The following is a 71,881-nucleotide window of genomic DNA, read 5'->3' as shown; positions in this document are numbered from 1 at the left end:
TATTCAAAATTCAAAATTCATCACTTATGTTGGCTTCTTTTGTTTCCTATACTGGTTGCTCCTTATCAACCTGCTGTAGCTATTTTCATTTCTTTTGCATATGAGATTGCTTTGACTGTGTTAATATGATGAGACCTGCTATTTTTATAGGAACAGAGTATATTTTTTCTTTTTCCATAAGATTGTTATATAAAACACCTGGCAGCTTAAGAATCCCAGAGATGCATTATGTGGAGCTGAAGTAAAAGTCTGCCTTTGTTGAAATAGGCAGAAATTATTTTGGGTACAATGCTAAATGCATTATAGAATATATTATTTTGCTTATGAGATAGTCTTTGTAAAATCATAATAATGTGAAAATAGGTAAAAACATTATTTTTCAACAGCTTAGATGACTTGTTTACTGTTTCTTTTTGTAAAGTTAACATCTTTGATCATTTTCCATTTTTGATGAGGCAGTTTTTATCATGTTCATTTTTGCTGAAGTAACATTTCTTCACCCTCAGATATGGTTCCTATTACAGTGATGATAATTAAGTTTATCTTAAGTTTAATTAAGAACAGGAAAAACTCTGCTGGGTCAGAACAAATTTAAAATTACAAAAGCTGCTTGACTAAATTTCAATGCCGATTCTACAAACAGCTCCATATGTTACATTCCTGTTCCTAGCCGAGTCCCAGGAAGGGAGCTGCACTCCAAACTGGGCACTGTCTATACAGAGACAGAAAAAATATCATCCCTGTACTAGCATTTGTATCAACTGAAATATTCCTACTTGCCTGTTATTCAGTGTTAGAGTAATAAAAATACAGATCCTTGGAATAAGGCAGTGCATATTTCTCAACAACTTGAGATAAGTTTAATTTATGAAAACAGGTAATGAATAAAAAAGGATTGCAGGTACTGTTTTTTTTAAAGAAACCATCGTTCATTTTTCCTCTGGAAGCCACTTATTCCATTCAAGCAAAGTTAGTGCTGAGCTCTTTTAACCCATTCATCTTCCTTACTAGTTTCTCACTTCCATTTCTGGACTTTTCTGGGATCCTGGTTTAAGTTATTCACTAGATTGCATCTCTTAGATCACACACCATTTTAATAATGATGATGTTCTTCTTTGGTACTTTGGTGTCTGAAATGTATCTATAATTTCCATGGCTGTCTGATACTCTCCTTCTGGACATAGCCCTACAGCTGTTAAAAAGCTTCTGTGATAATGTGTAGAGCATCCCAGAGATGTCCAGTGCTTTTCTTTAACTCACCATAAAGAGCAGTCTCTAGGCAGTGTAGCAGATCTATTTAGTGTTAATGTTTCACAGTAACCGTCAGATTTATCTTGAGATAAGTTTAATTTATGAAAACAAGTAATGAATAAAAAAGGATTGCAGGCACTGTTTTTTTTAAAGAAACTATCGTTCATTTTTCCTCTGGAAGGCACTTATTCCATTCAAGCAGAGTTAGTGCTGAGCTCTTTTAACCCATTCATCTTCCTTACTAGTTTCTCACTTCCATTTCTGGACTTTTCTGGGATCCTGGTTTAAGTTATTCACTAGATTGCATCTCTTAGATCACACACCATTTTAATAATGATGATGTTCTTCTTTGGTACTTTGGTGTCTGAAATGTATCTATAATTTCCATGGCTGTCTGATACTCTCCTTCTGGACATAGTAGCCCTACAGCTGTTAAAAAGCTTCTGTGATAATGTGTAGAGCATCCCAGAGATGTCCAGTGCTTTTCTTTAACTCACCATAAAGAGCAGTCTCTAGGCAGTGTAGCAGATCTATTTAGTGTTAATGTTTCACAGTAACCGTCAGATTTATGAACTCAGCTGGATCAGGTTTTTTTTTTTAGTATCATCATTTCTCACAGGACATCTTCAAAACTTACATTTTGAACAAGCTGACTGTTACAAACTTGTGCAGGCTTTTTCCCCCCCTTTTTTCCGTTTTTATCTAAGTCCTTCATAAGGAGAATTGGGATTTATGTGTTTATCTTGCTTTAGAGAATGAAAATGTATATATCATTTGGCAAGGGGGATAGATCTAATGGGAGACAAAAAAGTATTCTGAGGTAAAATGGCTTGTGAAAGGGATCATATCTGTCATGCTTTGAGCTAGCCCCATTTGCTTAGCAGCGTGTAGAAAGTCTGACTAGCACTGGTATATATGTTTATTTTATAAGCTGCACATGTGTGTCTGAACTATGCACAAACACTATAAATGTCTACTGCTGCATGTACAGCACTACAGCTATGGTAAAAAAAGGACCAATTAGATACATTACAGAGTCACAAACCTGAACTTTTTCCAGCAGCTGTAGTTTTATGGGGAGGCTGTCATGTGCCCCAGGAGACAAAGGAATGCTTTCCTCTCTCCTTGTGCAAGGGGCACAACGGGCAGCTGTTGATAGCCTGGCCTGGTTTCCTCGTTGAGAGCCATTAACATTTTCAGTACTTCTCTCACAGCACGAGAGATGCACTGGTAGCATTCTCTGTTGCACTAAGAGAAGAAATTACCTCCCCACCAGCTTTTCAGGTGCATGAGGCAAATGCCTGGCACTTCAGCTATATTGTTGCAGGCACTGCTGTACCTGCTGTGCCAGGCAAGTGTGCAATAGAATGAATTGCTGCTGTTTGCTAGAGTGACTGAGCACTCTGTTGAAGGTAACAGGGTGACATTTGTTCATATGCTTTCCGGAAAAATTCCTTAAAACATTTTAATGGACTTTCTTTCATTATGTAGCTAGCTACATTTTAGAATCTGAGAAAAGCAATCCGAGATGAAGTGCATGAGGTCACACTGGAATTTTTTTTCTGCTTTCTTGACTGATGGAAGAATAATGGTTTTGTTTATCTTTTGTCCTAGCAGGTGGTAATTCCTATTGTCCTTTCATCTCTAGATTGTTTTCCCTTCTGCAGGACAGATTGGAAACACAGACCTAATCTTCTGCTACTTTATATCCTATGCAGCCACTTACAGGTGTGCGTATAGTTCACCTTACCAAAATGACAATGCTTTACAGAGACATAAATTAGAAGATACAAACAGTGAAAGCAATTTAAAGAGCAAGGCAGGAGATAATCAAGTCCCAAGGAGACAGAGAAACTATGTTTAAGTCTTATGCCATCTGGACACAACTTTTTGTGAGTGCTTATGAGTTTAAAATATCTGTAGGTGCTGAGGCATCTGAAGGTTCAGCGACATATGCCATTTTTATGCGATGAGCAGCTGAGTCCCAGATCAGAGATTTACTAGCTGTTAAAGAGAGATACTCCTTTAAAGACTGCAGCAGACAAATTAAGCTTTTTAGTTTTCAGAAGTTGCTTTTATAGAAGAAGTTTTCTGTATTTTCTTCCCCTTCAGCTTGTCCTTTGCATAAAGCTGTGCTGGCTTTGGTGTTTGGCTATGTGTGAGACATGGCAAATGCTGCTGCTCAAGGATAGTGCCTGTACTGGTAATACAGAGCTCTTTGTTGGACAGAGTTGAGAAAAATCTGGCTGTAATATTTCAGGCTGAAAAAGACTGAATACAAAGATTTAAGTCATATAAAAGCAGGCTGCAGAAAGAAAAGGACCCTGAGGAGGACTTGTAAGCAATGTCCTTACAGAGTAACCAGTGAATCATCACATTGACTACATGATATCATTAAATCCCTCCTATTTAGGTCTGTTTACTGCAGAAATTGTGTTTTGTGTCTCATCCCTTTCACAGCTGTGCAACACCAATCACTTAAAAATTTCTTAATGGATCTCTTACCTCAGAATACCATCTCTGAGTATCTTTCTCCAGCACTGTTTTTCTGTGCTTTGGTGAAAGGATAGCATCATGCCATGTAGTATAAAACATACCTGCATTGGTAAGAAGATTATAAAGATTTTGTTGTGCTGCCATATAGGTGGGCCAAGACATAAGACAGAGACATTGCAGCAAACTCTTTACTAAGGCAACTAAAAGACAGAAAAAAATAATTTTTTCATAGGCTGGTTCTTTAAGAATGCTACTGAATTATAGGGAAAAAACAGGCTCCTTCATTGCTTTTTTGCCTTTTCTTTTTGTTGGAAGCTGAACCAAGTCTGCTTAATGAGCTTTGGCATGAAAAATGATCTTTCTTTCTTTCTACTATTTTCTATAAAAATAGAGCTGAGAGAGCAAGGAAGAATACCTGAAATACAAATGGGTATGTTCAGAGAGAAATGAGCAGTTTCCTCAAGATAAAGCAAATGTCAGGGCACAGTGGGGCTGGGGCCTGGAGTGGCAGGGTCCCCCCGTAGAGCCCGCAAGGTCTCATAGCGATGGATCCCACCACCACAGCCAGCCAGCAGGGCAGGCCCCTGGGGTTTTCTTAACCATGTAATTGGTGAGTAAACTGATACCCAGCAGCTCCAGCTGAGAGTTGCTTCCAGTTCTTCTTCCTTTTAATATCCATTTTGGTCTGTGATTTTTTTTTAACATAATCTTTTCATGTACTATTTAGCAGGACAAGGAGTCTGTACTTTTGTCAGTCCCTATTCCATTCACACTCTCATTATGTGAAGGGCTGAAACAGAGCTAGTATGCTGAGCCAACCTGCAGCTTTCTGGCTCTCACAGAGGTTTTGAAGTATTTTCCCACATACCTCGGAAATTTACATACCTCTGCTCAAACATCCATTTGCAGTCTGGGCAGCATTATGCTATTATTCCAGTGTCATTGCTGATGAGAAAGATGTTAGAATTGTGCTGTGAGCTGTGTAACAGACTGTGGTGTATTCCACATTTTCTTTCTTTTTGCCTAGCTGGCCCACAAGATTCCTACCTCTCCATCCTGTCCTCTGTTCTACACATTTATTGCCATGTCTCTGCTGCAGTTGCTCTGTTGGGTTCAAGCAGGCTTGTCAGGCTCTGCTGAAAACAAGATCTGGTTTGATTTGGAGTAAAAAGAGGAGTACTTTTGAAATCCACATCACATCCGTGTAGATCTAGTGATGTGGGACTACATTACCTTTACAGATCTGAGATGATACTTAGTAAAAACTTAATCCAATCCTCTACATAATATGCCCTGAAAACTTTATTCTGTTTTAAAAAAATTAAAAGCAGCAAGCAGAAGGCTGATAAGGTTGTTTTTCAAGAAGTAGCAGCCACATGTTCTGCAAGCAGTTTACTGCTGACCAAACTCTTAAGCAGAAACAGCTAGGGAAGATGTATGCATGGTAAAAATTACTTTTAAAAATGAAGAATGAATGAACGAATGTTTTTGCATTTTTAACATAATTTTGAATTTCAAATCCTACAGGTTTTAATTCATTTTTCAAAGTACTGAACATTCACTGAATTGCCACTTATAGATTCTGAGCACATGCCTTTTTATTTCACTTCCAAATGATGTCAAATTAAAATAGTTCCACGTTTTATCAAAACAGCTTCAGAATTACTGCAGTGTCACTCTTTCTCAGTTGATGCTTTGGGTCAGTCTCCCTGTTCTACTAGCCTATCCAAGCCTGGAAATGGTTCTGCTGCATGCAAGTACCTTGGGCAGGAGCTGAACAATATTTAGCACAAGGATAGCTTTTCAGGTAACTATAAAACCAAATAAATGTGGGACCATGTGAACACATTCTGGGTCAGGAGAACTGCACATGATTAGGGATAACTTCTGCTTCAAAGAGCTAGCAATAGGATTACAAGTTTGCTTTAGTCCCAGTCAAATACCTGGATGGAGTCCTACTCCATATTATACCTTCAGAGTAATGGGAAATCTCTTATTTTCTTCATTATTGGAAAAAGAAGATGAAAAAATGGTCCAGCTTGTCAGTACCTTTCTTTTTCTCCTGACTGTTGGTTATTAGCTGTCTTTCACATGAGAAAGATTAGAAGTTTTTCAGCTCAGTGAGGAAAGCATATATATTTCCAGATAAGAGGACTGGCAAAACTAGGGAAGAACTAACAATTTTTCTTGGCCAAATGACATAGAAATTTCACATGCCAACTTCTCTCCCTAGTTTTGATTCTGTAATGTTTGTGTAGGCTTGCAAGTGGCTGACAGAATTTCATTCTACCTCTAAATAGTACCATAACTATTTAAACAGCTAAATACAACATGAACTCATTTACTTGCAGTAGTTTGAAAATGTTTCCCTGATTCTACTTCAGCAAAGTATACCATTTGCGATAGAAATTTTAGTTTCTTAGACTGTATTTCCCCCTCAAGTTTTAAGAACAAGGCTATCCAAAACACTACTTAGAAATATATCTTGCCAGTCTTTTATTTTTGGAGAAGCGGGATCAAAGACCAAACGCGTCTCGACAGTGGCATCTAGTGGCGTAATACGTGCGATGCCCTTGAGAGAGCTGCAGCCTCTTCTTCACACTAATTAATGTTCGGTCCACAGATTGGTACCTTGGGAGCTCTCCCTGCGGGCGACTTGAAGGCTTCTTCCATCCAGAATAGATGAGGAATACATCTAGCAGTTTGCAGCGGAGATGATGTTGTTCTGGGGGAAGAGGTCCATGCCTTTAGTTCAGTTGCTAGGAAAGATTTGCCCTTTGCACATCTGAAAGGATTTCCTGTGTAATGAAACCATAAAGGGAGATTGGTATCTTCTGAGAAAGTATTTAAGCTAGTTTGACACAGCAAGTCAAACTACAAGAGCATAAGGTCTATGAATTTGCACTGGGGAACAGCAGAAGAACGTCCCAGCAGAGCTAACAGGAACTATTTAACCACATGGGTACATAAAAAGGAGGGGAAAAAAATCACTTTTTTTCTTCCTGTTTCTAAATAGCTTCACTTTACTTGTGTTTGTGCTGCTGTACTTACAGTGTGTACACTACATTGCAAAACTCCAGCCTACTGTCATGAAGATGTGGACCATCACTTTGAGTCATGATCTGGGACATGAGATTTACCTTCCCAGTCAGAAGAAGAGAGAGAGGCATATCCTACAGACAGCCATGATTATCTACAGCGATGTTATCTGTATGTAATCCTCAACTCCCCAGCTCTGAAGAGTTTAGAATGAATGTAAGGATAGGAGCTGGCTTGATTCTTCACAGCAAACGTTTACAAAAATGAGATACAGTTATGAGTGCTGTGAGATACACTACAATTGTATTACTTGGACCCCCATTTTTGGAGATCTTAGTCCCAGGGAATGGAGGCAGGTAGTTGAATTTACTGTTCATTTGGGAAGGAAAGCAGGAGAGAGTTGAGTGGTTTTTGGTAGTATTGTTGTTCAATCCATGCTGTCTCAGAGACATTAATGATCTTTTGGGCTACAGTACTACTAAAACACCCCTTTGTACCTGTAGTGTTGTACTGGATCTCACACGGCATAATCAATGCTAGAAGGGGAGACAGAAACCTAATTCATACCTGGAAATAAACAAAATTAAAAACTAATCAGAAACAATTACATCAAACTTGGGATACTTTATTAAAACTTAGAAATCAGCATGGTGTATGAAATCCATCACATCTTGTGCATCCTCTTTGTGAAACTAGAACAAATAATAGAATTTATAATTTCCATTTATGCTCATTACAATGGCAGAAATGCTGCTGCTTAACTTCTGCTATTAGAATTCTTAGCAGAAACTCAAAGAGTTATATCAAAGTTGCTAGACAATGTTGGAAACTATTAATCAAAAAATTCATTAGAGGTGTTAATTGGAAAAAAAATCTCTGTTTTCTGAGATGTTCTGTCTGAAATACAACGTATTTATGTATGATCTACTTACAGTGAGCCTAAATGATAGCTGGGTAGGCTGGATTTATCTGTGAGAAGAAAAATGAATATTTTCAGTTCTCCTGTTCTTTTTCTCCTGCAATTTGGCATATGTTGGACCTCTTGAAGTGAGTCCAGAGGAGGGCCATGAAGACAACCTCTCCTATGTTCACAATCTGAGAGAGTTTGGGCTGTTCAGCCTGGAGAAGAGAAAGCTCCAAGAAGACCTTATAGTAGCCTTGCAGTACCTAAAGAGGCTTATGAGAAAGATGGAAAGTGATTATCAGGGAGTGACAGGATAAAGTCTAATGGTTTCAAACTAAAAGAGAGTAGGTTTAGGTTAGGTATTAGGAAGAAATATTTCACTGTGAGGGTGGTAAGGCACTGGAACAGGTCACTCAGAAAAGCTGTGAATGCCCCATCCCTGGAAGTGTTTGGTCAAGGCCAGCCTGGATAAGGGTTGACCTGGTCTAGGGGAAAGTGTCCCTGCATATGGCAGGGGGCTGCAATGAGATGATGTTTAAGATCTCTTACAACTCAAACTATTCTATGATTCTATGTGTTTTAAAAATTGTTGAAAAAGGAGGCTCTAATCACCCCTTTTATAGTTTTACTTGTATCTTCATTTACACTTTCATCACACACTAAAACAAAACTGAATCTCAAATTTTAGGTATTGAAATATTTACTGTTTCTTATACAGCCTTTCATTCATAGGTTGCAACCCATTTTAGAGAGTCCTATTTGCATTCCACCTGTTATTTCCCTCCTAAAGGGAACCTGCAAGAAAGAAGGACAGAGACTATTTACAAGGACATGTAGTGACAGGACAAGGGGGAATGGCTTCAACCTGAGAGTAGATTAGACATCAGGAAGAAATAATTTATGGGAGTGTGAAGAGGCCCTGGAACAGGTTGCCCAGAGAAGCTGTGGATGTCCCATCTCTGGAAGCGTTCAAGGCCAGGTTGGATGGGGCTCTGAGCAATCTGATCTAGTGGAAGATGACCTTTATGGTTCCTTCCAACCCAGTCACTGCGATTCTGTTTTGCGGGGGAGTCAGTGACCACAAACAGCTTCATACAAGGGACAATTTAAACCAGAGAAGATGAGTTCCTGTTTTCAGCAGTCCCAGTAGAGGTGCTTATTTAGGTTGTACATGGAGACAGACCATGGTGGGAGTGAGGAAGGATGAACATTCTTCCCACTGCCTGATGCAATATTTAGCAAGCCACCGCCACAGCTGAAACTAGGTCAAGAGAAATGCCTCGAGTTCCAAGCCTGCACTCCACAAGCTAAACTTGCAAAGAAAACTGTGGTGTTGTTTTTGTTGCAGAATTGCCTGCTAACTGAACAACACTGAGGTGTCATCTGAGTGTCTCAAGACAGACTGTAGATGGCACTGCAAGGTAAGTGCAAAGGTGTGTCTCTAGTAGCTGTGGAGATTTCATTCTCTTGAGGGTGTTTTTTTTTTGGTTTTTTTTTTTTTTTTTTTTTTTTTTTTTTTTAATATATCAAACACAGAGCATTTTATGACTAAAGACCTACAAAGAAGTAAGGTAAAGCCAGAAGAGACCTGTCTGGAGGTGATGGAAGGGAATGCCATGCTATCTTTTCCAACATACTATTTAATGCAGTGCTACTGGGAACCAACACCTTCCACAACAGCAGTGAGCTGCTACAGGGATGGACATGAGTGGTACTTCCAGCTGCCCCTGGCATCCCTGATAGTGCAACTGGAGCAAGACAATTCACACATAATCACAGAATCACTAGGTTGGAAGAGACCTTCAAGATGATCGAGTCCAACTCATGACCTAACATCACAACTATGATTGTGGTACCAATTCCAGTCTCCAGACATCATTTCAGCTGGGCCATGAGCTCCTGGAGAGATCCCACTGGCACACTCAGAGAGACAGGCTGCCTCCTGCTGTGCCCAGTGATGGGAGACACGTCCTGACCCAAGCCTCTGCCCTCTGCCCGCCAGCCTGTGCACACAGCTTGACACTGCCAGCACACCTGCGGCTCAGTGCAAGAGAAGAGGTCAGATGCCTTGTCCAGGGATAGCACCAACAAAGCTGCATCAGGGCATGAAATGGACAGGAAAAAATCAGCTGTACCATAAACAGGATGTTTATCTAGTCTTTACAAAAAGTTTGGTTTTTCTTTAAATTTCTTTTCTTCCCATCATCGGAATAAGACAAGAAAGGCAGTTTCTCTCTGTTCCCACAGGGTCAAACGAGAGAAATAGATCCTCTTTTTCCTTTAGGCACGATAATCTTTCCTCTCCCCTCTCTGTGAGACTGCCAAAGACCAGTGTTATTTGCCATGGCTGTGGACTCTGAGACTTGCACTGGAAAGTCTGTATGAAGCCTAAGAGAATGTCCTTGATTCTCTTGTCTTTTCGTCCATCTCTCCTCTCCACAGAAGGTTGATGCTCTGAAATAATCTGCAGCCTTGCTCCTTCTATTCAGGAAGATAAGGGTGATACAGGAAAGACAGGCCACAAATTGAATTTTTCGCTGTACTTGTACAATAAACTTCCCCCAGAATAAAACCCCCAGCCCAACAACCACTTTGTTTAAAATCATGCTCTTCTGCAAAATATTTCACATCACAACAGATATTACTACAATAACTTTACATGTACTGCAGTCTCCACTCTTATTGCAGATTACATTCTAGTAACTGTCCCTTTACCAGGTCCCACAAAAGTTCTATTAGCACCTGTGGGATGCCAATATGATTTTTGTTTCATGTATGTTAGGCCCTTTATCACAGGATTTACAAAACATTTTTTTAAAGATATGGGAGTTCTGAACAAATGGGGGACAATGCATTGTTACCACACACACTGCATATCACTGATAACAAACTATCCTTTTTGTTTGTTACTACAACATCAGAGAGGATCCCAAGGTCTGACTAGAAAGCTGGAAATCTTGCAAGTTAAACAGGAGATGTTGGAGTTTCTGACATGGCACAGCTACACAGAAGTTCTCCAGCCATGCAAGATGAAGAACCTGCTTTTCTGGAGCCACGGTTTGCTGAGAAAAAGCTCATGGAAGCTCACCACATCTCTATTTCCTACTTCACAGGGGAACTCTGAAGTAGATGGATCAGTTTGGGAAGCCCATATCTATCACCATTGTCATTTCCACGCTGCTTGATTCTTGGACTTCTCCACACTTTTCTTAGATTGTTATACAACAGGAATTTCATGACCTTGTCTGTTTGAGCAAGAGGATGAGCTTTGTTAAAGCAAGATGAACATAGTTTTAGTAAATCTGGAGATGTTTTTTTTTGCAAGCTTTCCCTTCTAAGGGAATTTTGCTTTATTAGTTATGTAATACAAATTTTCTAGCATATTATACTCTTTTTTTTTTTTCCAAGTTCATTAAAGAGAAGGATCATGAGAAACTTTTTAGTAGCAGAATTAAGCCTGATTAATATTTTCTTCAGCAGAGTATTACTGCTGCCAATAACAGTTATTACTCAAGGCTCCAGAGGACACTGGTAATAATTAGGCCAGCTAAGGCACATAAATAGATATGTGAAGGCAGAAATCTGTCACTTGACATTTAGTATAGCCAAAAAGGAAAAAAATTAATTATTTTAATTTTTGGTATATAGACGGAACTTTTTGATTAATGACTTAAAAATAATAAAAACCCCCCCCCCCCCCCCCCCCTTCAGGATCAATTTCAGACAGAATAAAGCACAAAGCTCTTTTTTCTCTTTCTGTCACTTAAATCTCCCCCTCTAATTCCTCCAGTAGCCTAAGTCTGGTGCTGACTACAATGGACGGATGTATAAGATTAATAGGTCACTAGAAAGCTGCCTAATGGGGTAATGTCCTCCCTATAGCCTAGATCTATCTTCCCTAACTTAAATGAGTACACATTAGAGCACAGTCAATTTAGAGCACGGTCAATTTGTAATTCTTCAACAGTCAATGAACTGAGAAACATATTAAGATAAAAATACACTCTGTAGGCTAGTTAAGTTGCTCAAAATTGATGTTCCTCCTCAAATTCTGAAGATGGCTAAGTATACTGGTTTTCCTTTTTAAGTGTTGCTCTTCCTTTTTATGGATTAAAGTCGCGAGCTTCTATAAAAAGTAACAGCAGTTAGAGACATTTTTTTTTCCTATAATTACTTGTTTATTTCTGATAATTCAGATCTTTTCATCACAGACTGAAAAAAGCCAGATGAACAGTTCTTTATTGACAGACACATGCTATGTGTGTCAGGAACTTACAAATCTTGCTGTTGGACTACACAATTAAAAATACTCTTCAGTGACTTGTTGCTGGCTTTTCATCTCCACATCTGTAATTTTTTTCCAGAAGACTTAAAATAGTATATTTTTATGCAACATTGTTGCAATTTTCCACAGTAGAAAAACCCAAACCAAAAAAAGTAATTTAAACAGAGGCTCAAGTTACCCTGTTTGAGCTGCTTTTGTTTTACAATATTACTTTAGCACCTCAACATAGTTCTGCAAATCAAGCTGTGGCATCCTGGTTCTGTGGATGGTGTTTGCTAGTTTGCTGCTGCTTTTGCAGAGGCAGTACAAGATAGCAGGAATTTCTATTACTGACCTGTAAGCTGGGGTCAGTTGGAAAAACCTAAACAATAAACAACAGGCAAAGCAGTTAATATCTTATTTTTCCATGAATATATTAAAAGTCCTGCAATGATAAAACTGTTGCATAGAAAACAATTGCAAAAAGCCTTTGGTTATTCTGTCAAGGTTTTGTCTGACTTGGACTCTATCAGGTCCTATTAATGACTCTGTTATTTTCCCACTTTTCTGTGTTGCTTGCTGCAGTTTTCTATTCTTGACAGTAATATTTATTAAGAAAGACACGAGGGGCAGTCCAGCTTTCAGAAGTTATCTTTTTCATATGGAATCTTAGACATTATTCTACTTTAAGCCTCTTCATCTTTCCATCACATTCTTTGCTGCTCCTGCTCGGTCCAGGCTATTCACCTGAATTTGTTATTATGCAACAAAGCATTGCTCGGAACTGACTTCAGCCGTATTTGGACCTCCTCATGTCCCCAGATGGTCATCTCTGTCCTTAGGCCAGCAGACTTGGAGCACAGCCACCTCCGACCTTTATTTGTGACTGAAGCACTAAGAAACTATCACTGGGAAAATAATGCACAAATAAATTTCACGTAGCTTGCAGTTTTAGTTACAGTGGTGAATGGCTGCTGGCAAACTAAACATTTATACAGAGAAAATCAGAGAGCAGATTGTACAGTTCACAATAACTGAGTCAGATGGCACGGGTAAAAATGCTTGAGATTCACCCAAATACAATTCATACTGAATCTTTCCCAAACTGAACTGCTACTAAAAAACATGCATAACTTTTTTATCAACTGTTTTGTGGTTTTAAAGATAGCTATCTTGTTTTAAGGTCATAATGCTTGCACCGCATGGGATAATGCTGTGGCTTTAAAAACCACATAGGAACTCTGGCCATTACATTAATATCAATACATCATTAGTGTATTTCTTGGGAAAATCAATTTCCCAAGAAATAATTTTTTTTTTTTTTTCGGTGTTGTGTGTTTGTTTTACTCTGTATTTTACTTTGGGTACTGCTTGTCTTGGGTTCAGCTTCCTGCCCTTAAACAGTACACCCTAATCCTGTCCCAGATTTCATTTGTAATCTGCGCTGCCTATTGCATCATCCAAGGCATCCAGCAAAAAGGACGGAGCCCTCACGGAGTGCCCGCGGGAGTCACAGGAGCAGGTGTGCAAATCCCTGGGCACACACCAGGCTCATGAGGCTGCCCCGAGACGGCGCCAAAAGCCTCACAAAAAACCAAGCTGTATCCGATGCATCAGACCACTTGCTCTGTCAGAGAGAGAAACTCAGTGCAGTCTGGATGGGCACAGCCTTCTCCCTGCTTTCTCTCCGTTACTTTCAGGGGACCCACAGGCTGGGTTTTTGACTATTTGCTTTTGAGCCCTCCCGGAGGGAGGCGTGACCTTACCAGAAACCCATCCCACCCTTCGCAGCAAGGCACGGTGCTTCTCCGGCCAAGACGGCGAGAAGGAGGGCCCTCAGCTCTCCCCCCTTCCCGATAACTCCAGCCCCTTCCCTTGCCCGACACAAGGACCAATACCCCCAGCCCGCACTCCCTCCGACCATCTCGGTTTAACCCCGGCAACGCCACAGCCCGGGCCCGCCCCTCGTCCCCCTGACCCCGCCTGTCAGTCAATCCAGCCCCGCCCCCTCGTCCCCTTGACCCCGCCTGTCAGTCAATCCGGGCTCGGACGTGAGGGGCGGGGCCGAGGCCGCAGCCGCAGCCAATCGGCGCGCGAGCTGCGGCGGCGCGGCGTCCAATCGGCGTTTCGCTTCTTCGTGGGTGCGGCGGCCGCTGTCGGTGCTCCCCGCTGAGAGCCACGGGCCCCGCCTGTCGCCGTCGCTGTCGCCGGCGGAGCTGCCGCGGTAGCAGCTGCACCCTCAGCCTGGCCCTGCCCCGCACTCACTGAGGATGAACCCCCGCGCTGCCCAGCGCGCGTCCCGCCCTGCCCGCCCGAGTCCATTCATAAAGCGACTGGTGAGGGGCGGGCCGGGCCGGTGCGTCCGGCGGGGGAGCCGCTCGGGGGACGGGTCCTGTCGGAGGGGTCGGGACGGCGGCGGTGGGCGGCTGAAGGAGTGGGGAGAGCTCCGGGCAAGGCAGCCAGGGAGGGTAAAGGACAGCCGGCCACGTAGAATGGGAGGGGACCGGCTTCGTGGCTCGGCCGCCTGTGTCAGTAAGGTCTCTTGTGTCGCTCCTCGGCTACGTGGGCGCTGGGAGTCAGAATGGCCCCTGGCCCCTCTGCCTGCCCCTGGCCTCTCTGCCTGCCCCTTACCCCTCTGCCTGCCCCTGGCCTCTCTCTGGCTCCTTGAAGCACTTCAGACCTTCCCCTGCTCTGACACTGGCAGGAGCCTCTTGCCAGGTTTCCTTATGTGTGGATTCAGGGAAAGCCTGGCGTGTTTCTCTGCTTCTTGGTGATACTTGTCTGTTTTTGGTAGCAGCTCACAGTGCTGCTGGGTTAGACCAGCACCGTAAGCACTGGAGAGCCACGGTCACGTAGTTATCTTAAAAGGATACTTCCATGCAGTCTTCCTCGGAGAAATACAACTCTTTTTTTGGTTATGTGGCCAGTGTAGTTGTCTGTCTTTGTGGAAATTGGTCACAGTTTGTGGTTTACAAAAAACAGTAATCGCCCACCAACATCTGGTGTGGCTAGTCTACAATAAAACTGTACCCGAAGTTCACAGTTAATTCAAAAGCGTCACTTTTTCCCAAGATGGAAAAGTCCTTGATGGATTTATTGGACACAATTTGAAGTGGGGTGAAGTTCTAGTGCACACTTGTGGTTTGTTGTGTTTAACTTCCCTTCAGCATTATCTGTTTCAGTAAGGCCTGTAGCAAGATCTTGAGGGATTGTGGAAGTGGCTGTACCTGCACTCACTGTACTTTTGCCTATAGCACTTTGTCCTAATTTTTTTAAACAGTATTAAGTTATTAAACACAAGCAGTCCTAAGTATTTCCAGATAAGTGCAGCACAGTATTTCACAGTTTACTGTTTATGTACAATGATTCCCAAGTGATAGATGTGCTCTGACGTTTGTAGCTGAATTTAGCTACCAGTGGTACTTTGGTCTTTTTTTGACAGATGTGTCAGCCTTTAATTGGCAGTGCTGCTTAGCTCAGCTGGGAGCAACTGAATTAGGGTTGTTGGATTGCAGAATGTCTCATTCTGATAAGGATTATGCTGTTGTTGTTGAAGGAGAAAGTGACAGAAAATCTGGAGAGAGCCTCCAAAGGTCACTTGTGCTGGGGTGTAACTGTGCTGAGTGGTGGCATGGAGGCCCCATCCCAGTAAAAGGAGCAGCAGTGGCCCAAGGGACACAGTGGGCATGGTGGAATGTGGTGTCTTTCAAAGCAAGTTGGTTTTCCTTTGTAGCTTTTACTTCTGGGCAGGTGACATCTATTTCTAAGTTTGCTTGTTGTCTGGCTTGTTTTGAGAGCCTCGCGTGCATTCAATTTGTCATGTGAAAATCCTTCCTGACATATAATCTTAATCTTTTATGGAATTGGAACAAATGACTGCTTTGCCCACTGTCAGAAGTAAAGTGGACTGGAGTTTTGATGTTTCTTCTTTGTGCCTTATTCAAAGGCTCTGGGTGGTCTGCTGAAGCCACAGCTGAAGGAGGAAAGAGATCCAGTTTGCTGGTACTCAGGGGATGTTCCATAAACATTTTGAATCCTAGCGGCTCTTTCCAAGTTTTTCTCTACTTACTCGCTTCTCTTAAAACTTGCTATCTGAACTAGAAGCAGGACTCTTATCTGATATTTTGTGCATTGAGGAGAGCAGAACCCTTGTTTTTTGTGTCTCAATGCTCCTATTATATAGTCAAGAAGAAGCTGCCTTTTTAAAGGTCTCTCTGTGGGAATTTCAGGCAGCTGAACCACTCTTAGCTACTGCATAGCTTAGATCTACCTGGTTTTACTTGTACATTCAATTACTATTCTCCCCATAAAATGCATTTTGTGTTCAAGGGGTTGGAAAGTGTAGATTTTTGCCTATTCTTCAACAAATGTACAAGGAATTTCTGAGCAGGTTAAACTACCTGCGAATATATAATTTCAGCAGGAATTAATAGTCTAACTGTTCTTTAAAGGGTAGAACAATGTGCTACCTGTACCTGAAAGGTGTACTTGCTTTGTTTATCTAGGAATTCATCTGTGTTTCCTTGAGATCTTGCTTAATGCCAGTGCTAAGGCTGTTATATTACTACCTAGCCTCAATTTTCTAGTCACTTTTGACAGTTCCTAAACTGTTAGTTTAATATGTATTAGTGATAGTTGTCTTTAGGTAAGAATATAGTCAACAGAAAGTCCTGGAAAAGTGGTAACATGACAGCAAATTCCCATGGTTTCATCTCTGTAAGCCTTTTTTTATTAACTTACTAATCAAGTAGTCTGTTTAGTGAAGTTTGCTTTATTTTAAGGATTAAGTTTATTTTAAGGATTTCTGTGCTGTTATGGTTACAGGTATTTTGTGATGTTATGAAACAAATGTGAATGGACCAACGTGGACAAATGTCAGCATGCTTGTTTAAAAAACAACCCCCTTCCATTCCACACTGGAAATATTTAAGATATTGCAATACCCTTATAAGGATAGACTTAACCTTGCTGAAATGCATAGTGTTTCCAGTCTCACTTCACTTAGCAACTTATTATCAAAGGAAAAGAAAATTAATTTAGAATAATTTTTTTTACTTTTTTTTTTTTTTTTTAAAGGATGGGTGTTAGGCTTCACAAGGAAAGCTCTATTCTTCTTTTATATGAAAAATAGAAACCATTGCTTAGTTCTGTTTTAGGAGAGTCAAATTAGGGGAGCTAGGTAATTTTTCACCATGGGCATGACTGGTATTTAGTAAAATTAGAGACACTGAAAAAAAAAAAAAACTCTGACAAAAAAGCAGTGAATGGAATGAAGTTATGCCATTGTTAAGGTCCTGAGAAATATGTTTTTAGTAAAGCAGCCCAAGGATGGGTTTCAGGGCCATGTGACTAATTTGACAGTTGAGTTACTTCAATGCGGTGCACACTGAAGATGCAAACCCAGCAATCTGTCTTTGAGTGGCACTGAATTCTGAGTAGCTGAATCTCTTCTGTGTTCTCTTTCACTTCCATGTAAGACCATTGTCTGTATTGAATGAAAAAAGGCACAACAGCAGCTACCAGCCACTTTCTTGGTACCAGTATCCAGATCCATGTTAGCCAGGTTTTGGTAGCTCTAATACCTGAGTATAGGCATTCAGGAAGAATTGGAAGGAGCACAGATGGCAGTTCTAGTGTCAAATCAGACTGGATGCTAGAAACATACATTGACACTGCCAACCATGAGGTGAGGGCTGGTTGTTGTTTCCTTGTACCTCTGAGCCAAGAGCACACAACCTCTGTGGAAATGCTTCCTGGAAAAAAAGAAAATTGGGGATGCATCGGTAGTGAATATGATACACAGAGAGAGGTTTCTGGAACTCCACAGTGGGAGGCTTCTGCTAACTCTGTTTGCTTTTCCCAAATGTTGAGATTTCTTGTCTGCTGTTTGCAGGAAATGAAATCTATCACATCATACTTAGTCACTAAGGTATTTGTAGAATCTTTGTTCACTTCATACTCAGGAGAGGTGTGACAGCTTTGATTTTTGTAGTGACTTCCCGAGAGAAACAGATTTTTGAGACAACCACAGTAGGTACAGAGCTGCTTTTTCAGCTGTAGGAGTTCTGCCTCCATAGGGTCAGATGATGCATCTGCCACACTCCTTCGTGGAGGGTGTCTGACAGCTTTGGTGCAGTGGTGCTTTGCCTTCTCTGAGGGGGAGAGCTGAGTAAGACAGCCCTGCCTACCCACTTGCAGGAGGCAAGATACCACAAACACTTTCTTGCTACTAAAGAATTGCTTCCAAATTGGTTCCAGTATTTTAAACTTTCCTGGGCTGTGAACATGTGTAATAAATAGCTCATGTCTCTCAGGGTTAGAAACCCACTTGCTGCTGAAATAAAACATCTTTGGGATACTTTGAATGCTGCTCTAATTCCTTCATTTTTTGTGACTTTTTTCTATGTTAATTAGGAATCAGTTTTTAAAATAATTTGAATTCCAGATAATGCCTACTATATCATAAAAGTGTTAAAATATTATAGCCTTATTTAGCTTTTTATGTCTTTTAATAATTACAACATTAAGCAGATACTGGTATTGTAACATGAATGCGACTCATGCTGAGGAACCTACAGAAATATCTGCAAATAAAAGTGGAGACACATAATCAAAATGGCACCATGTTCTAGATCATCTTAATTCAAAATTTAAAAAATGCTGGTGCTTCCTGTTTTCTGCTTGTTTTAGGTGCTCACTGTTCAGCTGGGACTCTGTATACTAAAAGTAAGCATTTCATGGTGGAAATGCTTTCACACTGACCTGAGCTTCAATTCACAATTTGAAAGTCTTAAGGTTTCTCTTAAGGGCTTCTTTTGTGTAACAGTCAGATCTGATGATCATCCGTTTTCAGATTTTGTTATAATGTGGCAGTGTTTGTTGCCAGTGTGACAGTCTTAAGTGAAAACTTGATCTGCAGCCTTCTGTCTTGAGCTCAGGGTGTATATATCAATATGCTAATGCAGTATTTACTTTTGTAATGTTTACAGTAAAGAAAGGCTGGGTTTGAATGACTTATAAAGAAATAATTCAGCAGAGTCAAGTTTCACATAGCTGAAGTAAATGTCACTGTGATGGAGTTAGTGTGTGATAGGCAGGCTTATATTCCTGTTTACTAGCAGACTTTCTATTCTTTTAATATTTGATTTGTTATTCACATTATTTTGGTGTTTGGTAGGCTGGAGCTCAGGTGCCTTCAATAAGGTTTTGTTTGGCCTCTTAGTTCTTTTCTTGTAATGGCACAAGTCTCAGGATTTGCTTTCTTCTGGATCATTTTATCATGCAATTTCAGTGCCTTAGGTAGGTGTGGATCTGCACAAAGGAAGGTATGACACAGGGGACAGCAGGACTGCTTTCTCGGGTGGTGGTGCCATTTCATACCAGTTTAACAGATTAGTCAACCTTATGTTTCCCCTGAGTGATTTTCCTTAATGTTCTTTTTATCCTTACCTTTATTTTCCTGTGTAGTAACAATAGTAATGTTTAAACAATGAGCTGTATTTAAGATGTGCTTTACAAGGCATGCATAAAATTTTTACTTCTTCCATTACATAATTTTATTGCCTAGTGTCATATTGGTGAAATGTAATAAATTTTTTCCTGTAGATCTTGAAATGTTTGGGGGTTTTTGTAGATTTTTGTTTTGTTTTGTTGTTTTTTGTTTTGTTTTGGTTTTTTTTTTTTGAGGGTGTTTTGTTTTTAATTATTAGTTTTAGAAGGGTGTTTGATGCGCTGGCAGTCTGAGTGTGCTAATAGTTACCTATCACACTTCGATTCATTGGAGCAACAAGTCAGGTTGTATTCTTGAAATCAGAGCTGTTTTCCAAACCTGTTACAGTGATTTACTTCTCTTTATAATCTGAGGCTTGAGAAGGTCAAAGGACAAAAGCCCACACATATATATGATAAATTTCTTGTGTTACTGCAGAAGTTTTTATGTTGTTTGGAAAATGCCCTGTAGAGTGAACTGAAGCTTACTGTGACAAATCTAAGCTGAACAGTTGTGGTCAGTTCTAGTCTTGTAAAGATTTCCTGGTGCTACCCCCCGTCAGGGATGAGGGAATAAATTGTAGTGAATAATTGTTGGAGGCTTTATTATGAGATATTTAAATGAATATTCTGGACTAGATTTTTTTTTCTTGAAAGTTTAGGTTCTATTGCTAATGTTTGCTCTAAGCTGATTGCTTGCAGCTTTATGGAAATATTGATTCTTAAAACAAGAGGAGGACTGGGATTTATCTTTTCCAAACAGAAACATATTTTTCTGGTATGTCTTTGCAAATAAAGATGTTAAGAAAATGTGGTTATATATTTAGTGGCTGAAAAGCAGTGGAAGCTAAGCTCAACCATTTTGATGAGGTTGGGTTCAAGGAGTAGGATGTGAACATATATAATGACTGCTAAGCTGAGTAGGATGGGGAAGTTTTGTGTTTTGTTGGGTTTTTTTGGTATGTGTCCCTGTCTTATCCCCCCATTCCCCACTCTGAGGGTTTGTTAATATTTTTAGTTTTATTTTTATAGCTTTCAGGATGGCATTGCTCAACTTCTCTTGGAATATTTTAATTGTGGGTAGAACAACTTTGAATTACTATTTGCACAGCAAACAAAAACACAAACTGAATACTGTTTCACTCAGTTTGAAACTTACATCTAGAAGACTGAATGTGATTTTTTTGGGGTCTTAATAGTTCACACTTAATTAGTGATGTACATAGTGATGTATGTAGTTCACTTTTCCTGTTTCCTGAGTTTGTGTGTGATTTTTATACTGCAGTCTGCACTTCTTGTGACACTTTCTGATTATAACTGCAGGCATTTCATAGGCTAGGTGAGTGCTTCTGTCAGGCCTCCTTTACTTTTGAGAAAAGGAATGCCAGAGAAAGATGTATGAGCTAAAGATAAGTATGCACAGCTAAGCAGAAGAGATGCATGTCCCAGACTGTGAATATACTTTCATGAAGAAGAATTCTTATTTTTGCTTCCTTTTTCTTCTTCTTTTCATCTTGCCTGTTTCAGGAGCTTTAGACCTTAGCCCTGTATGAGTGCTAACAGCCTGAATTCATGTCTCTTGTACAAGCTGCTTTTATTTGCTTTGATGCCATCCTCTGACCCACCTTTGTGAGCAACTCTGGGAGTGGTGGAGAGGAGCCTTCCTGTTGATTCTGCAGATTAGAATTGGTAGAGACATGGATAGGTATTCGGGCCAGGAAAGAGAAAATGGGACATAATCCTTTTATTGGAGTGGTTGTGAAGATTGGTGGTGTCTCCTTCCTTCTACCATGTTACTGACAATGCCTCTGCTAACCATGGTTACCAGCCATACTCAATAGCTGAGGGGATTTTTTTGGCGGATGGTTTCCACCCCACCCAGTCTTTTAGTTCAGTTCTTGCTTCCTGATCACAAAGTAATGACACAATTAGACACTAAACAGTCAGGATGCTGAGGACCCTGAGGTTAGGAAAGCAAACTTTTTTTGGATGTAGTTTACTTTGTGGCCTAAACAATTTATGTCAGAGAAAGGTAGGAGGTGCCTTTGGAGGCTGGGGTGGGGAAGGGAGTAATGCTTTTTTAATCTGACTGAATGTCTGAGTATAAGCTCAGATGGCATGGGGCAGGTCAGTCAGCCCTTGTCACATTGTCTTGTCCTGTACTTGCTAGTTTGATATGCAATTAAATCAGTTGCAGGGGTAAAGTGTTTTTGTTTACTAATCTGTTCTGGTTTGTTCTCTTTCAGGTCTCCCTTGCAATTATGGAGTTTTAGAAGAATAAGGTAGTGTGGAGGGGGAATCCCCCTCTGCACTCTAGAGGTAGTTCACTTTTGGAATTTTCTATGGACAAGTTTATTTGTTATATAAGATGGTGAAATAAGGCTTCTAAAAATATATATTTATAAATATTTATTTGGATCAAGTGCCAAACATAACAGTACAAAGATTTCTAATGGCAGCTCAGTAAACTTGGATTTACATCCTTGGAATTACAATTTTTCTAAGGCACTGTGTTGTGTACTGAATTGGAGTGCCTTGATACACTTAAGGGTTGTTCCCCTTAAGGAGAAGAACAGCTTTAGAACTGAAGATGAATTCTTACATGCCAGAGTGCACTTCAAAGTGTCGATCTCTACAGCATGCTTTGGATGTTATTTCTGTAGTTACCAGAGGAAGTGAAGGCCAGATCAAGGCCTTTCTCTCTTCTTACTGCTACAATGCTGCAACTATCAAGGATGCCTTTGGTAGGAACGTTATACATCTAGCATCGTCCTGTGGCAAAAAAGGTGTGCTGGACTGGTTGGCTGAGACCAAAGGAGTGGATCTCTTGGCAAAAGACAAAGAGTCTGGATGGACAGCTTTGCACAGAAGTATATTTTATGGATACATTGATTGTGTTTTGTCATTACTGAAGGTGAGTGATTTGCAACTGTAATTTTCCTTGGCATCTACAATTTTTAGTTATATTGCTTATGTAAAAATGTGTTTTTAAACTTGACTGGAAGCCTCTTGAGGCTTGGCTTAATATTGTGTTCAGATTGCAGTGCATTGATTTACTTGAAGGTTGTCTCTGTTCATGCAGATGTCTGTCTTTGCCCATGCAGAAATCAGCACTGGGAAAGGATCCCTGATTAATTGTGGACTTCCTTGAAGACTTGTTTGTGTAGATGATATTCAGGCTCAGGATCTTAAAAATAGAGAGTGGTCAGACTAAGGATACTCTGAAAATAGACCTGCAGTAATTGTATCAATTGATGTTAGAGGAGATAAAAAAGGGGAAATTAAATGGAGTTATAATTAGAAATTAATCTTATATTTAAGAGATAAACAACTCAAGATATAGAGTATTCTGTTGAGTCTCCATTTCATTAGTATTTTAAACCAGGGCTTTTGCTCAGTCCCCCTTTTTCCTTTCTTACAACTGCTGTTTCTTCCCATCCAATTAGCAAGTTGTATGTATTTTTAATTAATTTTCCTTCTGTTTCTCCTTTCGCAAGTACAGCAAAGGGAAGAGATGTTTGTTTGAGATGTTCAGAGTCTCTGTAACCATGTGAGAAAATGAAATATTTGTGGTTCAGGGTTGTTTAAAAACAAACCTTTTAAGGCAGAGAATGTTCCATTTTGAGTGCAGTCTTTTAAAATTTCAGTGACTAGCCATTTGTAGACATAACTCTGCTTTCTACAAGACTTCTAACAGAAAGATGGTGGATGATCTGATAGGATCTGATAACTGTTAAATATTTATTTAATGTGCTGTCCCCTTACAGAGAGGGGACGTTTTCATTAAATGTGAAAAAAGTAGATGTTTTTATAAGCATTGTACATATGACTCTGTTCTCTAGAAAACTGGAAACTGTACATGATATATCAAAAAGTATTCAGTCCTCTAGTGCACGTGTGTATATCTGTGTTTTTGATGTTTGCTTACACGAGGCCTGTACAGCTTTTCCCCAATGTCTTTTACTTTTCTGTCAGTTCCATAAGTGAACGAGATTTTTTTGCTAGCTGGCTCTGCTGATATTCTTCAAAGATGCAGAACAAAACAGTTCATGGAGGGTGCTCTCCTAGTTCCTTAACTGAAGTCTGTCTGCTGTACTGTGTTATGAAAAGGATGTGTTCTTAAGGTATTATAGCCACAATAGAAACTGATTATAGAATAGAATTATGAAATAGGTGAGACAGAAGGAGATCTCTGAAGGTTGCCTTGTCTAGCCCCCATGCTCAGGCAAGGTCAGCTAGAGCAGGTTGCCCAGGACTATGTCTGTTTGGATTTTGTGCAGGGCATCAGACGTCTTTGTTCCAGTGTTTTACTATCAGTGCAGTAAAAATACGTTCTAGATTTAAACAGGATTTCTTATATGTTAGTTTGTGCCTATTGCCATTTTTTCTGTTACTGGATATCACTGTGATCCCCACCTCTCACCTCCAGTTGGGTATTTATTATGTGTAAGGCATACATAATCCCAGTCCCCCTCCCCCATCCCAAGGCTAAGCATCCCAGCTCTCTCAGCTTCTCTTTCAATGTCAGATGCCCCAGTCATTATCTTCATGGTCTTTTGCTGAGCTTGCTCCTGTCTGTCCTTATCTGTCTGGGAGTCCAGACCTGAGCCCAGCACTCCAGCTGTGCTTGCCAGTGCTGAGTAATGCTTGCTGGCAGCACTCCCACCTGCAGCCCTGGGTGCTTTCCGTGTTCTTAACTCCGAGCTTGCTGGCTTGTGGTCATCTGGTGGTCTACAAGACTCCCTAAGTCCTTTTCTACTAAGGTGCTTTCTAGTCATTCAGCCTCCAGCTGTATCAGTTCACCGGGTTGTTCCTCCCCAGGGCCAGGATTTGCATTTTCCTTTGTTGAACTTTATGTGGTTCCTCTCAGCCTGTTGCTCCAGCCTGTCAAAGTCCCTTTGAATGTCAGCACAACCCTCTGACTTATCAGCCACTCCTCCTGGTCTCCTGTCATCACCTCTGCTGAGGGAGCAGCACTCTAGCCTATCATCCAGGTTGTTAGTCAAGATGTTAAACAGTACTAGCTCCAGAATCAGCCCCTGGGTTCCTAAACTAGTGTGGATGACAGACTTCTGCTGTGGTCTGGAGATATTCTTGGCTTATTCTCAGACTGTATCTAACTACAAGATTTGCCACTCAGCAACTGGAGTTGGTTTGCACAAATTCAGACCATGTGAATATCCCTACAGCCTCTGTCTGCTTGTGAATATTTTAAACAACTTCCAGAAATGAAGAATATCCAGCTATCTTATAGCGATCCAGCTATAGTTCAGTCATAAAAATAGGTCAGTTTTTTCTGTTATATGGTGAATTAATCCCAGCCCTCTTGCACTAGCGTTGTCTTTATAATTTGGAGAATGTATGCTGTTGTTCTTCTGGGGAATGTTTTTCCAAATAAAGTTGTATTTCATGTGTTTACCTCTTAAGTGTGTAGTTTTGTAAGGTATCCTTTGTATTAGCCATGACCTCAGGTATGCAGGTACAGCTGAGTTGGCCATTAGGTTCTCTTTGAGGACATCTGGAGTTTTTCCCTTTTGGGAAGTGATTGATGGCACTTGACTTCCTTCCTAAAATCAATGCTTCTGTAGCAGCACTCTTTTGTATTGAGAAAATGGTATTTACAGAGATTGTCTGTGTCTCTCTAAGTTCTGAAAGAATGACCTGTACATGCTTTATACCTCTGAAACTTCCCTAGCGCTCTCTTTCCTGGCTGTCTGTGTCCTCTTGCCTTTTCTCAGCAACTGTGAAACTGTTCTTGCTTGCTTTCAAAATAATAGTAGTTTGGTTTTTTTTTTATTTTGTCACTTGTCTAGCTTGTCAGAGCTGATTCTGTAGAATGCCAGTTTAAGAAAATGTATCCTTTGAAGCTGGTAAATTAATTTCTGGTGAATAGTTGACATTCCTAGATGTCAGTGCTTTATCTTCACATCTTTTACTTTGTGTTTTGCTGGTTACAGTTTATTACACAGTCAGTGTTGAGACAATAAAATCCATGTTAATATATCAACAGGATGTATACATGGCAGAACAGATTTGCAATGCTTTTGGTTTATTTTAGGTTTGCTTACAGTTTACTTGAATATGAAGATTTTATTTTATCAGAATTAAACTTCAGTTAAAGATCTGTTTTGCTCCTTAAAGGTTTACCTGGTTTACTTCAAACTGTGCAGTTAAAATTAACTTCAGTTGCTCTCCTCTCCTCTTTCAGCATGGTGTTAGTCTGTATGTTCAGGATAAAGAAGGCTTATCAGCCCTGGATCTTGTGATGAAAGATAGGCCTATCCATGTGGTGTTCAAGAAAACTGGTAAGAAATAAAATAGTCTAATTTGTATTTTGCAATGAGATCTGTTTCAACAATGTATTAATGTATGTACCAGTGTATCCAGTATTTTCTGGTTTTAATTGGGACTTCATAAATTGTGAGATGCCTGATGCTAGTGTTGATCATCTGTACAATATTATTGGAGTATTTTGTCATGATATCTTACTTCTTATAATATTAAATGTTTTTAAAGTTCAGTTTTAGGTAAAAAAAAATTTCCTCTTCAATATTTAGATAGAAATAGCAGCTTTTTTTTTTTTTTTTTTAAGTCAATGTGCACAATACTGATAAATTTACAAGCTTCAGAGAGGATCTTTATCATTACAGATCCCACAGAAGTCTACACCTGGGGAAACAATATAAATTTTACTTTGGGCCATGGTGGTCAGCAGGGTAGACATCATCCTGAATTGGTGGACCTTTTTCCTCGGAATGGCGTGTACATTAAACAGGTATTCCTAATGTATTACATAGGCATGTTTCTTGATGAGGGGTGTGTAAGGGGGAAAATGTAACCAAGGAGTTAGCAAGTGTTGAAGATTTCCATGGAAAAACAGTTCTTGGAGCTCTCCCCTTTCTGCCCACCTCCTTACCTCCCTGCACCCCCATCACTGTTATTGAAATTGTGGTTCTCTTTTTTGTGGGGAGAAGAGGGGTTTTTATATTATTTACTTTGGATATATGGCTTGTGTGCCATTAAATACATTCAGAAGCTCGACACTTCTGTAACTGTTTTGAGCTGCTGACTTCCTGTGTGACTCCAGTCACACTTTGAACTGAAGTAGAATAATAAATGTGCTTGGTACATGTTGAATTAAAATTCATCTTGTGTTCAAAGCAGCATATGCTGTTAAGCACATGTCTCTAATAACTTCTTGTGACTTCAGTTTGAGAATATTTGAAAGTTTAAAGTACAACTTGAGCAAACATTCAAGGCAGACAATCTGTGCTGCAGTCTTAACATGTTTTCTTTAGCATTTCTGAGGCAGCATCATGGACTTTAAAACTCAGTCTTTTGAGTTTCTGTTAGCCTATGGGGCCATGCTTGATCTTATTTTAATAAACTGAAACTGTTGATCTCTTGAAGTAGCTTAAGGCAGTACATAATATGTTTAAAGCAAGTATTTTATGGGGCCTGTGATTAAATACCACTATCTTACTTCTACTTTCATGAACATATCTCTATTAAAGCAACACTTCTTCGCAAAGTAGTTATGGCAGGTGTTTCAGATTATCCAGGAGAATTAATCTGTCCTTTGTCGCCTCTTCCCCATCCATTTTTTGCTCTTTTTTCAGGTGGTACTCTGCAAATTCCACTCTGTGTTCCTTTCCCACAAAGGCCAAGTGTATACATGTGGACATGGACAAGGAGGGCGCTTGGGTCATGGCGATGAGCAAACATGCTTGGTATGCTGTCTTGTGTAGTAGTATGATGTTTCTTTTATTTCTAACAGCAAGTCTAAAAAGGAAATTAGAGTTTCTGTCAGTGTATTTTCAAAATGAGTTTGCCATTTGTTTTAAACCAAAAACTTGCTTCCCACCAAGTGACAGAAAAACCTCTGCAGTGCTCATAGTGAGGTGGCAGAGAGTAGAGGAATGTGCATTTAATTATAGTTTAACTTCAGATATCTAGATGCTGTGATCAAACTTGAGTTATGGCTGAGTTGATTTAAAGGCCAGCTGATGCTAGATAAGCGGAAGCAAATGTTTTTTGGCTGGGCTTTTTTGGCAGAGAAACAGCAGTACAGTACTGGGAAGCTGTAGTGGCAGCAAGAGGGATGGTAGGGTTGCTTTTTACTAGACTTATGCAAGTTAAGTGAAAAGTCACTGGTCGTTTTCATTTGAATAGTACATTATTGCAATGCACAAAACTAAAATTTGAGAAGACTAAGATATGATGACAATACTATTCTTAGGCTTAAGTATCTTATCCTACCTCACAGTGTGCATTTATCTTGCAGCACAGTAATTTTTAAAAATTTCTAATATCGAGTATCTGGTGGAACTTCACATTCTGTTGCTGAATGATATAGTGGAGACTGGAGCTCAAAATTTCTTTTTTTTTTTTAAAGAAAGTAATTCTGTTAAATTAGAATTTTTTTTTTTTCAAATTACTTTTCAAAATTGTGGTGTTATGTGGTTGAATAAAGGAGAAGTCACATTAGAATTCATGAAGACTCAAAGATACAGACCTGCTTCCTTATTCTGTGAAATTTCGTTAGGATTATCCTGTGTTGGAGGGAGATAGCTTTAGTGTTTGTGGTATTTAAAATACCACATGATAGTTAATATTTGTTCACCTGTCCTGAAGATGTAGTTTCCAATCTAATTTCAGAACTGGTCGTTTAAAATTCACCTCCCCTGATAGAAAAGGACATTTCCCTGATAGCATTTCAAATGAAAGTAATTCATCTTACTGTGCTGGATGTGGTTATTGTGTTAATGAGTGTGTTGGAATGCATTTTATCTATTTCAGTATTTGGTCATGACTTTCTGTTGCTGTAACTTTAGTTTCATAGATGGCCACTGGTTAATAACAAAACAATATGCCTTTATATCAACTTTTTTTTCCTGATTCAGGTTCCAAGACTTGTGGAAGGCTTAACCAGTCATCAGTGCTCCCAGATAGCTGCAGCTAAGGATCATACTGTTGTTCTGACAGAAGATGGATATGTTTACACTTTTGGTTTGAATACTTTCCATCAATTGGGTATTCTTCCTCCTCCTTCTAACTGTAGTGTTCCTAGACAGGTAAAAATAACATCAGTCAAAGCTTAATTGTTTGGTGTTGTTGTTTTGATTTTTCTTAACAGAAAGTAAAATGTGAAGATTATAAAAATAACTCCTAAACTTTTTCAGAGCATCAGAGTTTAATGTGAGCTCAGATAAATCTTGATTCTGTGTTATCAGATATCTCAGGTCTTAACTGTGTTCTGATAAATGTCTTAGTTTGTAACCTGAACAATACCAAAAATTTGTAGTGTGAAGTATGATATAAGGCACAACTGCCAAAACCCTTTTCTTCCCTCTTCCCCAAATTGTTCTGTAGCTGAGGTATTAATAGGTATGTATCACTTGAGAATCATGCTCTTAGCTCCTTTTGAATCATTGGATGATGGCTCTGAGGGTTTGATTGTTACATCCTTTGCTGGAAGCGATGAAGTCAGTGCTTTGGCAGGGAAGCATGTGGCAGGGAAGAGGGGGTATGGGCATCAGCAACTTAACAATATTGCAATGCCTGATCTCTAAATATAATTCTTTCTGTAACTAAAGAAGCTTTAATTTCATCTGAAGTAGAGCAACATGACACTATTCATGTTGTGAAAGTAAAAAAGAATGATTGGCCAAAATGCAACAGGATAGTGTTTTGGGGTACCATGTGTTCTTCAGTAGTGTAATGACAACTCTATATCCACAGTATTTGCTGTGATTTTATCATTTTAGTATGGGAAAGTTAAGCTAAATGTGAAGTGTGGAATTAGTAGTGTAGTGTTCTGCAGTGTGTTCAGGCTGTTAGGACTTGCAGGTTTAAACTTCTAGCTGACATTTTGCAGCACCTGAGTCTTCTGTAGCTGTGCTATGCATGTCCTGTTCAGTCTTGTTCAGCATCTTACATATGAAGACAGCCTAAGGAGACTTGATTCTAATTCTGATTAGCTATTACAAAAAGTTCAGTTCTTTTTGTCATTAGTGCAATAGTGACCCACTTGACAAACTTCTGAAATAAACTGATTTATTAGACTCTATGTGGACTGATATTAGTGCTTCATTCTTAATGACTTTAGAAATTAAATGTTGTCAGAAGTTTGTACATGTGAAATTCACCTGCTGCTACTTAATATTAAGATGTACTTTGGATTTGTGCTTAGGTTCAGGCAAAAAACCTGAAAGGTAGAATGGTGATTGGAGTGGCTGCAGGCAGATTCCATACTGTGCTATGGACTAAGGAAGCAGTGTATACCATGGGGCTGAATGGCGGCCAACTAGGTAAGGTAGAAGCGTTCTGAAAGTAAAACCCAGCCATTGAAAGATGTTGTTCATGCTTAACTTGTCATCTGCTTCTGTGAAGCAGAAGCCTAGGTGACCATTTTTTCTCTCTCTCTTGTTTTTTGGTTTTTTTTTTTTTTTTTAACCAATCTTATGACATCATTCCTTTACACTTCTTTCAAAGAATATTTTTCATTCCTACCAGTTATTTTCACTTTTAGAGATGACAGGAGCTTGTCAGATCTAGCTCTCATTTGAACTCTTTTTAACTTTTACCTTCCATGTATCTTATGTGGTTTTGCTACTGAAACGGAATGTTGCTGTGTTGGAAATTACTCCAGATTGCTTCCAGCAATCTGGCTGGCACTGCCTTTAATAAATCATAAACTAGCCTCCAGCTCTCCTGCCTGTGTCCTTCTTTCATCAAGCACTGTAAGCATGCTACTGATAACTTTTTCCATACTGACTTTTTAAAGTGAAATAGCCCATATCTAGTTTTTTCAGCAATACCATTACCAGAATCTTCAGTTAACTCTGTCTTATTTTGAAGTCAAGAAAGAACTATTTAAAAATATAATACCAACTAGTGAACTTGATTTTTTGTATGAATGGGACATTTTAATTGTTTTTATCTTTTTTAATAAACAGGTATTGCTGTACTGGTTTGGATTTGAATTTTTGCAGTTTTGGGTCTATGGGCAAACAAAAGTATTAGCTATCTCTGGTACTTAATCTGCATCACCTCTGGCTCAGGTTCCAGGTAGTTTTGTGTTTCTATGTTAAGGTGTTCGAGGTATGTGAAAAAACTTGTCTTTGTCAGAGAAATATCTTACTAATGAGTATCTTCTTTTTGTTTTTGCCTTTTTTATAAGCACCCATCATATAAACTTTTTTAATGGTTGCTTATGTTGGGATTATTCTGGCTTGCATGTGACCCAGTGCAGTACCATAGAGAGACAGTAATTGAATCTTAAGTGATATTATCTGTGTCAGCTGGGCACCCTGGTAGACCTGTGGTGGTAAACCTTGCCCCCATAGGATGTTTGAGCATAGCCCCACATTGTTCTGTGGCAGGGCTGCTTCCAGCTGTAGAGGCAGCTCTGCTGCTTGTTTCTTGATATCTGTACCCTGCTCTGCTCTGTGGTGCAGGCGTAAGTGCCCTGCACACAAAACAGGATTATGCCTTGTATGACATTTCTGATGTTAGGTTTCTTGTTGCAACAGAGCAGCAATGACTTGTTTTTATTTATTTTTTTAAATGTTTTCAGAGATCTTGCATTACAGCTCCACCCTTTTCTGTTTCATGTAACTGCTGCCTTCATGCTTACCTGCAGTTACAGTAATTTTTTGACAAGCTTATTTTTTGTATTCCAGTGTCCAAAATAATCTGTAGTTTATGCCAGTGTTAGGGTATTTCTATTGTGTTGAATTTTCGTATAATGAAATAAATACTCTTTTATTGGAATCAAAGCAGTACCACCACATTTAGTAGCTTCCCCACTGAATATGCCTTACTTCCTTTTTATGTATCAGGTCTTGGTTTTCAGGTGCTTGTAGTGGGCTAACAAGTAGGTGTGGTGGGTCTCATCTGTCTAAATATTTTGAAGACAAATTGTCCAACTACCTAAAAAAATCTTCTGGAATTCAAAGGTTCTTCAAAGTAGTGTCATAAAGTATCCTTTAAATACACAATGTGTGAAATGGTAAATAATTTTTTGGGTGTGTTGTATTTTCTAGGTTATCTGCTGGATCCTAATGGAGAAAAATGTGTAACTGCACCTCGCCAAGTCTCTGCTCTACACCATAAAGACATCTCTGTGTCCCTGGTCTCTGCAAGTGATGGCGCTACAGTATGTGTTTCTGAAAGAGGAGATATTTATTTACTTGCAGACTATCAGTGCAAAAAGATAGCTTCCAAGTATGTGTTACTTTTCTAATTTGTCATGAAGAACAATAGGGGAAGGTTTCACTGTAGTTGTATACTTGCAAGCTATTTTAAAGATTTTTTGTGGATAAAGTACAGAAAATACAATGGCATCATGTGTTTTCGTTGTTCTTTCATATGAACTAGGACTATCATTTTTGTTTGTTTCTTCATTTGGTTTTTGGGGTTTTTTTACAAGAGGCTAAGGTGCCATTTACTGTTTACTAAAGATATTTAAAAAAACATTAGGAGGAAATATTTTGTGCCATAACTTTAAAAACATTGAAACTGGTATTTTTTTTTTCCTCTGCTACCCTGAATTTGTCTAAGTACATCTTGGTAGAGATGTTGAAGATCTGCTATTCTGTTTATTTATATTGTTATAATTTTGAACCAATGATTTGGGGTCTGAATTTCCTAATTAATGTGTAGATATAGTACATTATAAAGAGTAATTTACGTTGCAAGGAGGATGTTGTAAAATCCTCTGGTACATAGGCTAAAACCAGGATGTAAAACCTGTTGAAGAAACTGGATTCTTGACTCATAAATTTAGGAAAATATTTAATCTGTTCTCTTTTACTTAGTTTGCAATGGCAGATTAGAATAGATTTTTTAGATTTAATTTTGCCCACATAACTCCCCCCTAGTTTTTCAGCTTCGCTTCAAATTCTGACAGTATTTATTGACATGTTACAGCTTAACGATTACCTTATACTTAATTTCTACATGGCTGTTAGGTGAAGGTGTTGACTCTTGAGGAACCTTGATGCTGTGTCCTGTGCTCTTATGCTAAGCTACTGAAAAAAGATGATGAGTATTATTTTGGTCACCTAAGAACCAAGACCTAGCAAACCCCTGAGAAATGACTTGCTGGGATAGGATAGATGTTTTAATACAAACAGCTGATTAAATGTTTGGAATGGTGAAATCAAAGCTGCATAATCTACTGATTTTTCACTCATGGAATTTTGTGAAGAACTTATAGATATACAATGTGATATACTTAAAAACAACAAAAATTATAGTCTTCTGTAATAATAGCAACTATATTAATAGAACCAGTAGGATGAAACTAAACATAAGTAATTTTTCAGTGTCACTGCGTCAACTTTACTTTTTTAATGCTTGTGTAAATGAAAAAGGTAACTGTCATAGAACCAACATTAAGTACGTAATAGGGAGACACTAATTTAACTTTTTGTGTTCTTTCAGACAGCTGAACCTTAAAAAAGTTCTTGTCAGTGGGGGATATTTGGAATATAAAGTAGATACCCAGCATCTTAAAGAAAATGGGGGTCAAAAGACTTGCATTCTGGCACTGGATGAAGCTGGAAGGGTAAGTTGTCATAATTATATAGCAGGCTGCATAGTGATTAATCAGACTTTAAACATAAGACAGGACAAAGTCATGCATAGAAAATAACAAATTTCACAGAAACATAGAATATGCTGAGTTGGAAGGGACCCACAAAGATCACCAGATCTAGCTCCTGGCCCTGCACACGACCATCCCCAAGAGTCACACCAGGTGCCTGAGAGCATTGTCCAAATGCTTCTTGAACTCTGTCGTGGTTGATGCTTTGACACCTTCCCTGGGGAGCCTGTTCCAGTGCCCAACCACCTTCTGGGTGAAGAATGTTTTTGTATCAAACCACAGAGCAGAGATCAGTGCCTGCCCTTTCTGTCCCCTCTCGAGCAAGCTGTAACTGCAGTGAGGTCTCCCCTCAGCCTCCTCCAGGCTGAACAGACCAAGTGACCTCAGCTGCTCCTCAAACAGCTTCTCCTCAAGGCCCTTCACCATCTTTGTTGCCCTCCTTAGACACTGCTTAATAGTTTAATGTCTTTCTTACATTGTGTCACCCAGAACTGCCCCCAGCACTCGAGGTGAGGCTGCCCCAGTGCAGAGCAGAGCAGGACAATCCCCTCCCTTGCCTGGCTGGTGATGCTGTGCCTGATGCCCCCAGGACAGGGTTGCCCTCCTGGCTGCCAGGGCACTGCTGATTCATACCCAGCATGCCATTGACCAGGAGCCCCAGGTGCTGCTTTCCAGCATCTCACTACTCACTCTGTCCATACATCCAGGGGTGGCCTGTTCCAGGTGTAGTATCCAGAACTTTTCCCTTGTTGAACTTCATGTGGTTGGTGGTTGCTCAGCCTTTAATTTGTCAAGGTCTCTGCAGTGTCTCCCTGCTCTGGAGGCAGTCAGCAGCTCCTCCCAGTTTTGTATCATCTGTGAACTTGCTCAGTATCTCTTCCAGTCCTGCCTCCAAGTCATTTATGAAGATGTTGAAGAGAACAGGGCTGAGGAGCACTGTGGAACAACCCCAGTAAATGACAGGTCACCAGTCTGATGTCACCCCCTTCCCTATCACCCTTTGTGTCCAACTTATGGGCCAGTTGCTCACCCATCCCATGATGTGTTTATCCATCTGTGTGCTGGACATTTTGTCTAGAAGGATCCTGTGAGAAGTGGTATCAAAAACTGTGCTGAAATCCAAAAAGATTTTGTTAACTGGCTTCCCTTGGTCAGCTAGGTGGGTTACCTTGTCATCAAAGGAAATTGGGTTTGATAAGCAGGACTTTCCCTCATGAAGCCGTCCTGGCTGTGACCAGTGATTGTACTGTCATTGGGAGGTGTTTTTCAACACATCCCAGAATAATCTTCTCCACAAATTTACCAGGCACTGAAGTGGCACTGACAGGACTGTATAGTGTGGGGTTCTCTTTTCTTGCCCTTGAAAACTGGGACAATGTTTATCAGTAGCTGTGACCTCTCTGGATTTCCAAGACTGCTCAAAAATCATCAAGGGAGGCTTTGGGATCACATCAGCCAGCTCTTTGAGGATTCTCAGATGAATCCCACCAGGCCCCTTAGCTTTGTAGGGATCCAGCTGGAGCAGCAGATCCTGCACAGTTTCAGGGTTGGCTGGGAGTGGATCATTCTCACAGTCATGGTCCTCCAGCTTGGGGCACTGAGACCCCTTTGTTGAAGACAGAGGCAAAGAATGTGTTAAACATCTCTGCCTTTTCTGTGTCCCCATTTGTGAGGTGACCATCCTCACCCCATAATGGGCAGATGATAACTCTTACGCTGCCTATTGCCATTAATATATTTGAAAAAGCTCTTTTTATTGTTCCCCAGTCAGTTTGTTTATGTGGAGCTGCTGTTAATTTTTTTGTATATTAGGGCCATGGGAGGATTACAAAAATAATGTGCAGTAGTTTAAGTCTATAGACTTTTAATGGCTTTTCAGTGAAGGTGTAAACTTTGTTTTTGCATATGCATTAGTGGTTATATAGTGTATGTGGTTTAGGTTCTTTTTGTTGGTGGTTGTTTTTTTTCTTCCCATCTCTTCATTCCACTTATGCCAGGCACCTTTACACCTTTCAAAGTAGTCTCTGGACTTGAAGTTTTAGAGCCTTTGCTGGAACACAGCTGTTTGGTAGATAAAATGTCCGTTTTATTGTCAAAATGTTGCACCTAAACCTGGTGAATAATTTAAGTGTAGTCGCTCTTTTGTCTTAGAATTGGAATGCCATGGTGAATTTATTTTTTTCTTCCCTTACTCTTTTTTAAGTGCTCGTTTGCAGGACCCTACTAAATCCCTTTTTTGATCTGCTCACTGAGAGATCTCAACCTTCACTGCCATCTAGTGGTGTTTACAAAGAAGCTTTTCCTACTGAAATGCCTTCTTAAAGAATGTTGAAAAAGGTGCTTGTATATCAAAATAAGGAGCAATGTGGTTATTTCCTTTTCTTTCCTTGCATTTGGCTGAATTATGTTTTGTGATGATCTTATCTTTTCATTAGGTCATTAGTTGTCTCAGAGATGATAAACTTTCAATTCAGTATTTGATCTTATGACGTGTAGCCTCTAGCATCTGTAGTATTGGTAGTGCCCCTTCAGCATCTTTGGGACACTGCTTTAGCAGTAAGAAATTACTTGATCTTCCTGCATCAGAGGAAAAATGTCGATATGAAATGTGTGAATTTCATATCTTTGCATGTTGAATACTGACAAGTAGTGGGATCTTCAGTGCTTTCAGGCATTATAAATTATTGAATAAGGAGATGGATGGGATCTTAACACTTGTGTTTACTGAATCAGTGCTTTCTGGTTTGGCTTGATTGCACTTTATTGAAGGGAGTACTGTTTAGCCTAGAAAATAAAAGTCACAAGGGGAATCTTGTATATACATACTTGAATAGAAGATGTGAAAAAGAGTCAGTGGTGCCCAGAGGCAGTAGGCAAAAACTGGAATAGAGCAGGCTCTGTCTGAATATTGGGAAGCACTGAGGGTGGTCCAGCACTGCCACAGGTTGCCAATTAAAGTTGTGAAATCACTAGCCTTGGAAATAGTCAAAAGCTGTCTGGACACGTTCCTGGGCAGCTTGAGCTGGGTAGTCCTGCTTGAGCAGAGGGTTGGACTAGACAACCTCCAGAGTTCTCTTTCAGTTTCAACATTCTGTGATTCCTAGGGCTCAAGGCAGGGGAAATGAACTAGGTTACTCAAGTTCTTCTGTTCTTTCCTTATGTGGATTCTAAGAGACCTGTGCAGGTCCTTCAGTGGGAGAAAATGAAGCCTGACTTTAGCACTGCTAATGCCACATTCAGGTTTTACCTTGCCTGGCTGTTTTTCAGAAATGTACAGTGTACCTTGTTGGGGTCTTGCTGTGCATGCAGTGCTTTGTATTCCTGAGGGTTTTGAAATTTGTGTTTGGTCATGATCTCCATTCCAAACTTAGACTGGTGCAGAGAAATTGGAGATTTTTGTCAAACAATTAACAGGAAATGGTTTAAATTTCCAGTGTGCTAGCTTTGAATTTTGACTGATTTATAAGCAAACCAGTTGGACAAATCTGTAAATTAAAAACTAGATAAAACTTGTTTCTTGACTTGACACCTTTTACTCTTCTTGTTGAAATGTCAGTAAAAACTGTCCTATACATGACTGCTGTGAAGATATTTCAGTATTTGGAGAAGCTTTTCAGATGATGTTCATGAGCAAATGGATCTTGATATGATGATAGATTTTCCCTGTGTTACTTTTGGATTCTCTCTAATAGATTCTCATAACACTTTATCCTAAAATTTTGAATGTCTTTCTCCTTTTATATGCAATTTTGAGATGGCATGTTCTTGTGTTTAAAAAAATAGTATGTAATATGTAACTGCTTTTAAATGATATGAAAATTTTCCCTTTCTTTAAAAATTTGATATTATAGGTGTTTTGTTGGAAGTCATCTAACAACTCCATGAAGCAGTGTCGTTGGGTGTATGGCCGGCAAGTCTTCATGTCTGATGTTGCATTGAATGGGAATGAAATAATGTTTGTCACACATGATGGTGAAGCCTTTACAGGGAAGTGGCTGGAAGAAGGGAAAAAAAACTCAGAAAAGAAAGGTTAGCTGTGAATTCTTAGCAGTTTTTAAGTACTTTTAAATCAGTAAAAAAGTTTAATTGAATCTTTATGATCTCTAACACTATTATGTGGCAAGTTTGTTCTTTCCTCTGTGACTGACAGTTTTTAGCATTGACTGCTACTGGACTCTTTCCTCAGTAACACTGAGATTGACTTTGCAGCCTCCAATTTACTTTAGGTGGAGATTTCTGGGAAGAAAAGTACTTCTGAAGAACAACAGTAGCACAATGGTCTGATGTAATGATCTAGTCACATACTAGATGATGAGTATGAAGAGAATTGGTATTGAGCAAGAGAAGGAGCATATACTTGCTTGCACTGCTAAGTCTCTTGAAGCCTGTTTCCCAGTCCCTTATCTGGGCAGAATTCAGGGTCCAAAGTAACTTCACCTTATTAACTTGGCTCATATTACTGAAAGTGGGTGCTAATGGTTTGTTTTTCTGCAAGGAACATACCGGTCTCATACAGGACAAAATTTTACGTGAAACTGTCAGCTCTCCTCCTATATATTCTGTAAATAAGCAAGCTGAAATCTTCAGCATGGTTTAGTCTTACTCAATTACTCCGTCAATGGATATACAGAAGTCATAGTCTTGCCTTTTTGTTGTATTAGTTGTATTTTAATTCGCAGGATCTTTCTGTGATCTGTATTCACTTTGTGATTTTTTTAACAGAACCTGTGTCAAGCCTTCAGCATCCTTCATGTGATGTGTCTTGTGAACATGATACAACCAGTGTGTATGAAAGAATTCGACTTCAGAAGCTGACTTTTGTCCACCGAGCTGTCAGTATTGCCACTGATCCTAGTGGTTGCAATTTTGCTGTATTACAATCAGATCCTAAAACCAGGTATATTTAAGATAACAACAGTTGTAATTTTTCCTGTTTTTGTGTGTGATTGAGATTGAATAATTCTTTTCCAAAACATTTTTTGGCTCATACAGAAGTTACAGTAAATACAGTTAGCCATACTGCTAGAGAACAGTACTTTGTTAGTAATTATGTTGAAGTTATCTAAAGGCCTCGGCTTATGTATTTGCATAATAATAGGCAGTATTGATGTTTTATCTGAAGTGTTTAAGGCAAGCATTTGCCATGTATTTCCTAACACACTCTGAGTTCTACATACTGTAGAAATTCACCCCTTCAGTAATCACCAATAATCAGCTTTTAAATAAAAGTGACAAGTGAATTTTTGTTTGGAAAGAGATGTATAAAGTAAAATAAATAAATAGAATACTGGACCATGTTTCTTATGCTCTCATAATAGTTTCCAACATTTGTGATAAATAGCTGAACATTAGCTTTTCTCCCTTATTGCTTTAGTTTGTAATATGAAGTACAGCAAGCATTTCTGTGTTTTCATGTTGGAAAAATGATATGAAGATAAAGTAGTTCTGATAACTGTTACAGTATAAAGGCAAAATACTATATACTGTAAATATACTAAAGCCAGACGGGTCTTATTTATGTAGTTCAATTGCCTAAATACCATAGTATTAGTTACTTTTGTAAAGAACAGGACAAGAAATGTTGAGCAGTGCAGCAATGTAAGAAACAAAGAAACCAAATGGAAACATCATTGTTCTCTTCATTAAACATACTATGTAAAATGTGATGAAGGTTTTAAATAATGTTTGATTATGGATTTATTTTTGTTTTAGTCTCTATGAAATTCCAAGTGTGTCACTATCAAGTTTTGGAATGGATTTTGGCAAACTGTTAGATGAAACAGATGAAATGGACAGCATCCATGATGCGACTTTTCAGATTGGCACAAGAATGTACCCTGTGCACAAATACATCTTGGCCGTACGCTCTGACTTCTTCAAGAAGCTCTTTGTTTCCAGTGACAGCCAGCTAGACACTCCAGACATCTACCGTAAAGATGAAGATGCTGTTGGATGTGATCTCTATGTAATTGAGAAGGTCCATCCAGATCTGTTTGCATACCTTCTGCAGTTCATATACACTGATACTTGTGATCTTTTGACTCATGGTTATAAGCCAAAAATCTCATATAAAGAAAAATCAGATGAATATCAAGATACTTTAATTTCTAATCTCAGCAAAATGAGCTTTGATGAAAATGTCAATGGAAAGTCTGCATTTGAGATTTATAGAAATAATCAGGTGAAAGTTATAAATGAAAAACAGAAGAGCAAATCTAAAAAAGGCAAAGCTGGTGATGAAGCTAACCTCATTAAAATGTTGCAAAGTGTAGCAAAGAAGTTTGGGCTCAGCAATTTAAGTGGAAGGTAGGTGAAAGGAAAAGCATTTCTATTTTGACGAGCTCTCCATGGAGTTTTTTTATGTAAGCTGATCTAACTTTAGTTATTATGACAATAGTGGAAATTAAGACACTGATGTTAGAACAGAAACTAGGGGGGGAATGATGAGGGGATGCTACTTAGGAACTGACTGCGCTTATTTCCAGTACTTACAGGAGTTTCAGGTTGGTGGGTGGTGAGCTATTCCATCGCTATTGGGGCATCACTTGTTTTGTATCTGCTCGTTCTGTTAGCATTATTACTATTTTCCATTATTTTTCTGCCCTATTAAAACTGTCTATCTCAACCCACAAATTTTACTATTTTTTCCCCTATTTTCTCCCCCATCCCACTGATGGGTGGTGAGGGCAGAGAGAGTGAGTGAGGGACTGTATGGTCTTTACCCAGATGAGTTAAACCACGACAGTATCCTCTAAGACATGAGTTCTGTGGGATTTGATATCTGGTATAAATCATATGACTTTCCAGAAAGACTGATGTAAAACATCAGTACTGGTTATGTTAGAGACAGCTGATCTAACGGAATTTTGGACTGCATAATTTCTGTACTGTGGTCTGTAGTCTAGCAGTTTTTTTCATGAGACAGCTGTGTCTGTTTTAGTATAAAACACCACAAAGCAAATTTAAATTCTTGTTCAAGAGATGTAATTTTTTTGTTACATACTGAAACAAATGGAATTGAGATCAAATGTCTCTGTAGAACTCTATTAATCAGTTTGGGCTTTTTTTTTTTTTTCCTGCAATAGTCCTTTCCAAAGAGGGATATGAGCTTTTTCAGGGCAGTTTTCTTACTGTACTTCTTGCATGCAGAGCCAAGATGTGAGGCTGCTGCTAAAACTGAATTCCTAAGTAACATTTCCATGGTAAAGTACTTTGGTTTAAACGTGTATTACTTTGTAATCCACCAGCAGCACTCCTGTGTCTTTACCATCCCATTCACAAGTCTTCTTGATGAATTAGGATGCTAAAAAAGCCTGTGCTGAAATTTGCATCTCTTCCCAACCAGTGTCTTTGCTCAGTTTATTGACTGGTACCAATACGTATTTAACTTCCTGTTTTTTGACCCTGTAGTATTGAACTTCAGCCTAAACTATACAATGTAGGTTTCATATAAGATAATAAATACATATCTAAGATGAGGAAAGAATGTCAGTTACATTTTGCATCTGCCTTGAAGACTTTTCAAGTAACAACTGGCTTCTATTTTTGTATGATGATTCGTTTTCATATTTAGAATATGAGCCCACTGAAGTACTGTTACTTTGTGAAACTGTTCTTAGTGGTTTGAACTGTATATTAATTATATTGCTTATTACTAATGTTAATAATTTGCAGGTTGGATGGAGTCAGGTTAGAAAATGGAAAAATTAACATTGTCAACAAGAAGAATGGGAACAAACCAAAGTTAAATCAGAAGAAATGGTAATTTTTTTAAATCAAGTTTTCCCTACTGCACCATCTTCCTCTTATGTAATTTCTTTACCTGTTAAGTAAGAGCTAAGGTTGATCCAGCTGCATTTTAACTTCTGGTATGCAATTGTCTCTATCATAGCAACCCAGGTTTGAAAGTTCTCTGTAGTTACTTATAGACTTGATCTGTAAATCAGTAACTGGGAAATAGATTATGTGTGGCATATCCTTTTTTTACTGTACCTTAATGTGTTCTGTGGATTAACTGTGTCATAGAATACTAATGCCAGAAGAAATGTTATGGGTAATCCAGTCAAAAACAATTTGACTTCTATAAATCTGCTTTCTGTAACAATAAGACTACATGGATTGGAAATAAGCAAATGCGTACTATGTTTTCTAATTTGCTTTTAGCAAAGTAATGTGTGTTTTTTAATTCCATTGATGTGATCGAGTTATTTATGCCCAAAGTCCTGAATAGTCTATTTATATAGGAAAAGCAACATTGCATAGAAGTTGCTGTTTTCACAGAATTTGGGTTAATTCTTAAAATGCATCATCAAGGCCTATGAAGAAATAGGTAACTTAACATAGACCATTTAAGATTGGCTAAAATTAGCCATAATTAGTTTATTTAATCATAGCATTTTTGAAACAGTAATTGACTGAGTTTTGAAGGAAATATTTCAGATGGAATTTTTAAAGCTTAACTTTGGACAAAGTAATTCTCCCTGGAAAGTATTGTGCCTGTTCTTTTGGGTTCATGTTCTGTGGATTATTAAAGTTCAGGTGTGTTTTATTTCAAAGGATAAATCCTAACTTGCTAAAGTTAAGGCATTTAATTGTAGAGTTTACAACTTGTAACTCTTCTGAATAGTCACAGTTCTGATGCTATTAAATATCTTCTAGTTCATACCTCTGCGATGTGACCCTGAAATCTTTAGATGGAAAGGAATTCCCGTGTCATAAGTGTGTACTTTGTGCAAGACTTGGTATGTGTGTGAATTTTTATATAAATTTATGTAACATAAGTTATATCGTCTTTTTTAACTGTCATTTTATTGCATCTTGAACTGAAATGCCTTTCTTTACAGATTATTTTCACAGCATGTTAAGCAGCTCGTGGATTGAGGTAAGTTTGCCAAAACCATGTGTGATGATACATTTTATTTTGCATCAAATAAGTAACAGCTTTTCAGTTTTTCCTATAATAACATATCCTAAATACTACGGAAAAGAAAGGGTTGGATTCTTTGATTCCATTTGCAAGAAAAATACCCCACAAGCTGCATTTTTGGTTATTTTGGTTACTCTGTATTTGTACTATTGAGATTATGTATTAAATGAGAATAATAAATGTAATACTGTATATTGAAGGAAATTGCTGCTTTTGTTTTAGGGGTTTAGTTTGAACTAGGTCATGGACTTTTAAAAAACACTGACTGGACTGTTCTTATGGGATACTGCTTTGGATGAATTTTCATTTTCTTTCTCTAAAAGATTGTACATTTTAAATAGTATGCAGTTTGGAACAGCTCATCATATGTACTGAGTGCAAGAGAGAGCAGGATCGAGGGTCAGTGTGTAGAACTCCAGCTGACTTTTGCTGTTAAATTAAATAGAGGATATCAGGGACTATTCTACTTGATCACCAACTGCTGTTTCAAAAGGTGTAGATCTTTAATTTGTCTTGTTTCCTCATTGTCAGCTGTGTGTCAACGCCCTGGTTGTTCCTGGACATTGTAATTTCTCTAAATGTCTCTGTTGAACTACCTGAGCACTATTGGTAATGTTTATGGAAAGAGAGGAATGGTCTAAGTGGATAAGCATTTTTCTGAGACTGAAAACTAAAGCAGTGCACAGGAGTTCCTCAAATTTCTTAGTTTTCTGGCAATACATTCAGAACATTAAGTACTCAAGTACTTAAGTGAAGTACTGGCAGTTCTGTTCTGCTGTGAAACAGCACTTCACCTGTCCTCCAGGTTACTGTGCTGCTTTTTCCTAAGTCATCCCTGAAAAAACATTGGCAACACTGTGAGACAAATGATTGATTTAAGGGGTTTTTTAAAGTGTTGAATGTCCATTTGTATAATGGTTTTGTATATCAGTAGTATGTATTTAATAAGTTGCTTATTATTTTTTAAGTAAACCTAAATCAACCTAAATTAATAAGTAAACATTTTATGAAGCAAGGCCTGTAGATGTTATATAAAAACCTTAATGTCTGTAAGAGATTTTTGACCTTTAGAAGGAAAACATCAGTACCAGTAGCATGTTCTAAAGCAAAGTAAACATTTTATTGTGAAGCTTTACTTGGGTACCACCTGAAGTAAACTAGAGTTGTTAAGCAGTGATGTTGCATAAACACAAATGGTGACAGTTGCATGGTTTAGTGGCGAGTGTTTGCTCATATGAAAGCTTTTCCTTAATGCTTAGGATGGTTCTTCAAATGGAGGGCTTGATGAGGATCTTGTTTTCAGAGGCATTAACAGCAGTGACTACTTCATTATTATTGTTATTTGGGAACTCGTGATTTCATTAGCTCTTTCGACCTTGAAAGGAAAGCAGTTCAGTACTTGCACAGAGGCTTCCCCTAGTTCTACTTTTAGGCAATTGTTGATAAAGTAATATAGTCAAGGAAGATTGTTAGATAGATGATGAAAGTGATCAAACGTGAAACTGTTTCATGGGTATTTTTTCAGAAGTTTGAACAGATTTTAATTGCTTTGCTACAATCAATTCTTGATTGAGAAACTTGGACAGATTTTGTACAATGCTTAAGTAATTAACTTTGAAAATATAACCTTCTATCTGAGTTATTGTCTTAATATAGGTACTGTCTTAATTTTGTATTTTATTCCAAGTAGTCAGCCTCTCTTACTTTTTCTATTTCTTCTTTTTTTTTCTTTAAATACTTCTGCCTTTTAGGCTACCTGTTCAGCTCTGGAAATGCCCATCCATTCTGACATACTACAGATAATTGTGGATTACTTGTATACAGATGAAGCTCTTGCCATAAAAGGTACCATTAATATATTTTCAACTGTAGCTCTTGCAATTTTTGTATTTTTAAAATAGAAATTCAAAACTTAATATGCTTGTGTTGGAGTTACGTTTTAAAAAATTAAAATTCTTGACTCTTTCTTTGGAGTTTGAGGGGATAGCGGTACTCCAGGCCTTGTTTTACCTTTTCTTTAGTATGTCAAACTGCAGTTTTCCTTTTCCCTCCTTCTGTTGCTTCAAAAAGTGGATTGTTGGTGCTCTTCTAAGCTATTTCTTGTGCTGTGAAAATACCATCAAAATTTGCAAAGCTATTATATTTGTGCTTTGGTAAACTCTCATTGAAGCTGCCTGTTTTTGTTTTTGATTTGCCCCCAGTGTTTACATGATGCTTTGTTTTCCAGATTCTCAAAATGTGGAATTCATATGTAATGTTCTTGTGGTAGCAGACCAGCTTCTTATATCCAGACTCAAAGAAATCTGTGAAGTAGCCATTGCAGAAAGATGTGAGTCCTTCCACATGTATTGTAAAGTTTTAGAGAGAAAAAATGCTATTTTTAGATGTTCTTTCCTTTTGCAACACAGAATTTGTGTATCTTCCTTTCAGGTGATTACGTTTTGATGTTCATTGCATGTCTGCTAATAATTGCTTCTTTAGTCTGAGCAATATTCTAGGTTAGCATGATCTTCCATTACTTATGCTCATGCCCTTTAATAAAAAAGGGTTAAAAAAAAAAGAAAAAAACCTAACTGAAATGAAATCTTCATTTCATTGAATTGAAATTTCTTTTCTTTAAAATATGATAAAATCAATTCTGTTTCTATTTTTGTTGCTGTATTTAGTGTTCCCACTCTCCTCCTTCGCTCTCATATTTTGAAACATTTGAAAGTTTAACAGTTGTTTATGCTATTTATGAAACTTGCTATTTTTATCTTTCTTTTTCCTTTTTGTTTTGGACTGCTGGGTTTTAATATTTTGAAACTGATCTGTTTGTAGGCAGGGCTTTTTAGTTCTGTGAAGCAGCCATTGCATACAAGCTGCTACAAAGTTACATGGAACTTCCTGTAGTTTATGGCCATTTGAGCATTAGCATTTTTTCTAGGAGTGGGGTAGTATAAGATACGTTTCAATAACTAGATCATGCTGCAGATTAAGTCTTAAAATGGCTTGCTTGATATTACAGCAAATTATCTAGTTTAGTTTGTTGTGCTTTGTTTCTGCAGTGACCTTAAAGAATGCTGCTGAGCTGTTGGAGTTTTCAGCAATGTATAATGCTGAACAGCTAAAATTGTCCTGCTTGCAGTTCATAGGACTCAATATGGCAGCTTTGCTTGAAGCAAGGTAAGCTGGAGTGCAAATGTATTCATGTATTAGTTGTAAAATTTAAATATCCCAAAAAGGTAAAAGGATTGGAATAACTAATGTAGACAGTTTAATGCTAAAATGCAGCTGAATAGGCTCATTTTTGTCAGTTAAGGTAGGCTCATTTTGTCAGTTAGGGAGAGAGAAGCTAGTTAAATATCTGTACATACTGTACCAGTTCTGTAGTACAAAACCATATGTTACAGTCTGGCATGAAGAGCCTCTCTGGAATTCAGTGGGCTTTAACATTAGGTCTAGTCTTTTTTGGGGTTTTAAAAGCATTTTGGAAGATGCATAAAACTGCTGTGGGTATTTTCTTTTCATTTGGAAGGTTTTTATTTTGGGGAGGTGGGGATTATTGTGGTTTGTTTTTTTTTTTTTTCTTTTAGGATTGTTTGTTTGGGTGTTTTTTTTAAAACATGGTTGTTAACAATACATGTTTGATTTGTTTTAAGTAGATGTATTAATAGCTGCTTTATTTTCCAAAGAGGTTGGGCCTGCCCTCTGGTAGTCTTTTTGCTTTAATGTCTGTAGTGAGAGCTGAACAAATTAATTTATTATCCTTGCTTTCCACAGTGGTTCTAAAATTCTGAGAAGCTGAAGGTGTGCTCTGGCCTTCCTTCTCTTAATACTTTTGGACAGGCCATCAAGTTGTTTCCTAAGTACATATCATCTTCTCAGAGCAAACCTTATCAGCACTGATTGAAGTTCTTTTCTTGCAAAACCTTAAGAAAAACACCAAAAAAACCCAGCCAAAAAAAAAAAAATCTCAGTTGTGAGTTCTCGCTGTCCTTTTTGTCAGACTTCTTTTCACTTACAGAAGTTCTTAGAGATCTGAAACAGTTCAGAATACCAGCAGTTCATTGCCACACAGTGGCTTCCCTTGCATGCCAGATACAGAAGTTCATTCGTATTAGCAATTTCCCTCTTCACCTCACTATAAAATATGAACATTCTAACCTTTGATTTTGGAGAGAGGAGTAAAAATCTAGTAATGTTGCCTTAAATATTATTTGAATTCAGACTTGTTTCCTCTTAAGCCTACATGCAATATTCTTACTACAATTAAGAGTCTATCTACATTTTAGTGAAAATCTGAAAATGTCAGTATTGGGTAGAAAGACTTTTAATTTGAGGAATCTGAGACAGAACTAAGTCCTGACAGCTTTTTGCAAGAACTGCTCACATGGATAAGACAGTTCTGTTGAGTCAAGTTTGTTGCTGTAGTATTGTTTATTGGCATAAATGTCTATGTTGTATGTTGTGTTTGAGTTTTATGGAGAACTTACATAGATTTGGAGTATTTAGAAACATGTCAGGATGACAGTATGCAGAAATAGGTAAAGCAATGACCACTTCTTGTTAGCTTAACTATATAGGTCTGTTTTGGCTGTGACCTTAGGTAAAGGTACGTGGGAAGGTGGTGTATTTAATCCTGCCCTACAACAAAGGTATTGATTAGCTTTTATTTTGTGTTCAGTGTCTTCCTTTAGACTCTGACCACCATCAATAGGTGATAATACCTGTAGGTGAGATTCATCCAAAGTGTTCATTTGAATTTTTCATTAAAGTGATTTTTTTATAAATTGCTAAGATTAACTTGGTATTTAAGGATAAAGATAATTTTTTTTTTTTAGGACTCTGGATGTCTTAAGTGATGAAGTTGTGAAGGATCTTTCTGTTTATTACAGGAAAATGGTAAGTTGTACAACTTGAGTGTAAGCTGATTAGGTGTAAAATGAGAATAGATAAAGTTGTCTACTGCTATTATCACTCTCGAGTTAATATTTCATTGTTCACTAGCTATTGCTGCAACAGTGTCTTTTAAATTAATTAGTTTTACACTTTAAACATATTAATGTTCTGTAATTAACAATTGTTGCATGGAACAGTTTAAGCAAAACCTATGGAAAAGAGCATCCATTACTTAGAAAAACGGAGAAGAAAGCTGAAAAGTTCAGGGTGATCATATAGATGTTAACATCAGTAAGAAGAATAATGTGAAAATTGAACTGTAATACAATGGTGAAAGCCAAGACCCATTATAATCCAGTATTCTCTTACTGTAAAAGATAAATGTTTGCAAAATCTTTTAAGTTTTTTTTTTTTTTGCCATAAGTTAACAATAGATGAAACATAGACATTTTGAGTCTGTCACTTAAGATACTTCTCCAATTTTGCTTAAAGATATAACTTAAGTTTATAAGCTTGTTAAGTAACTAATTACCTGATCTGTGAACGTGTTTTAAAAGAGAATTGGTTTTGGCCCTCTTACATAAATTTGCTAGCATACAACTTCAGTGAAACTTAAAGTAAGGACTTTTACAACTGCAGATTCCAGCTATGGTCAGGAGAGTAATTACTCCATATCCAGATGGACCTGACATAAGTTCTTTTGAGCCTGAAGATGGAGAGAACTTCGTAATTTTAAGGGAAGAAATGAATACAGAACAAAATTCTCAGTAAGTATTTGTTTTTCATCAATATTTTTAACCAGATGAACTGTGTGTGGTATTAATTTGCATTGGTGCCTGACTCCATTTAAGTTCAGAATTGAAAGATTAAGAAATGAGATTTCAAAGACCATTCTCAGTTTCCTTAAGTCTTTGAAAATGTTGCAAAACTACAGCAGAACACTTTCAGTTTATAAATAGCATATGAGTAAAGGTTGCAAAATGAGCATTCACAGTGATGTTTGGGGGTTGTGCATGTGATGAGAGTATCTGTATATGTGTGAGACCAACTGTGCAGTTCATTGTATTTCACTGCATTAGGAGAGATCAAAAGAGAAAAAACAGACTTGAATGTACTATAGATCTGCTTGAAAAATTGTGATAATCTAAATCTGTCAATATTAACAGACTTGTCAAGTGAAATACAGAGCTTTGTAGTATGGTAGGATGGCTTGGTAACAGGCTTCCAAATAGTGGGATAAAATGTCAGCCTGCAGAAGAAAACTCACCTGCAGTATTGTGTACTGTTCTGAGCGCTTGTGTTGGAAAAGTTGCACTAAATAAACTAGTGTAGGTCAGAACTAGTAGATCAAGGAAACTGGAAGACTATTTTGTATTCAACATCAAGCCTTTCAGTGTTTTTCAAGGCTGGATGGTAGCATCTAGGGAATTGCATAGTCCAAGGATTAAAAAACAAACACCCCAAGTACTGTCAGGTACTGCTGCAGCAGTGATTAAGTAGTTATATAGTTACTTAACAAAAAGCTGCTTAAAGAAGCCTTGAAATAGTGCACTATAGCTGCATTTCATGTAATCATGAATATCTAGTAGTTTTGTTAAAATGAAAGATGCCTTTTATTTGATTTCACTCTTCCTAATAGCATATACAGGAACACATGACATTTAGGTTACATCACCCTGTATCTGCTTTATTGTAAAATTAGTATTATCGCAATGGCAGTGTTTATAATAGGGAGAAATGACACCAACTGTGGTGTTTATTGAGCTTCAGTAATTTAGGAGAAAGCAAGAGAGACAAAGAGTTGTCTTTAGTTTGCTTTACATCAGTTGCTGTGATTTGTAGCAGGTTTAATCTGACCTAGGTGGCAGTGCCAGCCTGTGCAGCAGCTGCATTTTCCACTCTCTCAGCAGAAGTCTGTGTGCAGTATAGTAGTCCAGAGTCTAGATCTAGACTGGAAAGAGTTTTTTTCTTTTCCTCCTGGCTTGTTTTTTTCCCCCAAAATCATTTGTGAAATGGTTGTGCCAGTGCATAAGCAGAGCAGGAGCAGGCAGCTAGTGCCAGCTGCTGAGATCAGGTACTACTGCTTGAAGTGTAACTGCTGCTGCTGACTGAGAAAAGTGACATGGGTAGTTCTGAAGCTCAGTTTCTTTGGCTTTAATGCATTCTGTGGTTTTGGTTTTTTTCCTATTAGGGAAGCCCTTTTCAAAAAAGCAAAAACTAAGGCAAAAAAGAAGCCAAGAAAACGGTCTGACAGCTCTGGAGGTTATAATCTATCAGATATTATTCAGAGTCCGGCCTCTACAGGTCAGTAGAAAAGGCATTCCTATCAGGTATAAAAACAGAACATAAAGTGTAATATGCAATGCAATTTCTGTGTTTCAAGAAGGAAATCTTAGATTATTTCTTTCTTAGTGAACACTATAATTGAATTTAAATAGTGAATTCTTAAGATCAATGGTTTTTTGAAAGGGTATTTGTCATTGTGCACAAAGTTCAGATAAAAACATGTATTCATCAAATAAAGATAATGCACATTTTCTCGCATGGAACATTTCTGTTAATGTGTTGTGTTTGCGTTTTTTTGGGGTTTTTTTTGTTTTCTGAAACATAAAGAGTAAATTATCCACTTTTTATTGAGAAGATGGTAGAAGAATTTAAAAGAAAAGTGTTGTTATTTGTATATTGTGAGACAGAAGAAAAAAACTGGGAGTAATGTTATTCTGAAAAAAATATTTAGGATAGCAGAAAATTTGCTTCTTATACTTACCACTGGCTAGAATTCTGGACTAGGTAAACTTCTGATTGCTTTATAGTCATCATATGGTGTGAATAATTTTTGTGTTTGTTAAGCATTGTTTAGTCTAGTTCTCATGATTTAATAGTTCTACTATCTTTTCTTATTTCTAGGCTCAGTAAAACTGGATAAAGCTAACTCTGTAGACTCACTTCCAGAACTCTTAACATCTGACTCTGAAGGCAGTTACGCAGGAGTGGGTAGTCCCAGAGACTTGCAGTCCCCTGACTTCACAAAAGGATTTCATCCAGAGAGGACTGAGGTTCGATTTTTTTTTTTGTTTGTGTTTATCTAGTCCTTCAAAAGCAGAGTTTGTATTTTATTCTTTCTGTGAAGTTGTTGTACTTATGGTGAAGTAGACAACTTTGGGGAGTTGTTTATTTGATTAAGAAAATAAAATTTAGTGCTTGTAGTGTTTATTCAACAATTTTCTGCCTGATCTTTAGATGAAGGACAAAGTATGCAGTCAGGGTATGAAACCCTCTCACCCTAACAAGGAGATGAAGTCATACAAGGGAGCATCAGCAGTGACGCAGTCTGTTCCACAGTCCATTCCCAGTGCCAGACACAACTGTGCAAGCTCTCCCAATTGGGTAGCAACCAGTTTCAGGTGCAGTAATACTTACAGTCACCGGTTTACACTTGGTAGTGAAGGCTAATAATGTTCTAGTCAGGCTAAAAAGCTATCTGCTCTTCAAAATGATCGTACATTACTTGACATATGAACTCAAGATCTTAATTTAATAAAAGGAGATTTAATAAAAGGAGAACATTTTGTAATTATTCATTGAGAAAAGCAATGCTGTATACATTATTCTTATTTTTTTAATTGCTTCTATCTGTACTTCTACCTGTTTTTCTAACACCTATTTGGTTAATACTGTGTAAAATACTGAGGAGTTTTTTGTAGAATCATATCATGTTTGAAGCCTTTAGAAACTCCACTGTACTTTGAGATTTTTTAGGCCTTTAGACTTAAGTGGGCTGTAAAAATCAACACCACAGTTTTAACTGGTACAATAATAAAAAATTGAGTATTGTTTTTATCTGTATGGAGAGATGGAGGAAGTGCTTCTTATGTTTTATTCCAAAGCTTGTCCTTGAATTGAGTTGTAATGCAGCTTACTTTACAGATGTAAAGTAAGATTTAAGCTAACACATTTTAATTTATAATTTTTTGTAAAGCTTAAGAATGTATAGATTTAATTCGTGCTTATTTCTGTGGAAGTTTAAAATTAGTTTGTGTATGAAAAAGAGACTGATACCTGAAGTTACTGATGTTTGTGTAGCCCTCTGAGTGCAAAAACTGTTTTGTTTATCATGTGAAATAATTCGAATCCTGCACTTCAAAGAGAGATCTAATTCAATCTTCAGAGCTGCAAGCAGTGCCTCTCTATAACTTAGCATGAGCATTTGACTACTAAATAAGTATCCTTATTTAGGTATCTAATTTTTTTAAGTAATCATAGTTTTTGCATCTAATTTTTTAGGGTTCTAATTTTTTTAAAGTAATCATAGTTCACATCTTTTTGTTTTGTACTATTATGAGTCTTGAAAGTATTTTTATAGTGTGCTTTTAAATATGTATATATTTATAAAAGTTTTGTCAGAAACATTTTATTTGAGGTTTGCCATAATTGAGGAAACAGACATAAATTATACAACCAGTTACCAATCCTATGTATGATTTAGAGGATTTCAGTGAAGGCTGGAACTGTGGAATGTAAGTAAAAATCAGTGCCTTGTAAGGTAACTTTTTATTTTTCATTTAGCCCTGCCAGCCCTCCTGCTATGGATCTCAGAACCATCATGGAAATTGAAGAAAGTATGCAGAAATGTGGAACCATGCCAAAGGCAAATTCAAGGTGGGGACTGAGGTTCGATCTATAAAAAACCAAAATCTATAAAAAAGTGTGATAGGCCTAGGTTGTTATGAATTTACTTAGTGGTTTAGGCCATTCAGTTTAAAAAAAAGCAGGAGAAAAGTTGTCCTATTTGGTTTTGAACAGCTTTGTTTACTTCATTATGTTGTTTTTCTTTGAGCATACAAAATGTATCCCTTTATTTTACTCTAGTCTTTACTCAACTACTGCAAAAGAGCAAGTGAGCTAGTATCTTAAATAAGTGGCCTGTCCTGCTGAGCCTTTCTGTTTCTGACCTAAAAGAATTAATTCTTCTCCCTAAGACTTTGGAAATTACTTGTGCACAAGTACTGGATTTGACAAGTTCATTTCTTTACTTGCATTCTCTGACCTCTCCCAGAAACCATGTCTGGAAGTTAACAATTCTTCAGATGGAAGCAAGTGTGATTCCTTCTTGTAGAAGCATCCCAAAAGACACAGGGAAATAAATGTGCTTTTTTACAAGGCAGTGTGTTAAAGCTAGTGTTGTTTAAGTGGCAACATACGGAAGAGAAGACAAGAGGAAGTGACTCTCATGACCTTTCAGGTGTGGCTTTCTTATAAAGAAGAGTTAGGACAGTACTCGTGGAACCTGATAAAGGCTTGCTTGATAGATAGATTCAGAAACTGCAAACAAAACAGCCAAGACTGAAGAATCCAAATAGCTTAGAAAAGAAAATTTTTACAGATAGAGAAAATGGCTCTATGCTGTTGTATACATTTTTTTAATAGATGAATATTTTTGGTTTAAGGGAGCTAAGCTTGACAGTCTCTAAAAAAATCACAAGATTAGAAAATAGTCTTCATCTGGTGGTAGTCCTCTTTTGATGACTTGTTTCCTACTCTGCATGTTTTCATTTATGGACATCTGTGTGAAGAATATTTCTATGATATTTTCTTTCTGTCACTCTTGATATTAATTGATCCTTTTTTTTTTTTTTTTTGCTTCTCAGCCATCTGAGCCCTTGTTACCCTCTTGCCTTTTGGCACTCTAAGCAAAGTATTTTTGTTTAGGAAATAAGTTATTTCTCAGTTTAATTTGCAGGTTTAAAGGTGAGTCATCTCAAAGGACATGGATCTTACAACTTCTTTCTTTGCAATGTCCATTCACAGCAGAATGGTGTCTCATGGAATCAAGCTTTCTCAGAAGCAAAGGAAAATGATTGCCCTGGCAGCAAAAGATAATGGATCAGCTAGCAGCCCAGAGCCTACCACTCTAGTAACTGCACCACCTCCACCCACAAAAGTTGCAAAACTAGGAAATGTGTGGTATGTTATAAATCAAATATCAATTCTTTTTCTTTGGAGAGTTTTTACTTTGAATAGGAAGACTGAATTATTTGTATCTACATTTGGAAGTAGTCTAGAAATTCAAAGGGGGTAGGGAAATGCGGTGGTTGCAGTTTAACAGTTCTTTGAAATTTTGCTCTGAGTGAGAAGACTGCATCACATCTGGTCCTTTCCTGTGTACGATGTTGTATTTGCAGATGGTGTTCAAGTAAATCGTAGAAGAAGGAGAACTAGCTCTGAAACTTAATTAGGAAGAGGTTATTGCAAACCATTATGAATGTTGTTTTTTCTCTGTCAAAACCAAAGGAAAATGTTAGCCCTTCCTGGGGGAAGGTCTGGAATAACTTAGAACTGGAGCAAAATTGACCTAAATTAGGGATAACAAAACTAGGTGTCTCAGAGCTGGAGGGAGCATTGGATGCTTCTAGAAGTTTTTGTGGTGGAAGGATGCATAGAGGTTTAAAATTACTTTGAATGCTGATCACATACAATTTAAGGGTTTGAGTTAATATCATAGTATCAAATGCAAAAATAGTTTATTATCTATTCAGTGAATTAGGTTTATAACAAATGTAGTAAAGTGCTAGCCCAAGTCATACTTTGTTCTTCACTTTTACTGTTGGTATTGGATAAAAGCATAAAACATGTAGAAGTTTCAGCTATGTAAATTTAATGGGTTTGATTATCAGAGGATTAATACCTATTGGCATGCTCTAAGCATGAAGTAAATGTTCATTTAAAGTTAATTTAAGTAAATGTGGCCTTTTCTCCGGTTTTCCCTTTTCAAGAAGGTCTAGACTTTTATTGAAGATTACATTTGTACCGTTACCCTGGAAGAATTGTCAGTCTTCTCTCTCTGTAGCTTACTTGGTTGTACCTCAGTGGGAGCAAAGGTTTCAGCATACCCATCACAGTCACTCTTAAGCTTTCTGTCTTTTCAATTGATTTTCATCCATGTACAGCTAATACTAAAATTTAGGGGCTCATTTACTCCCCCGATCCCTTAAATTGGTTCTGATATAATATTGGGCAAAGCCCACAATTTTATTTTTAAGAGGAAAGACAATGAGTTGGTTTGCATTTAAGGATTCAGACTCTTCCTGATCTCTGAACAATAATTGAGACCTTGACAAGGTTTGCATGATTCATCTTCTGAAGTCTAGTGAGTGGATGAATTTGTGTCCTTAAAACTGGTCCTCTCAAATGCTTTGAAGAACATGCTACCTGCTTTACGCAGGTGATTTTGCAGGTCAAGCAGCAGGTTAATTATTTGCCTTAGCTAATGGGGGTGTCGCAGGGCTGTTACAGCTCTGAGGCTTAAAATTTGCTAGGACAAACTGATGGTTGAATCACATGTTAATGAGCACAGTAAACACTGAGTCATTCCATCCTTTATTATATTAAAAAAGTGATACTCTATCTACTATTTTTAATCTCACCACTAACGTTGTAATTATTCATAAAGGCAATTCCATATCAGAATTCTAAAAAATAAAGACAAAATTGTTTATTGAAATAAAATGAAGGTGAAGGAGACTCTCCATCCTTTTCTCAGGTGCCGTGGCAAAGTATGAAGTAAATCCTGAGGCACCTGATGTCTTCTTTGCCTCGGTCTTTAATAGTAAGATGAGTCATTCTCCAAGTACCCAGACCCATGGGCTGGAATGAATCCCCTATAATCCAAAGGGAATTATGTGCTATATGATGTGCTACACCTCTTAGACACACACAGCTCCATGAGGCTGGATGGGATCAACCCAAGGGTACTAAGGGAGCTGGTGAAGGTGACCACTGAGCCACTCTAAATCATTTGCCAGCAGCCCTGGTCAAATAGAGAGGGCCCTGGTGTTTGGAGGTGAGCCAAAATGACACCCATCTAAAGAAGGATTGGAAGGAGAGTGTGGGGAACTATGGGCCTGTCAGCCTGACCTCAGCTCCAGGGAGGCTCACGGGGCAGATCATCCTTAGTGCCTTAACATGGCATATGCAGGACAACCAGATGGTCAGGTCTAGCCAGCATAGATTTAAGAAAGGCAGGTTCTGCCTGAGCAGTTTGACTTATTCATACTATTCATCTCCTTTCTGATAGATAATTCTTTACCTATTGAGTGTTATTTAAACTGCAAACTGCCTATGAATTCTTCCTTGCTTTTAAAAAGCAAATAAAGACTGATTTTTGAATATCCCTCGATAAATGTCTCCAAAAAGTATATTGTGCTCTTAAGGTTCTGATTAAACCGTTTTTGGAAAGAGCTGGGCCTACTGTGTTACACAAACCATCTTAGATGGAAAGGCTAGGGTATATTTCAGGAGGATGGAATCCAATCTAACACTCATGTGGTCACTGTGCGTGATTCCACAAGTTCCTCCTGCGTTCCTCTGGCTGCCGATCTGGAAAATGCCAGTAGCTCAAAAGTTCAAGCACAGAACCAGTGGGAGCTATATGAAGTGTTAAAATTAGGCCTTGCTGCTGGAAGAAAGCATTTATTGAATAAACTTCAAGCTGCTTTAGGCAAGTGATCAATTATTTGATTGCCCCTACTAGTTGTTCAAAGTATTTTTGTGTGTAAGGTAGAATGGTTGTTACTCATTTACTCTAATATTGTATTTGCAGAGTTAGTCTGTAAATTCACAGTGGACTATTAATCGACTGCATTTGGCAGTAGATTGAGCTTTCCACGCTTTCAGTATAGTGAAAGCCATAGAACTTGTGTTCCAGTGAAATCAGATATTCAACTTGGATGTTGAATGCAGTGAAGCACACTTGCCAGAAGGGTGTGGGACCTTCTGGGTTTTTTTGGTTGACTGAAAGTCTGTCATGCACTATATCCTATCTTTTCCACCAAGAGAAACCTCCAGTTTCACAGTTTTTTGGGAAACTGAACCTTTGTTTCTTCCTTTGAAGAAAACTGAAAATTAGAAGGGAAAGATAAAGTGCTGCTCTAGTAATACTTTGAAAAAATGTCTAAAGTTAACTGCATGTTAACTTTATTAGTTCTCTAAACCTACTTTGATCGAGGAAGTGGGAGTGTTGCTTACTTGTTTTGGGCCTTTTTTAAGCTCAAGAGAGTCTATGGCTTTTCAAGACCAGAGGCATGATGAAATTTGAAGTCTCTCTTGAGAACTAAAAATTGTGTATCCTGATGTCTACGTTGTCAGTTTGACAGTATTCCACCTTATACTTAACATCAGCTGTTTTGGAACTCCATGCTTTGATGGTTTGCAGTTACATCTTAGAGAAACATAGTCATATTCATAATCTTTTAAGAAAAAAAGTATAAATTAGTTTTTCTAATTTTACAAATTACATAAAAATGTCAATACATCAGACAGGATAAGCTGAAATTTAGAGTTTTTACATGTTAGGAATATTTTGTACCACTTTTCAGACAAATCATTTTAAGCCACAAATAATTGTTTTGGTAGGTTCACAAACTGAGAATGACACAGTTGATTTTTTTGGGAGATGTTGTTTGTGTGTTGTGTTTTTTTTGGCTCTCTGTTACAAGTGGATCTGATTGCAGTACAGAATTTTCATGGAAATGGGTAAATCAAATCAAAGTAGGCTACTTTTAAATGTTGCTAGCAGAAACAGCTTCTGTGACAGCAGATCCCATGGACCATATGCCTACTCAGTCGAATAGGTTTGAGGGAGCTCTGGTCAAACACTTGCCTGAACTTCTGTGTGCCAGCTGGTGGTAGGAATACAGGATGGGCAAAATGGCTCTGAGCCCCTGTAGCTGGAGGTTCCCATTCTGCTTTCTGTCTTCTGTGCTGCTTATCCAATATTTAAATAAAATAAAAGGATCCAAACTTAAGCCAGGATGGTTTAATATCACACATCATACATAGATTTCAGGCTCTTTTGTTGTAACATTTCAGATACAATGTTACACTTCTAAAATTCCTTCTTCTTTGTTACCTCAAATTGTGTCCCACCTAGATGTAGCTTTAAAGTCTTTGACTTGAGATGCTGCTCTTCTTGTGGCAGTTGCACAAACAATTGGCATTGTATAAAAAGCTTGTTTTACTTCTGTAGTCTTTATGAAGAATTAATTCCAAAGCCTTGATAGGTAAGAGAAGGACTCATGGTAACTGCCTTGAATTCTGTAAATAAAAAGGTTTTGAGTTTGGAAAGTGTTAATGATACCCAAGATGCTAAATTGCTATATTTTCTTACTGGTTTGTTTTTGAAAGATAATATGCAGGCTCTAATTCAGTAACTTGTGCTTGGACAAGTAAAGTAAAATTAAGGATATCAGTTTTATTGAACTTCACTGTGGATTAAGGGATTTATAGAGCCTCAAGCAGGTATGAGTAACTCATTCAGTATTTTGGGAAGAAAAGATCAGCTGTACTTGACTTTCATGGTGGTCAACTGCCTGTGTTAGACCAACAGTATCTGGAGCATTGTAATTTGTGAGAATACTTTTCAAGGACTAGCAGTGTTAGAAAAGGTACAGCTTGTCTAAGATAAGTCATCTATGAAAAAATAAATTGCTTTATAAGAGGATGAGGTGGGGGGAATAGGTGGAGGGGTGGGGTTTACTTTTTTTTTTTAGTTTTATTTTAATGAAATTTCAAAACTTCTGGCTTCCTCTGTTTTCACAGATATTTATTTCCTGTTCTTTATCTATATGACCCAAGATGACTTATTTTAAGAGATGAGGTCTAGCAGGATAATGGTAGTATACAAAACCTAAGTAACAGTGTATTTTTAGTAATAAATGTATTTTTATTTGTATATTTAAGTAGAAAGGCCTCTTTGCCTCTGAATCACAGAATAATATGGGATCTTGGAAAATGCAAGTACCAAGTGCATTTGTTTTGTTTCATTTGTTTCTAAAAAAGGTCATCTTCATTACATTCTGCTTTGCCAAAGTCATTCCGTGATCTTGTGATGGAAGAAGAAAAATGTATGAGTGTGAATAATTCACCTGGTACTGGTACTAAAAGATGCGGATATAAAGGAAATGAGGATGCATCTTTCCAAAACACCATAAGGTAAGAATGCGGTTTTTTTTCTGATTGGTCAACCATTGTACAAGAAGCATAATGACCTGCAAATTCTGCTGAAATAAGAATAAAATTGTCATTTAAAAAGAGCATTCTTTTGATGATTCTATTAATAAGATTTTATGAATGAAATATTCTTAAGAATAGAAAGCTTAAAGACTTAAGCAATTTAATGCCACTGATAATACTTTGTTTGAGTTTCAAAGTGTTTGTATCCATATAGAGGGATACATACATGTTTATATATATATATGTAAATTTCAGGTTCCAAACAAAACAAATCTGAATTTGTTTGCATATATATCTATGTATAAAGTGATAAACCAGTATTTTCTAACCTCTGCAGTAATTAGATACTCATGAGCATTCAGATATGGCATCCATTAAACATTTTGCTACGGAGTATTTCTATGTAACCACTAAGTGAATAAAACTATTCAAACACAGTTTTGGCATTTCCTAATCTGAGTTTTCTTATAAGATGACTTTATTGTTTAAGTGCAGTTTTTAGTGGATTAAGCAGGCTTATGGAAACATTGATGCACTGGTTATGTCTGTCAATTATAATTACTGTGGGGCTACAGTTCTCAGGACAAAAATTAGGTACACGTGAATTATATCTCTAGTTATTAGACAATATTGCTCTTTGGTCAAAATGTTGTAGCCATGTATCCTCTTGCTACCCCCAACAGAATTGCTGTTCTGGGTTAAAATAACTGCTTAAGCTGAGGAAAGAATCTCATCCTTATTCTTGAAGGTCTGAACTGAAGGACTGAACTGCTCACCCGCCTGCATCTCTCCTCCCAAATAACAGTAACTTTGAATGCTACATGTTTCAAATATATTTACAAAACAGAGAGCCTGAAAATCTTACAGACTCTGCCACCTACTCTCTGGAGGCACTGCAGACCAGCTGACCCACAGTGGTAGGGAACCCAAGTGTGACAGGACAACTGGCTGGCTGGTGACTTCCCTAGCAAAGGCACAGCCCCAGTGTGCCAGAGGGAGGTGAGCAGTGCAGGCTTTGTGGCAGAAACCTGGATGAGCCACAGTCAGTGAGCACAGACCGGTGCATTGGCATCAGGCAAGGATGATGTCAAACCTGCAAATCAAGTCAGGGTCAGGAACAGCAAAGCTGGGCTTGGCCATAGCTGCAGCATAGCTCAAGAAAGGCCTGAGGGACTGAGCTTAAATTAAGCTCTTGAGTAAAGAGGAGGAGCTTCTGTAATCCTTCACACAACTCTTCTTACAACACAACTTTAGAGCAATCTGACTCAAGTTTACGCAGCTGTGCTGAGGGAGAAGTTTGCAGGGCTGTTGGTGCACAAGGAGCTGTGTCATTATCTGGCTGGTTTTTTTATGAGCTCCTGTTCCTCCAATAACTGACTCCTCTGTGAGGAAAAGAATGATCTGCTGGGCGTCACTTTTGGTTGTTCAACTTGTGTTTCACTAGGACAGAAGTAGTACATGTTTTACTGCTATATAAAGAATAAAATGAGGATAGAAATGTAGGAACATTGTGTGTGGGATAGTGTCTGAGGAGAGAGGTAGGAGGCATTTGGAGTGTGTGTGATGAGGAGGCATTCCTCAAAAACAGAGTGATAAAACTGAAGTTACTGTGGTGAGTGGAGGTGTGGGGATATGAAACACAAATCTGTAGAACAGGTATTGTTCATTTTGTTGCTAGGACAAGAATAAAACTTTTCATCATATGGGTGATGCCAGGGGCTGGTAGTAAGAGAATTTGCACTAGATGCTATTATTAGCTTTACCACAACAGCTCTGTAATCTTCATAAAGTCATTTCTTTTCCTTTTGCATTGCCCTGTCTCACCTGTACAGTCTGGCCAGTCTACATGCTCTCAAAGTGGGCTATTTGAGCTGAATCCCGGTCTAATACATTAAATGTCTGAAGATGATACATTAAGCTAGTGGAAGCCTAGTAGATGGCTAAATTGACTATCATCACTTCAAAAAGATGGCCCCTCCAAAGCGATTTCAGGTTGTTTTTGAATTGTGTCTGAAGATGCTTATTCTTTTCTAGTAGGTGTAAAGACCCTAGGTCACTGTTCCTCCATCTGAAACTTAGGAGTAGAGTTTCTAGTTTGAGGTAATTTTAGTTTTTGACTGTACAGTTTTGTCACAGTAGGCTCTGATTTTTTACCTGTGGCATTTAAGGGCTATTTATGTGAAGATTAATTATCTACACCCTTACCCCTTCCTTTTTAAGGGGAGGAAATTACACAGGCATAGAGCATAAGCAATCCTCATCTTTTGATTTCAGACTTGGTGATGGGACACTGAAAGTACTTACATGACTTAATGTTCCTGCTTTGTCTTCCTCCTTTGGATGAACTGTGCACTAATTAAAGTGACAGTTTTCTCTTATATATCTGGCTGAGGGTATTTTGGATGGTGATGTAAACATTCTTCTATTACTAACACATTCCAATTTTTGCAGTACAGATTTTTTTTTTTAGGTAAACCATATTATGAATTGTGGTGATTTGAACTGCATTTAATCCAGAGGCAGATCATTCCAAGAGATGGGGAATGTGGATGTGGCTGTGTTGTTTCCAAGGGCACCTCCGCCTTGGGAGTTATGCTGTGCATGTGTAGCTCATAGTCCAAGCTAAAAGCATAGGCCTGACATGACTTAACTTAGTTGTGGCAGCCTGAGTTGTCTTCGCGGCGTTACTCCAGGGAGCAGTGAAGCGTCTTAGTGGAAACAAGTATTTGCGGCTTTGTGTGGGAATGGCCTAGTTCTGTCGTGGCTAATAATGAGCTGATGTGTAGCTCATGACTCAAATGGTATAGCAAAACCCAGGAGGGTTCTGCAGGAGACCAGGCTTTGTGTTCTTTTCCTGGGAGCAGTTATTAGATCAGGGAGGCACCAAACCTGACCTGGCGAGTCAGGAACAAATACTCAAGAAACACTAGGGAGCTGAGGGCTGGGACCTTTTGGTGGCTGCACGAGAGTCATGGCAAGTTCAGCCAACTGAGTTAATCAGTTTGGTTCAGTACTGATGATACTTGGCTGGTTTATTTCCATGCAGAACCATTTATGTGTCTGCATCAGTCTTAATTTCTAAGACTTCCAGATTTCCAAGTTTATATTTTTGTGGCTCTTTTTCCATTTTTCTGTATATGCTAGCTTCACATTTCCTGTGTATTCCATTTCTAGTCATTTTGATGCCAGCTGAGGAATTAATTTAGCATGTTGAAATATCTGCAGTTGATTTAATATCTGGACTGAGTGTCTCGTTAGCAAGAAACATAGATGTACGTATGTACCAACAGCTTTGAAATACCTGGACTTCTTCCTACATTTAAAGCCCCATTGGCTTTAAATTAGGGGGATGATATAGGTATCTACTTACCTTTTAATTGATCAGTAGAGTATGCTGTGATGCTGGAGCTATTAATTCCAGTTTTGGGAAATTCCTGTTTGAGGTGATTTTTTTTTGGTTGTTATTTGGGAGTTTTGGCTTGTTTGTTTGTATAGAAGTCATCAGATTTGTTAAGTGTAACAATCCAGATGGGCTCATTTATAGCAATGCTGTGAGTTCTTTGGATTGGGAATGGAAAGAAGAGTGTAGCTGTCAAATCGGGTACTGTGAAATGTGCTGGATGGTGAGTATTATTAAAGCAGGTGGAAAAAGAGATGAAATTGAGAGTTAATATCAGTATAAAAGCACAGAAAGCTGCCTTCATCTCTTCTTTGTCTTCCTTTTCTTTGGTTCTTTTCTGCTTTTCAGTGTTGTTATCTTTAAGTTCAGTAAAAGCCTTGAAGACTTGCAGGGATGGGGCATCCACAGCTTCCCTGGGGGACCTGTTCCAGTGCTTCACCTTCAGAGTGAAGAACTTCCTCCTAATATCTAAACTAGACCTGCACTCTTTCAGTTTGAAGCCTTGTCCTGACACTACTATGTGCTTGTAAAATGTCCCTCTCCAATTTCTTGCAGGGTCCCTTCACGTATTGGAAGGCAACAGTTAAGTCACTCTGAAGCCTTCTCTCTTCTAGGCAGAACAAACCCAATTCTCTCAGCTTTTCCTTGGATGGAGAGGTGCTCCATACCTCATCTTGGTGGTCTGCTCTGGACTTGCAGCAAGGTCCATGTGGTTTTTTGTGCTGAGGACCTCAGAGCTGCATACAGCTAAGAAATAGTGCCCTGCTTTGAAATCACAGAATAATTTTGGTTCTGTAGTTTAGCCTCCTACTAAAGTAAGTGAAAGTAGAACATGTTACTCAGGACCTGGTCTGGTTGAGTTGTGACTGCTTCCAAGTGTGAAGATATCTCAGACTTTTTGTGCAACATGTTTCAGTGGATAATCATCTTTGTATAATATTTTTATTTTTCCTTTTATCTATCTGGGATTTACTATTCTGCCTCTGGTGTATGTTGCCTCTAATCTGTCATTGTGCACCTCTAAGAAGATTCTTGATTCATCTTTTCTCTGTCCTTCAGTTAAGTAGTTGAAGACAGCAGAGAATCTCCCCTTTGCTGCCTCCCTTTAGGATTAACAAAACACATTCTTCAAAATCCTGGACTTGTTCCAACCTGACAGCATCCTTCTTGTATTGTGGAGCCCAAAATTGAGTCTGATACTCTGTAGGTAGATGAAGAAATACAACATAAAGGGGAGGAATCACTTCCTCTGCCTGCCTTGCTACAGTATTGCTAGCACAGCCTGTGTCTGCTGCAGAGGCACTTGCTGGTAACTTCTTCCACTTGTCAGCCAGGACCCTGCAGGTTCTGGTTTCTCTCTGCTGCTTTCTAGCCAGTCAGTCCTGGCCTCTACTGCCTCGTCTTCCAAATACAGGACTTTGCACTTGCCCGTGAAATTTATTGGTTCTCAGTTGCCCATTTTTCCAGCCTCTTGAGGGCTTCTGAAAGGCAGCCTGGCATGCAGAATGTGCACCATCCCCAACCGCTCCACAGCCAGCTGTGGCCTGCTGAGGGTCTGTTCTGTTCTATTGTGTTCTACCAAAGATGCTTAACAGGATTGGTTCCAGTATCAGTCCCTGAGGACCCCCACTAGTTGGTTTCCCCTTGGACTTTGTACAGCTAATCCATTTCCAGACCATTTTCCACCCATCTCGTAGTCCATTTACTCAGTTCATATTTCTCAGACTGAGTACAAAGATGCATGACCTGGCAATGTGCATTTTTTGTTTTGTGGGAAGAATTATGTTTTGTGACAAAAAGCTCAACACAATTAATTTAAATTCATTTTTGATGATGGATGTTGGATTTCAGATATTTTGAGATCTTGCCCTTACTACTTAGCAGTAGGAATCATGTTTTTTGTTATCCTTGGAATTGTGTTCTGGGGAAAATATTTCAGAGAGAGAACTTGGTAGTTACTGGAATTCTCTTAACTTTCTATAGATTTTTTTCTGTTTTATCCAAGAGCTTGTGGTCACTTACAAAGGATTACCAAAGTATTAAAGAAAATTGAGAGTGATTTATTGAAATAGCAACACCCTTAAGAGTTGTTTGCAGAGCCATAGAATAATTCAAAAAACGTTTTCCAGCATGTCACATTATGCTGTAACACTTTTTTAAGGTTCTGGAAATTGCAAAACTATCCTGTCAAAGATAGGTATCAAGTAGTGACAATAGGGTCCTTTCTTCCTACTGGTGTAAGATTTTTCTGACAAATATACTTGTCTCTTAGTGAATACAGAGTAACAAATGTGAAATTGTTTTTGTTGAGAGGTTAACATTTTGCAGCTGAATAAAATATCTTCCTGTTGGCAACTATATAAATATTTCCAGATTCATTTTTCTATTCTGTTAATTTTAGTTTTACGCTGTTCTTGTGAATGTGAGAGGTAGTTACAGGATATGTACTGAAAGTCCATCATTTCTGGGTTTACACTCAGAGAATTTACTCTCATAAGATTGTAGCACTGACTCTTTTGCATGAAACACTTTGAATGCAGGACAGTTCAGTTTTTTATCTTGAATTTTTATCTTTTTAACTTGAATTTTTTGTTCTTTCATATTAATTGTGAACTTTTATAGGTAGTGTTTTTATTGCATAACTCAGTTGGCCAATTTCCATGTAAAAAAGCAAAAGAGCCTTTTTTTTTTTTTTTTAAATAATCAGAAATGAAACTCCTTTTTTCAAATCCTCAAATGTTAGGAAATGCCAGAATTAATGCCCAAGATGAAATTCCATTAGGGTCTGGTAGTTAGAAATGAGAATCAGTGTCCCTTTCAGTCTCAGTATCACACTTAAAAACAAATTCCACATTATATCTTAATGCCTTTCCTCTGTAAAAATCCTACACGTTTGTTGTAATTTCCTACTGCAATTTTGTATTTCACAATATGATGTAGGACAGTGCTCTGCCAATGACTTTTTCTTTCCTTTCCTACCTCTCTCTAGGTGCAACACTAGAAGTAACCCAGGTCTGGAGGACCATGTTCTGGATTCTCCACAGCTGGAGAGTCATAAGTAAGTTTGGTAATGGCTTAGGTTCTGGAACTTTTTTACTGTGTGTTGTGCTGACCTTGATGTTGCCTCATAATGTTGCTTGGTTTTTTGATTTTTTTTTTTTTTTTGCAGTCCTTGGTCAGCAGCCTCACCAGCCAACTCTCCTGTGATAGCACCTGTCATGTTCTCAGCTATTGTAGAGGAAGAACTCCAGCAAGAAGCTGCTCTTATTAGGAGCAGAGAAAAACCTTTGGCGTTGATCCAGGTAAAGGGCTAAGTTACTGCTGCTCTAAAGTAACATGAGGAGTTTCCAGTGGCTCTTTCAGAGATCAGTTATTAGTATTAATTATGTATTAGTACATGTCATTTACATAATAATATTAAATATAATTTAATAATAACTTCACATTGCTATTTGATAAGGGCTGTTAAAGTCAAAATGGATGAGTCTGTGATAAATGTATTTGCAGCATCAGAGAATGGTTGAGTTTGGAAATTGTCTAATCCAAACCCCTGCTCAGAGCAGGTTTAGAGCAGGTTTCTCAATACCAGGCAGCCTTTTATTATCTGCAAGGATGAAGACTAATAGCCTCTCTAGAAAACCTGTTCCAGGGACCACTCTCACATGAAAAAAGATTTTTAAATGCAATTTTCTGTTTTCAGTCTGTGCCCATTGCCTCTTCCATCTTTGGGTATCACTTAGAAGAGTGTGGGTCAGTTGTCTTTACTCTCTCCTAGCAGATATTTATACACTTTGATAAGATCACCCTAAGCCTTCTTTTATCCACGTTAAATAAGTTCAGTGTGCCTGGCATCTCCTCAGTGTCAGATGCACTGGGCTCTTAATCATTTTTATGCCATGTCACTGGACTGTTCATTATATCCATGTTTCTCTTGTACTGGGAGGTCAAGAAGTGGACCCAGCACTTCAAGTGTGTCTTACCAGTGCTGGGTAGAGAGAAAGTATCATCTCTCTCATTTTTCTGGCAGTGCTGCCCCTCATAGAGCACAGGAGGCTGTCACTCTTCTTTGCAGTATAAATGCACTGCTGGCTAAAAGGCTAAATTGTCCACCAGGACCCCAGCTCCTTTTATGCTAGGCTGCTTTCCAACTTTTCAGCTCCCAGTGTGTACTGGTGTCTGGAGTTTTTCTTTCCAGGAGCTGGATTTTGTGTTTCCCTTTCTTGAACTTCATGAGATTCCTTGTAGCCCATTTCTTCAGCATTGTCTGGGTCTCTCTGGCAGTACAGCTCTCTGGTGTATCAGCCACTCCTTCCCATTCTCTACTGCTTGCAACCTTGCTGAGGGTGCACTGTGTCTCTTCCTGTGGGTAGTTGATGATGTTAAACAGTACTGGCCCTAGTCTCAGTGTTGGTGTGGTGGACTTTGTGCCACTGGTCACAGCCCTTTGAGATCATCAGTTCTGCCACTTTTCAGTCTGTCTCACATATGAGGTCTGTTCTTAAGCTTGTCCACTTAAACTCTTAGTTAAAACTTAAGCTATACCATTTTCCCAGGAATCACCTAGTGGTCATTCAGATCCTCTTGCCCTTCTTGAAGGTAGGAATGACATTTGATTCCTTCTAGTCCTCAGGAATCAACCTTTCTTACAACAATTTTTCAAAGGTTTTTTTGAGAGTGGTCTTGCAGTTGTTTTGGCTGTCTCTGATCTCCTGGGCCTGGCTCTACTAGAGACATGATCTTTACACTTAAGACCAAGATGAAGGTCCCCAGCCTTTTCCATGTCTTTTTCATTCAGTAGTGGATCCATGTTGGGGTTTTTTTTTGCTGCTGTAGAAGCCTGTTTTGCTGCCCTTTATATTTCTTGCCAGATTTCAGTACAGATGGATTTGACTTTCTTAATTATTGTCCTGTGTGGTCACACAGTGTCTCTGTTTTCCTTCTTTGTTACTTTTCTCTGCTTCCACATCTTTTATACTTCCTTTTTGTTTGGGTTTTGTCAGGAATTAACTGTTGTTCTTTTCAGCTGTGCAGTTCTCCTGCCATTCTTACTTGGCTAGGAAGCTCATTGGCATGGCCTTTTCTTGAGCTTGGCAGAGGTGATCTTTAAACCAGAAGTCCTGGACCTTTCTTCTTTCTGGGGCCAAATCCCATTAATTTTTCTAAGCAGATGTCTTCATAGACTTCTCTTCTGAAGTACCAGGTTGTTTCCTATTTCTCTTGTTCCCAGCGTTCAGGATCCTGAATTCCAGCATCTCATTGTCATTGCAGCCAAGGCAGCCCTCAACGTTCACGTCCCTGATCAGTCTTTTTTTTTTTTTTTGGAGTATGAGATCCATCAGAATGTCTCCCTTGATCACCTCCTTCATCGCCTGTGTTAAGAATTTTTCACCAATGGGGAGACGTCTTAGAGTGTTTGTGTCCAACTCTCTTGCCTTTCCAGCAGATACCTTTCAAGGTACCTCAAGTTTCCTAGGAGGAGCAGGATCTGAAAACATGAGGTTTCTTCAAGCTGTCTGAAGAATGTATCATCTACTACTCCCTCCTGATTAGGAGGTCTGATGCATTCAAGACAAGTAAAGCCAGTTCACAACCATGCCTATGGTGTAAATGCAGACCTGACACTGACCTACATGCTCTTTTTTTCCTTTCAGATTGAGGAGTGTGCTATTCAAGACTTATTAGTCCACTACGAAGCTTTTGACAACCCTGAAGAATTTGTGACCGTTGAAAGGGCTCCACAGGGACCTATGGCAGCACCTATGTGGAACAAGCACTAATTTGTACTCTTCACAGTCCTCTCTTCCACAGTTCTCACAGCTGTATGTGCACTTTTGAAATTGTAATTCTTCTTACAAGTAAAACAGGACTGGAAGAATAGGAATCATGTAATTTTTAATATCAGCATTAAAACACTGCCCATAATCACTAGGTATTTGTTAGAGAGAATGAAATAATGTGTTCACTGTGTCCTTTACCCACAGTATCTATTGTATGTATGTTTTCACAGCATTTCTTTAATGACATCTAAAATTAGTAATGTTACGTGAGGCTGTAGATTGGGAATGTATTTGCTAATCTTAAGTTGTAAGGGTTTTTTGTTAAATTAACAGGTGAAAAACGAGTGTTTATTTTGTGATTTAACGTGGAATTGAATGTGCAGAATTAAACACCTTTAAAGTTTAGGGGTGTGTCCTTCAGACCTTTCTTGGAAATTGGGAATATTGGGAAAAAGTTTGTGCTTGAACTTGAACTGTAAAAGTACAGTTTGACAATGCAGTTTTTTTTAATTTATGTGTGCAAGTGCTGGTTCTCTGGTTGCTGTGGCCAGCGCGTTCCCCTGTTGTGCCCCTGGCTGTGCCCGGCCATGGCCTGTGCTTGGCTCAGCTGTGCATGTTTGTCACTGCTGTGAGTGAGCCCCGCCTTGGAGCAGCCAGCTCTGTCTTGAAGTAAAGCACACAGCTCAAGAGAACCTGGTGCCACTGAATTAGCCCATCTATAGTCTTACTCTAGTAAATATGGTATGGTTTTAGAGCCACTGTGTTTGGGGATGATTCACTTGAAATGCTGAGGAAATAAAAGATCAGTGTATATGTTGTTGAAGCTGTAGGGGCAGTGCTTGACTGGGAAATTTGCAAATACCTGAGCTGCAAAGATTATCATAGATGGCTTTCAATATTGTGTTCTGAAGTTCTCTGTGCCTGGTTGAAACAAATTTATAGATACTAAAAAAAAAAAAAGAAAAAAAAGGTAGCCTTATCTGCAATATTTTGTCTAGTTTGTCTTGTTTGTATAGGTGTGTTTGAACTTGTGCTTCCTCAGTAATATCAGTACTCATGAGCTCTGGAAAACTGGAATGGAGATCTACAGAAAATGAATGTAAAAAATTGATCACTGTGTGATAAAAGAATCTTGAAAAAAGTGATGTAGATATGTCTTAATGATTTCAGGTCAAGCTACACCAAAAAAATCCCCCACAAAAACTGTAAAAAAACACAATAAACCATAAAATCTTGATTTATACAAAGTTAGTGTACTTTTATGTGCTGTCTATATATCATCATTTATTAAGGTAACTAGAGTAATTGATAAGTATTTCTTTTGTGTCTGAAACAAGAACTGCAGACATTTTGGAGCTACACAGGCCAGGAAAGATGTAGGTTTTAATTCTGTTTCGAATTCTACTGGTAATTCTTTCACTAAACTGATGGTAATACTTGCATTAAGGATAAGGACTTTACTTTTGATGCACTAAAGGGTCTTAGGGCCTGCTGAAACTATCCTCTAGTTTAAAAGAAAGCTTATGTAATGTGAGAAATAACTGTAGAAGCAGCAGGCCTTTCCAGGTGGGAACTAATTTATTATCAAGTGTAAAATTATTATAAGTTTGCTAATTTGCTTTTTTTTTTTTTTTTCAAAATATGCCATTGAAAATCTCATTCTCCTGAAATTTTAAGAGGATTGATGTTTCCACCATGCCAAAGAGCTTGACTGCTTTCAGGTTGTGGTGTTACTGTCACAGTTTTTTTAGGCATCATCATGGGTTATATGTAATATTCATAAACAAAAGTGAGGAATGGTCAGTGTACCACTCTTCTGGCGTTGAAAACACTAAACTGCTGTGATTGAACAGCCTTGTTAAGGCTAAAATGTGTCACAGAAAACTGTCATTTTCTAGCTCAGATGCCCAACTTTGTGGTCTTGTTTCATTATGCCAAACACAAATTCAGCTCTAATCACATTTTGTCATTTCTGGGCTTGTTAACTCCTTTCACTTACACCAAAACAGGGTTGAATTCCCAGGCTCTAGTGAACATAATGCAGCACATCAGAGTTTGCAGTAATAAACAATATTTCACATATAGATTTTTAAGGTAAAGGAGATGCATTGCAGCTATTCAGTGTAAGAAGTATAATTTTAACAAAAGGATTCTAGTGAAGTATTTGTTTTATCTCAAAGACAAATGAACCATCCTCTGAAACAGTTTCCTTGAATAAGCATTTTGTCTTTTCTCCTTCATCATTCATTATCCCGAACTTCAGTAACTTTTTAAAAAATAGAGGGATAAGTAAAACTTGTGAATTTTCCTCCTTCAAATGGAGGAAAAAAAAACAATGTAAAATTTTAATAATACTGCACTACCTTCAGGACTTGCTGATACTGTATCAAGGCATTTGAGGAATGCATAACTTTTCTGCACTGTATTTTGAAATGAAAATGTAAGTAAAGTGGGAGACTTCAGTTGATTGTAGAATCTTTGCTACTTTTGTTCCTCAAGGATAGAGGTTGTTTTTAGTGACTAATCTGACAGTATTGTTGAATGAAATTTCCATATTAGGACTGATTGTGCAACCTTTCACAGAACAGCATTGACAAAAAAATTACCGAATTTCCTAATTTAGCTTTTGTTATAAATCTTGATGATACCTTCCTACTCTATGTTTTTTAACTGAATTCCCTATCCCCCACCCTGTGGTTAGCGTCATTTGTAGGTGGTGATAGGATATTTTAGCTGCATGTTTTAAAATGAACAATTTTGAATTTCAAATATGTCCATTTTTTTGTCCCCATACCTGCCCCTCCTTTTTTTTTTTTTTTTTTAATATGAAAAGAGCCTCTGAGCTCTTTTGACAACATTCAACTTGATTGTATTCATTGATTGTTCTGCAATTGAAATGTTCTTCTGCAGCTCCTTGGCAGCCTGAACTCTCCTCGTTATCCAAACAATTGCTAGCTCTGATGTAAAGGCAAGTCAGAACAGAACACTGCTTTGTTAGATCTTATTCTAAATATAAAGGTAAAAGATTTACACTGGAATAAATAATTTAAGCCCTTAATCCTTGATTTGCAGAATGTCACCAGAGACACTTTGTAGTAACCGGAGCTGTCAATTAAGGTATCAAATGAACTCAGAATATGTTCCATCATTTTTACTCCAGGAAAAATTTGTAAAACTCCACTGAGGTGCCTGCTACTTAAACTGAAGGGAAAGGTTTTCTCTCTCTATTGCCTGATGTGCTGGAAAATGGTCAAGTGAGATGCTGAGGCGTACAAAATTAATCCCTTCTGTCAAGGCTCTAGACGTGGCAGACCTGAGAAAATGCCAAGAGGGAAGGGACTATTTTTGTAGTGTTTCAGGTGTCTAACCTTGAGAAAAAACTTCATTAATTGTAGAAGGCCGACAAATTCACAAACACACAATGTGTGTTTGAAATGAAAGGGATTTAGCAATGATCCAGCAGAGAAGTTCTTGTGAGTTTAGGAGTCCCTCTGATGGCTTGTGTGAGATGTTTCTTGTTTGAGAGTGCTATCTGACACAAACTCTACCTAGAAAGTCTTTGCTTTCAATAAAATTCTTCCTGAACTACAGTGTGTATCATGGAACAAAAAAAAAGCCATTTTTGTAGCAGCTTTCAGATACCAGAATGGACTCTAATTACACTAGTTCTTCAGAACTTGTAAGCTTTGCTTGGAGGAAAGGAAGCTGGATGTGAAGAGTGCTGGAGATGATTATACTCCTCAGGTGAGGTGTCTGTTGTTCTAGCAACAATTCTGCTTTCTGTTCTCTTTTCTGTTTTCCTATATTTTCCTCTTTTTCTGTTCTTTGGTTTTTCTCTTTCTGTTGTTCTGTTTTTCTGTTTTTCTATTCCTCTTTCATTCTCTGTCTTGATTTCTCCTTTTTTTCACTTGTTTTTATTTCTAATAAAATAGAATACTATTTCTTTAGCATGGTAAAAGCATTTGTCTTTTATCCCCTTATTTTGTGGCACCTGAATAACATGAGAAAAGAGAAAACTTTTGCAATGGCTTCAGATAAGGACTGGCAGGAACTAATACTAATAGTTGAAAGTCTGCTCTTTGGTTCAGCCTTGAAGAATGCACTCTAGTTTATTAAGGTGTTGCTTAAAACATGCTTTATTTCTTGTGATTCCAGTGACTGACTGTGTTCTGGTTCTGTACAATACATAGATTTCAGCTCAGGCCTGAAACATGAAATTGGGCCTTGGTGGGTGGTGTGGGACTGAGCCGTGGTCGCAGACAGTAAAGGCTTGGGCAGTCAGGTGAGGGCAGCATGACAGTCCTGGAGTGTCTTGTGAGGATTCTGCTGGGGAGTTCTCTCCAGGGTCTGCTGTCTGCCTAGGCTGGGTCTTCTGCACCTCCATTCAGAGCATGTGAACGTGCCTGAATGTGCATGTCTCAACCTTTGCAAAGAGGGAGGGAAATTCCTTGGTTCATGTTTTCATGGAAACACCATGAGTCTGTCAAAAGCATTGGCTTTCTGCTGAGTGCATTTTCTTTGTGTGGCTTGTTTTGGAGAATGCTTTTTACTGGAAATATCCAGTCAAAAGCAGGCCCCTCAACAGGATTCATAATCTCATGGAAAGGGAGAACAATGTTCTTGTTCAACTGCAGTTTTCTTGGAGGAAACTGATCAGGGAGATAAGAAAGTTTGAGTCAAGTGATGGTTTAGGACAGATCATCACATTCCTTGATCTTTGTTTAAATGAATTCTTTGTGGATCTACAGAGTTGTTTTAAAACACATAATTCTAATGTTTGGGGTCAATTCTTCCAAATCATGCATGAGGTTTTCGGATAAAGAATGAAATATA

At 38.3% G+C, this 71,881-nt stretch overlaps 1 protein-coding gene across 3 annotated transcripts; it reads left to right on the top strand.

The window, feature by feature from the left end:
* The first annotated feature begins 14,070 nt into the window (after positions 1–14,070).
* Positions 14,071–68,295, top strand: IBTK (inhibitor of Bruton tyrosine kinase). Of its 3 annotated transcripts, none has more exons than XM_041480361.1 (29): positions 14,071–14,290; positions 21,689–22,356; positions 25,651–25,747; positions 26,093–26,217; positions 27,062–27,172; positions 28,346–28,516; positions 29,635–29,752; positions 31,490–31,670; positions 32,892–33,015; positions 36,906–37,083; positions 37,777–37,951; positions 38,767–39,360; positions 40,729–40,815; positions 41,713–41,795; positions 41,898–41,935; positions 43,732–43,825; positions 44,208–44,309; positions 45,028–45,145; positions 46,804–46,864; positions 47,501–47,628; positions 49,053–49,165; positions 49,769–49,917; positions 50,102–50,265; positions 51,428–51,520; positions 52,673–52,825; positions 57,698–57,850; positions 64,261–64,329; positions 64,441–64,573; positions 66,923–68,295. In XM_041480361.1, the coding sequence occupies exons 2-29, from the start codon at positions 22,033–22,035 to the stop codon at positions 67,046–67,048; spliced, it is 4,062 nt and encodes a 1,353-aa protein (XP_041336295.1). In that variant the 5' UTR covers positions 14,071–14,290; positions 21,689–22,032; the 3' UTR covers positions 67,049–68,295. The 3 variants fall into 3 exon arrangements, with proteins under 3 accessions (XP_041336295.1, XP_041336293.1, XP_041336294.1); XM_041480359.1 differs by having other exon boundaries at positions 52,670–52,825; XM_041480360.1 differs by lacking the exon at positions 14,071–14,290 and adding an exon at positions 14,377–14,491 and having other exon boundaries at positions 52,670–52,825.
* The last annotated feature ends 3,586 nt before the right edge of the window (positions 68,296–71,881 follow it).

This window comes from Pyrgilauda ruficollis, unplaced genomic scaffold (genome assembly GCF_017590135.1).
Source record: "Pyrgilauda ruficollis isolate IOZ18807 unplaced genomic scaffold, ASM1759013v1 scaffold51, whole genome shotgun sequence".
In the NCBI taxonomy this organism is placed as follows: Eukaryota; Metazoa; Chordata; class Aves; order Passeriformes; family Passeridae; genus Pyrgilauda; species Pyrgilauda ruficollis.
Note: the sequence above shows the minus strand (reverse complement) of the source record. Positions and strands in the feature narration are given on the sequence as shown.

What these genes read in the sequence shown, in the direction of transcription:
- IBTK (XM_041480359.1), top strand. Translation starts at nt 22,033, where the DNA reads ATGAATTCTTACATGCCAGAGTGCACTTCAAAGTGTCGATCTCTACAG. An exon ending in ATGGCGTGTACATTAAACAG is followed by an intron (nt 26,218 to 27,061) that starts GTATTCCTAATG and finishes CTCTTTTTTCAG; the next exon opens with GTGGTACTCTGCAAATTCCA. An exon ending in AGTAGCCATTGCAGAAAGAT is followed by an intron (nt 44,310 to 45,027) that starts GTGAGTCCTTCC and finishes TTGTTTCTGCAG; the next exon opens with TGACCTTAAAGAATGCTGCT.